Source organism: Lithobates pipiens, unplaced genomic scaffold, assembly GCF_037356315.1.
Source record: "Lithobates pipiens isolate NorthernLeopardFrog02 unplaced genomic scaffold, aLitPip1_a1.2 Scaffold_8, whole genome shotgun sequence".
Classification (NCBI taxonomy): Eukaryota; Metazoa; Chordata; class Amphibia; order Anura; family Ranidae; genus Lithobates; species Lithobates pipiens.
The window spans coordinates 257,231,686-257,303,774 of NW_027507903.1; positions in this window are offsets into that span (position 1 = coordinate 257,231,686).

The following is a 72,089-nucleotide window of genomic DNA, read 5'->3' on the forward strand; positions in this document are numbered from 1 at the left end:
GCTGAATACAAATGCACTCCATACTTTCCAGATATTTATTTGTAAAAAATATTTGAAAACCATTTATAATTTTCCTTCGACTTCACAGTTATATGCCACTTTATGTCGGTCTATCTCATAAAATCCCAATAAAATACATTTACGTTTTTGGTTGTAACATGACAAAGTGTGGAAAATGTCAAGGGGTATGAATACTTTTTCAAGGCATTGTATGTTATGCAACTCTTTTGCCAGTTGATTTTACAATTGGTACAGAGTTGTTTTGAAAGTGTCAACCTACTGACAGCTTTTGGATGTTTTGTCTGTTACTTCCACAGCTTAGTTTTGATCTAATATTACCAGATAAAAAATAGGTGATGCAGCAACAATGCCTTTTGCTTGACAAACCACATGGTTTGACAATCCCTTGCATTTCGCATAAGTGTGAATCATTCACACTTATGCGAATTGAATGCTGGTTTTCCCCACATGCAATTTGTATGACAGGAGAGTGTGACCGGCTCTCTATTGAGCTGGTTCACACATCTCCAGGATGGCCACGGAGCACACAGCAGAAGGGTCCTCTGCGTCTTTGGCTTCATTTCAGGTCCAACTTCAGGCGAAAATTTGGACCTAATTTGAACCTGAAATGGTGAACCGGGATGAACCGGGATGCAGCGGGCCCCTGCTGTGCCCCCGCGGACGCACATAGTTTGAACCCAGCCTTAGTGGGATTCAGATTTTGTTTCAGAGATTGCAAGTTCCACAATTTACGGCGAGTTTGAAAGATGGCCCATTAATCAAACCCAAGCAAATTTGGCCATGACTACCTATGAGTAGCTTAGTAGCCAGCATTGGTCGGAGATGAAAACGGATGAAGAAATTAGTGAAAGTTATCTCTACATTAATATTTCTACATTAATCTGAGATCAATAACAACAGAGGCAAGCCGGGCTGCAATGAAATTTACCTGATTTAATTGACTATCCTTTTAACCTCCCTGGCGGTGTGATTAGTTCTGGTTTTAGGTGCTGAAAGCGGTACAATTATTTTGCATGGAAATTTGGCATTTTATATTGTAGTCCTGTAATTCTTAGGAATAACTCTCTTAAATCTGTTCAAACCAGAGTCTAGCAGACATCCCGGGTATGATAAAGTTTATAATATAATAAATAATAATAAAAATTATTCAATAATGTAATCAAATCCAAAAACACTGAAATTTGCTCATTTGCAGAATTGTCGCTGTCATTAGATTTAGTGTTTGATGACGAATTTCCCCACAAATCGCTATCGCTCAATTGTGCAAGTGATTCTAATTTATTATCGCTGTTTTCTAGTTGGTCTAAAATCACTTTTGACATAAAGGGACACTTTTTGGTTGCTATGGACAATCTCCAAATTCCAGGCAGAAAAAACACTATTTATAATATAAAAGTGCATGCAGGGCACTGGACAGACCACTAGGGACAAAGGGGGTGTGTAATTGTTTTTATACAGTACTGTATACTGCTTATGGTGCTTAAATCCCAACCCAAGCCAGACTCGGGATTACCGCTAGGGAGGTTAATCAACATCTGTAATGTACATAGCAATGTCAATTTTACATTTTATTTGTGTAAAGTGCTAACTTACATATCACGTGCTTTGCATCCCTGTTTTTGTGCAATTTTGGCATAAATGGTGCTGTTTGTTGTGTTATAATGTAGTGCTTTGATTCACATGCCAGTTCTAAATGGAGAGTGTGGGGGTTATTTATTAAAGGAAAATCCACTTTGTACTGCAAATGCACTTGAAATTGCACTGAAAGTGCCCTTGGAAGTAAAGTCGCTGTAGATCCAAGGGGGACATGCAAGGAAAATAAAAAACAGCATTTTAGCTTGCACATGATTGGATGATAAAATCAGCAGAGCTTCCACTCATTTCAGATCTACCCCTTAGATTTAGAGCGATTGCACTTTCAAGTGCACTTGCAGTGCAAAGTGGAGTAGTCAAAGTCCAGACCTAAATCTAATGGAGAATCCGTGGCAAGACTTAAAGGGGTTGTAAAGGAATTAATTTTTTTAAATAACAAACATGTTAAACTTACCTCCACTATGCAGCTCGTTTTGCACAGAGTGGCCCCGAACCTGCTCTTCTGGGGTGTAAAATGGATTTGCCTTTCGTTAATAACCCCCTGTATCATTACTAGAGGTGCATGAGAGTTGTCACACTAACAAGCTCTGGATGATCAATTGCTTAAAAGTCAGATTCGTACAGTTATACTAAGATGTTTCAAAGTTATCAGGGTTTCCAGTCATGTACTGAAAAGCTCTCATGCAGTAGGACTGCTAGCAATTCATCCAAACCAGACAAGCATGGCTTGCACTGTAGATGTCAGGAGAGCTTTTAGCAAATAACATAGTCTTGCCCAGGAATAAGTCAATGAGCACTATACAATAGAATTATCATTCCAAAAAGCATTGTGAAAATAAACAACTTAGTCAAATTGGTTTATCATGCATGAATTCAACCGAATAATAATGTGTCACAACTTTAGTCTAAATGCCAGCAGTGCACGAAATAAAAAAATATATACTGTTCTATAAAAATAGCAAATAAAAGTAATGAATAGATACACAGGTAAAATATAATAACATAGATATCCAATCTACTGTATTTTGATGTAATACTGTTATTAACCACTACAGATCCGCGCTATTGCCAAATGACGGCAACAGCGCGGACCTACATTTCCGGGACTACGTCTATTGACGTCGTCCCGGATACGAGCGGCCTGCGCGCCCCCTGAGGGGCGCGCGCGGCGCGCTCTGTGATCGGCGAGTCCGTGAGACTCGCCTGATCACCGATCCGTGCAAGGGGTCGATCCCGACCCCTTATCACGTGATCAGCTGTCAGCCAATGACAGCTGATCATGTGATAGAACTGAGCCGGTAATCGGCTATTATTCCTCCTCGCGCTGACAGCGCGAGGAGAAAAAAAAAAGCCGATCACCGGCGGCCGTGATCGGGACATCAGTCCCGATCACGGCCATCAATACAAGGGACCACCTGCCACCTGCCAGTGCCCACTTGCCTCCCGCAGTGCCATCCTGAAGTAAAATAAAACGCAAAAGTAAGTGCCCCCCGTCAGTGCCCCCCGTCAGTGCCCATAGTGCCCACAGTGCCACCCACAGTGCCACCCACAGTGCCACCCCACAGTGCCACCCACAGTGCCACCCAATCTGCCTCAAAGGTGCTGCACCCCAGTGCCGCCCATCAGTGCCCAGCAGTGCCGCCCATCAGTGCCCAGCAGTGCCGCCCATCAGTGCCCAGCAGTGCCACCTATCAGAGCCACCTATCAGTGCCACCTATCAGTGCCCATCAGTCCCATCTATCTGTGGTACCTATCAGTGCCCATCCGTGCCACCCATCCGTGCCACCCATCTGTGCCACCCATCCGTGCCATCTTATGTGCCCATCTTTGCCCATCAGTGCCATCTTATCTGTGCCCATCGGTGCCGCCTTATCTGTGCCTATTAGTGCCGCCTTAACTATGCCTATCAGTGCCCACCAGTGCAGCCCATCAGTGCCCACCAATGCAGCCCATCAGTGCCCACCAATGCAGCCCATCAGTGCCCACCAATGCAGCCATCAGTGCCGCCTAATCAGCGCACTTCAATGAAGGAGAAAAATGACCCGTTTGCAAAATTTTATAACAAACTATTAAAACATGATTTATTTATTTTTATTTTTTTGCATCTTTTTTTGTTTGTTTAGCAAAAAATAAAACTCCGAGCTGTAACTAAATACCACCAAAAGAAAGCTCTATTTGTGGGAAAAAAATGATAAAAATTTCATTTGGGTACAGTGTTGTATGCCCGCGCAATTGTCATTCAAAGTGCATCAGCGCTGAAAGCTGAAAATTGGTCTGGGACTGAGGGGGGTTTAAGTGCCCAGTAAGCAAGTGGTTAAATAATAAGTCCTACAAATAATAAGGCTTCTTTGGCATGACCATTTAGCAGCATTATCCACATCCCAGAGACAGATTCTTGCATGAGAAATGACAGAAGCATGCAAATAGCAGCTAAATGAATGACAGGCTGACAGTGGCCACCGCTGTTTGTATGCCGCTGTACACCAAGCGTTTACCTGTAGATGTCCGAGCCTGAATGCAGTCAGCTGTCACATGCTCTTACTCACGAAAGGTTACTGTTGTGTTTAAAAATGGACAGAAAAGGGTTAAAGTGATTCTAAATGATCACCTTGTTAAACAGCCCATTCAGTTTACAACTGAAATCAAAGGCAAAACATTTGTGTATAGACATAAAAAACATGATATATACCTTTTCCCGTTTTTTAAAAGTGATTCCATTCCCTATGTTCCCAGCTGCATAAGAACTGGAGAGAGGAGAAGCAACAGTACACTGATCTTCCCACTGAAAGGCTTTGCAGTCGGGGTGTGTCAGGACAAGTCTGATTATTAGAGGAGAGCAGGCTGAGTTCCCAGCATAGCTGGAGAAATGACCACGCTGTAGTCATTTGTGCTTAGTGTGGTCAGTAAGTAATACAAAAAGAACAGGATATTTTCTCATACAAGTGCATGGTACAGCAGGCACATATCAGGCATATGAAATGCTGAGGTAAAAAATACTTTAACTGAGGTAAAGTTAAACCAATAAGTTACAGATTGCATGTAAAAGTTTACATGAAATACAAAAACATAAACGTTACATCTCAAAAGAACAAAGAATACATGCCACTAAGCCGTACTGCCCTGAGCTGAACTGCCCTGGGTTTGGTGAACCTCAGATACCAGGCCCGAACCCCACTCAAATCAATGGGAGCCAAATCTGTCAAAATCAAAATGCCCACTTTCATTCTAGTAGACAATGAGGTGTCAAAAAATTGCATGGTTGGGTGGGTACTGTCCTGGGGAACATGTGCCAATGATAAAAAAGGAAAAAAGATTTTTACAAAGGAAAATAAGAGTTTTAAATTGTCAGGAATCTAATAATGTTTGCTGGCAATTTAAACTATCATTTTTTATTCTTTGTAAATGTAATTTTTGCTATAGCACACACTACAGAAAAAATTAAAAAATAAATTGCATAGAACTCTCCCCAAAATATACACCAGGTTCGTTGAGTCTGATATAGATTTTTTTTATTTATTTTTTATTGAACATTTTTATTAAATTTTGTATTTTTAAATACAAAACTAGAAAAGAAAAATTGAAAATAATATTAACATTCTCTGGATACTATACAAGCCTCCAATAAAAATCTGAGAGGAGACATAGAGGTTGATTTAATAAAGGGCAAATCCACTTTGCACTACAAGTGCACTTGGAAATGCAGTCATTGTAGCTCTGAGGGGGACATGCAAGGAAAATAAAAAACAGTATTTTTTTCTTGTACATGATTGGATGATAAAATCAGCAGAGCTTCCCCTCATTTCAGCTCTTCCCCTCAAATCTAAAGCGACTCCAAGTGCACTTGTAGCACAAAGTAGATTTGCCTTTAGTAAATCAACCCCATAGCCTGTTAACATTACACACAAAAGTCTAGAGGTATATCTCAAAGATATAAGATATCACAGTTCTATAATAATAATAATAATAAAGGAACCACTATCAAACTCACTATATCAGCATATTAGTAACTTACAATAGTGTAGCCCGTGTATCCATGAGAAAAAAGAAAAACATAACGACAGTTGAAATCAACCAGCTGCGCTTGTCACTCCTGGGCTCACAGGCTTCATCCCACGGGAAATAAGAAAGAGTCTGATATAGATTTTAAGGGAGCTCCTCAAACAAAAAACTCTAAAAATAATATGTGTGAGATCCCCCCAGAAAATCCATACCAGACTCATGGGTGAATGGGTACAGTGTCTTGCAAAAGTATTTGCCCTCTTGGCATTTTTCATGTTTTGTTGCCTCACAAGCTAGAATTAACATGGTTTCTTCGAGGATTTGCATTCATTTACAGAACATGCCCACAACTTTGAAAATGTTTTTTTTTTTTTTTTTATTGTGAAGTAAACAACAAATAGGGCAAAATAACAGAAAGGTCAACATGCATAACTATTCACCCCCCTAGAGTCAATACTTTGTAGAGCTACCTTTTGCGGATATCACAGCTCCAAGTCGCGTTGGATACGTCTCTATGAGCTTGCCACATCTTACCACTGGGATTTTTGACCATTCCTTCTTGCAAAACTACTCCAGCTCCTTCAAGTTGGATATAGAAAAAAACTCCCCCAAGCTCTACTGCATATTTATAGGATAATGAGCTGAATAACGGTGCTCAGGCCATTGTGTCCCATACATCAAAATTGCAACTCGATTGCTTCTTCTTAAATCCTTATTGAGCACAGACAGCAGTACGACATCAAAACACTATTGATGTTGCACTGCTGTCTGTGCTCAATAAAGATTTATTTGAGTTGCCAGCACTCGTCCTTCAAGTTTGCGCTTGTGAACAGCAATCTTTAATCCTGACCACATATTTTCTATTGGATTGAGGTCTGGGCTTTGACTAGGCCATTCCAACACATTTACACGTTGCCTCTTAACCACTTCAGGCCCGGAAGGATTTATTTCCTTTCTTACCAGAGCACGTTTTACAATTTGGCACTGCATCGCTTTAACTGCTAATTGCGCAGTCATGCAATGCTGTACCCAAACTAAATATGCGTCCTTTTTTTCCCATAAATAGAACTTTCTTTTAATGGTATTTGATTGCCTCTGCTATTTAAATTTTTTGCGATATAAATGGAAAAAGACGGAGCACCATGAGGTAGGCGGGTGGAGTGGGCGGCTCCCGACATCCTAGCCTCCAGGAATCCCCTCGCGATAGCAAGCCTCATGACGAGCCGTGGAGAGCGCGGTGAGCGTGTCCGACGCCCATGCCGAGGCTGAGATACCCGGAAGGACCCATCAGAAGCGCACCCTGAGACGGAAAGCCCTCTCGAGCGAAAGCAGACAGTAGCGCACCTTGATCCGCTGCCTGGCGAAGGGGGGACCGGAGGGGTTGGAGCGGCAGGAGCGGCCCAGCGGTCGGAGGCAGGAGCAGTGGAGGGGTGAAGGACTCAGGAGCCAGACTCCCTGCGAGAAGTGCAACGCCACGCCCGGACTGCAGTCCGTACCTCTAAAGACTAGATCGCTGGAAGGAGCTCCGCTGAGGGGATACAGGAACGGCGCAGCTGAGAGAGGAACCAGCTGACCCAGGCTTCGAAGGAGGAGACGCTAGAGTAAAGATACCTGAAGGGGGAGTGGTGAGTGGCCGGTGAAAAGATAAACAAACAAACTCTGTTAAAACTGTTATGCCCCGTACACACGAGCGGACTTTTCGACATCCAAACTCCGACGGACTGAGTCCGGCGGACTATCCGATCGTGTGTGGGCTGCAACGGACTTTAGCGAAGCTAAAGTCTGACGGACTTTAGAAATGAAGCATGCTTTAAATTTTCCCGACGGAACTCCGCCGGACCCGGTCCCCTTTGAAAAATCCGCTCGTGTGTGTGCTACTCCGACGGACTAAAACCGACGCTAGGGCAGCTATTGGCTACTGTCTAGGAACTTCCTACGTCGAATCCAGTCGTACGTCATCACGTTCGACTCCGTCGGAGTTTGGTGTGATGGTGTGTGGTCAAGTCCGTTCGGTCGAAAAGTCCGCCAGAACTCCGTCGGAACTCCGGCGGAACTCCGGCGGAACTCCTTTGGAGGTCTGTCAGACTTAATCCCTCTCGTGTGTACGGGGCATTACAACAAATGTATAAATAGCACAGAGACTACGTTGTGGGAACCCCGAGCTATAACTGTGAACTCTGAACTAAGTAAGCAAGTAAGTAAGGAAAAGGCTGCCACTCACCCCCACAGGTTATTGGAAGGGCTGTTCTATCCCTGGATTTTCAGGTCTCCGCGGCTCAGGTACAGCGCACAGAAAGTAGAAAACTAAGGGAGTGTGGTCAGTTTTGCTAACGCTAATGCCGACCCTGCCACGTGCCTGCTTCGATTTATGTAAATTAAACCTATGAGGACCTAATATGCTGCCCTGACTCGACACTTCCCCAAAAGTAAGGGTACAGTATACGTTTAAAAGGAGAGGGAAGGAAAAAAGAGAAAGAAGAGAGAATGTTGTAGCTTTAAGGAAGAAATTCCCCGGGACTATCAAAGTGTATTAATCTGGGTTCCCTCTCTCTTTCTGGTCCTCCTCGGATTAGTGGAACACAGGGTCTCACCTCCTTTCTTTGTTTTTTTGTTTTTGTTTTTTTTTTCTACCGCAGCTATCTCTTCCTTAAGAATAAGCAGAAATAAAGTGGAGACCTTTATAGGAGTCTCGCTTACACTACAGAAAGACTTTATACTGTCTACTTAGCCGGTGGAAGAGGTGAAAAGGGTAGGGACAAAAAATAGTCTCCAGCCTGAGGAGGAGGAAAAGGTGAAGGGGCCAGGAGAGTGTATGGCTGGATAAAGAAGAGCAGCTGAAGATCCTGCTGTGCCTACAAACCCCAGAACTATCTAATTATTCTTGCCCCTCTTCTTTTTTATATATATATCTTTCTTCCTGCATGTTTATGTTTATACCATTTATTATTTACTTGTAGGGGGGTTGTCAGCTGACTGCAGGTTGTGTTTATGCCCCGGAGTTTTATTCGTCTCCTTTTCCGGCGACGGTCTGTACACGGAAAGGTGGGCTAGACTAAAAAACTTTTTGAAGGTATAGTAGGGAGAAAGAATGAGGGGGAAGTTAAAATCAGGTAAAAATGCCCCACCTGTATCCAGTCCAGGAGGGATCCAGTGATACATGGCAAGCAACGTCACCAGTACGATAGAGGAGGGGCAGGAAAGTCCCAAACAAGGAGTAGGACGGAGGTCAGGTCCGAGTAGACAGAAGATAGGGGAGGAAGGTAAAGGTGCGAAAGCAAATGGTTCAAAAATGGGGGGGACTAAAGAGATAAGCCCCACAACACAAAGCACAGCTAAAGGTCAAAAGGATAGGGAGGAGGGGAGAGTAATAGGAGAACCAGTGTCCGAGGAAGGGATTTTGCGACCAGTTCCCCAAGAAGAATCCTCTCCTATAAAGGAGATGCTGGGGGAAATGTTTGCAAAAATGGAGGCGGCACTAAAGATAGAAATAGCCGGAGTTCGTGCAGATATTGGTTGGGTGCTGCAGAGGGTGGAGGAGATAGAGGAAAGAATGGACAACCAGTAGCTTAGGATAGATGAGATAACAGAACAAGTTCAGAGTCTCCAGAGAGCGAACAGGTCCCTCCTTTTCAAATTAGAAAATCAGGAGAAAAGGAGCAGGAGGAAGAATGTCACGATCTAGGATGAGGCCGAAATGCTGAGAGGGCTCCCCTTGCGGCCGAGCGCAGTACAACCCTGAAGTTGACACAGGGATGTAGTGCCCACAGTAGCACAGGTTGCCAGGTAGCAATAGTAGAGACCAGGTAACAGATGGACAAGCCTGGAGGGACAACTGTGCTTAGGAGATCCGAGAGTAGGCAGCGGAAATCCAGAGAATGGTCAAACAAGCCGAGGTCGGGTGCAGGAAGCAGATCTGGAGCGTCAGGTACAAGCCAGGAGTCGGAGCCAGGAGAACAACAGGAACGGGTCAAACAGGCCGGGTCGGTACACAGAAGATCGGATAACAGGAAGCACAGGTACAGGTTCACAGGAGAGCTGACGATAATCCAGCAATGCAGGAGTGTCAGGCGAACGTTTAAATAGGCAGCCTGACCGGGTCACGTCGCGGGCGCGTCGGAGCGATCGTACGTCTACGTCTAGTACGTTGCGTATTCGTGGCATCGCCGCGTAAGCCCGCCCGGTTAGGCGTCGCGTCGGTCGTACGTCTAGCAACTACTTTGCGCTTGCGTAGGCGCCGACGCGCGTTAACACGGACGTATCTTATGAGACTGCGGCTATTTCCCTGACAGTGCCCCCCCCCAAGGGGCAGCCTCCGGATGCCCAACCGAGCCCACTTTTCAGGATACCGGGTGCGGAACCTACGTAAAAGTTCAGGAGCATGTACATGATCGGCAGGCTCCCATGAGTTCTCTTCAACAGGATACCCCTTCCATTTAATTAAAAACTGGATGGTCCTACCTCTCCGACGACAGTCGAGGATGGACTCAACCTCGTATTCGGTTTCTTCACCAACCTGAACTGGAGGCGGAGGCATTTCTTCTCTTCCTGAAAATGGACTAAAGGTAACAGGTTTAAGGAGGGAAACATGAAATATAGGATGGATCTTAAACGAATCAGGCAAAACAAGTTCAAAGGCTACGGGGTTAATCTCCCGTTTGATTTCAAAAGGACCCAGAAATTTAGGTCCCAGTTTCCGGGAAGGAAGAGGCAGTCTAAGATTTGTTGCTGAAAGCCACACCTTATCCCCTGTCTTAAAGATGGGGTTGATTCTCTTCCTTTTATCATACTGCTTCTTGTATTCCTCCTGGGCCCTTCTCATGGTGTCTTGAAGTATTAGATAGTTCGAGTGAATGAAATTTACTCGGTCTTGAACTGCCGGGACGGATGACTCAGGGATGGTGTTAGGCAGAAATGAAGGGTGGAATCCGTAGTTTGCCCAGAAGGGTGACTGGTTGGTGGAGGCGTGCACAGAGTTATTATAGGCGAATTCCGCACAAGGTAGCAAGGAAACCCAATCGTCCTGGGAGAAGGAGCAGAAGCATCGCAGGTATTGCTCTAGTGTTTGATTGGTTCTTTCGGTTTGTCCATTACTCTGTGGGTGATAGGCAGATGATAAACAAATCTTAATTGAGAGCAATTTACACAGTTCCTTCCAAAATTTAGAGGTGAATTGTACCCCTCTGTCTGATACAATACTATCAGGTACCCCGTGTAGCCGGACAATCTCTTTAATAAAAGTTTTTGCTGTATCTAGGGCAGAGGGAGTCCCCTTAAGCGGCAAGAAATGTGCCATCTTGGACAGGCGGTCCACGACCACCAAGATGGCCGTAAACCCTTCAGAGGGAGGTAGTTCCACAATAAAATCCATGGAAATTTCTCTCCATGGTTTCTCCGGGACTGGCAGTGGTCTTAGTAGACCCCAGGGTCTGATGTTAGGTCCTTTGTTGCGCTGGCAGGTGGTGCAGGAATCTACGTATGCCTTACAGTCCGTTTTTAAGGTAGGCCACCATAGGGACCGCCGTACAAGGTCCGTCGTCTTCCGCACTCCAAAGTGGCCTGCAAGTGGGTGATCGTGGAAGGTCTTCAATACTAGTAACCTGGCCTGCTGGGGAACAAAAACCTTGTCCTGGTGCCATAGAAGCCCTCCTTGACTCCTCAGGGCAGAAGCTTCGGTCTCCGTGCACTGTCTAGTAGCCAGTTCAATAGAAGATTTCAGGTCTGGTTGTATTAACAAGAAATTCTGGGAGGACAAAATTGTACTAGGTGGGGCCCCCTCGGGGGTATCGGGGAACATCCTAGATAAGGCATCCGCTTTGCTGTTTTTAGATCCCGGGCGGTAGGTGATATGGAAATGGAATCTTGAAAAGAACAAAGCCCACCGGGCCTGTCGGGGTCTTAGGCGTCTGGCCGTACGGAGATACTCCAAGTTTTTGTGATCTGTGAAAATTAAAATGGGGTGAGCGGCACCCTCTAGGAGGTACCTCCATTCTTCAAGAGCGGTCTTGATTGCTAGAAGTTCCCGGTCCCCTACATCATAGTTCTTCTCTGGGGGACTCATCTTCCGAGAGAAGAAGGCTACAGGGTGCAGTAAGGCTTTGGGACCTTGGCGTTGGGATAAGATCGCCCCGGTGGCCACCTCCGAGGCATCAACCTCTAGTACGAAGGGTAAGGCGGGATCTGGGTGTTGCAGGATGGGCGCAGAGGTAAATAGGGTCTTGAGCTGCTCAAAAGCGGACTGGGCTGCTGGGGACCAATGGAACTTGGTGTGCTGGCGAGTAGTCAAGGTGATGGGGGCTACGATGGTGGAGAAGCCCCGTATAAACCTTCGGTAAAAGTTTGCGAAGCCAATAAACCTCTGTACACCCTTTTTGTCAGCAGGAGCGGGCCAATCCAGGATGGATTTCACCTTCTGCGGGTCCATGGCAATTCCCCCTGTGGAAATAATGAGTCCCAAGAAATGGATAGATTCCTTCTCAAAGTCACACTTCTCGGCTTTGGCGTATAACCCGTGAGTTCTAAGAATACTTAGTACTTTCCTAACATGTACTCTGTGAAGCTCTAGTGAGGGTGAAAAAATCAGGATGTCGTCAAGGTAGGCGACAACAAAGTGGTCAAGGTATTCCCGAAAAATATCATTGATAAAATGTTGAAAGGTTGCCGGGGCGTTACATAGTCCAAAGGGCATGACCAGATATTCGAAATGACCAAATCTTGTTCTGAACGCGGTCTTCCACTCGTCCCCTTCCCGGATACGGACAAGATTATAAGCCCCACATAGGTCAAGTTTTGTAAAAATACGAGAGGTACGGAATCTCTGGAGAAGTTCAGGGATAAGCGGAAGAGGATACCGATTTTTGAGGGTAATATTATTTAATTCCCGATAGTCCACACATGGTCTTAGGGTCTTATCTTTCTTCTCCACAAAGAAGATACCTGCTCCGGCAGGGGATGAAGAGGGACGAATGAATCCCTTGGCCAGGTTTTCGTCGATGTACTGTCGTAGAGCCTCCAATTCTGTCTCCGAAAGGGGAAATATCCGACCAAAAGGAATGGGGGCCCCAGGTAGTAATTCAATGGGGCAGTCATAGGGGCGGTGAGGAGGTAGAGTATCGGCTTTCCTCCTATCAAAGACGTCTCTGAAATCCTGGTAGATTGTTGGTATGCGAGAAGCCGGACTAGATGCGGGTTGTATGGTCAGACAGCCGGGCAATTCGTGAGGGATGAAGTCCAGACAGTGCTGCTGACAGTAGGCAGATGTGAAGGAAACCGCCCTTGTGAGCCAATCGATCTGGGGGTTGTGAGCCTGTAGCCAAGGGATCCCTAGGATAACAGGGAACATCGGGGAGCTCAGAATGTCGAATTTAAGGAATTCTTGGTGACCCGAATCGGTGATTGTCAGGATGGGACTAGTTTCCTGGGTGACATGACCTGAACTAGGTAAGGAGCCATCGGCCAAACGGACGGTCAGGCTCTGTTCCTTGCGGTTCAGTGGGAGAGCCAGACTCCTGGCCAAGGTTAAGTCCAGGAAGCAACTACAGGCTCCGGAATCAATGATTGCTTGTAGAGGGATCCTGCTGCCCGCCACCATCAACGTGACTGGAAGAGTGATGTGGGCAGAAGCTGTCATTGCTACCTGAAGGTGAGAAGGAGTGTTTGAGGCTGGTTTACTCGGCCTTGTAGGGCAGTTGCTAATAAAATGTCCTGATTTCCCACAGTAGAAGCAGAGGTGTGCCTGACGGCGGAGAAGTCTCTCTTCAGAGGTTAAAGCGGGACGGGGAATGCCCCTCAGAACGGGGGATACTGCTGGGCGAACTGGAGGTGGGGCCTGGATGGAGCAAGTGGTTCGGGAGCGTTCTAGCTGACGTTCCCGTAGACGCCTGTCAAGCTGGATGGCGAGTAGGATGAGTTCTTCGAGCGTAGTGGGAATCTTTAGTCTGGCCAACTCATCCTTAAGAGCTTCGGACAACCCCATACGATATTGAAATTTGAGGGCCGCCTCATTCCAGCCGGAGTCAGAGCTCCAGGTACGGAACTCCACTGAATAGTCCTCTACAGGTCGCCCACCCTGGCGAAGAGCATGCAACGCTGACTCGGCTGTAGCCGTCCGGAAAGGGTCATCATACAGGCGGGCCATGGCTTCAAAGAATAGGTCCAGAGTATTCACATAAGGGCTGCATTGTTCCAGCAGGCCGTGGGCCCATGTCTGGGGATCGTCCCTCAGTAATGAAATGGTGAATCCCACCTTGGTTGCCTCTGAAGCAAAGGTCTGAGGTTGCAGGGAGAAGTAGAGGAAACATGAGTTTCTGAAGGATCTGAATTTTCTTCGGTCCCCGAAGAAGTGTTCTGGAGCCGGGACTCGTGGTTCTAGGACCGCTGAAATTGTAGACGCCGGAACTTGACCAGAGCAGGTGGGTGGTTCAGGCGGGTGTTGCAGGCGCTCCTCCAGCCGGTGATGTTTCTCTCGGAGCTCTTGAATAGCTGGAGCAAGGGCCGTGAGTTCTCGTAGGACGGCCTCTAATGGGGAGTCACCTCTGTCGACCTCTGTCATGGCTGGATTATACTGTCACGATCTAGGATGAGGCCGAAATGCTGAGAGGGCTCCCCTTGCGGCCGAGCGCAGTACAACCCTGAAGTTGACACAGGGATGTAGTGCCCACAGTAGCACAGGTTGCCAGGTAGCAATAGTAGAGACCAGGTAACAGATGGACAAGCCTGGAGGGACAACTGTGCTTAGGAGATCCGAGAGTAGGCAGCGGAAATCCAGAGAATGGTCAAACAAGCCGAGGTCGGGTGCAGGAAGCAGATCTGGAGCGTCAGGTACAAGCCAGGAGTCGGAGCCAGGAGAACAACAGGAACGGGTCAAACAGGCCGGGTCGGTACACAGAAGATCGGATAACAGGAAGCACAGGTACAGGTTCACAGGAGAGCTGACGATAATCCAGCAATGCAGGAGTGTCAGGCGAACGTTTAAATAGGCAGCCTGACCGGGTCACGTCGCGGGCGCGTCGGAGCGATCGTACGTCTACGTCTAGTACGTTGCGTATTCGTGGCATCGCCGCGTAAGCCCGCCCGGTTAGGCGTCGCGTCGGTCGTACGTCTAGCAACTACTTTGCGCTTGCGTAGGCGCCGACGCGCGTTAACACGGACGTATCTTATGAGACTGCGGCTATTTCCCTGACAAAGAACGTCCGCATCAAAGGTCTCCCGGAAAAGTATGGTAACGCAGAGCTGGGTAAAGTAGTGCAGCAGGTCTTCAATCCGTTATTACAAAGGGAGCCCACTGAAAGCCTAAAGTTAGATAGAGTCCATAGGATTGCAGCTCGTGGGGCAGCAAGTGGGGATGCCATACGTGATATGATAGTCAGGTTTAACTACGCAGAAGAGAAAGGGCAAATAATGGAGCAATTAAGGGCATTGTCGGAGATCTCCTTTGAGGGCGCAGAGCTGCGGGTGTTCTCAGACTTAGCCCCTGAAACGTTGAGGAGAAGGAGACTATTAAAACCCTTAATGGAATGCATGAACGCCTCGGGACTCCCCTACCAGTGGGGCTATCCAGCGTGTTTGAGGGGGAGAAGAGATGGCCGATCCGCGGTGCTTCGCTTTCCTGAAGATTTGAGAGGGTTCTGTGAGTGCCTAGAGATTACCCCCCCTCCGCTACCAGGTTGGCAGGAAGAAATTGACACGAGTCCCCCCCAAAGGAAGCTAAGATGGCAGAGAGGGAGAAGTGTAGAGATAAATGATAGGGCAAGAGAAAGTAGTAACAGGGTGCAGTTAAGATGAGGCGCAGATGGGTCCAGGGAAGCAAGAGGGGGGAGGGGGCAGGGAGGAAGGAGCCGCCGTCTGTTATTTGCCCCCAGGTGTGAACCCCAGGGTAAATATGGAGAACAGACATTATCAAAGAGATAAAAGTCGGGTTCATATATCCACAAAAAAAAGAGGAAAAAAAAAATGGGGGAGAGACCTCGACCAACGGCTGCAGATGCAGAGTTGGGAATAAGGGAGGGTGGAGGGAGGAAGGGGGGAGGGAGTAATTTGGGTTTTTTTTTTTCTTTTTTTTTTATGTTTTTGTTTTTTGGGATTGTTATGGTTCTTTGCGTCCTCTTTGTCCACCGGAAAAAGCAAACTCCCACTGGGTCAGCGCTCATCGATCGACAGACCAACAAAACAGTAGTAAATGGTAGCTATTAATGTGATAACATACAACGTGAGGGGTTTAAACACAAAAGAAAAAAGGTATAAAATTAACAAAGAACTCCAATTCATGGGGGGAAACGTCATATGCCTTCAAGAAACATACATCACCAATAACTCAGGGATTAAATTGACATCATCCCAATTCCCAGTTTGGTTCTATGGGGATACACCCTCCGTTCACTCAAGAGGAGTAGCTATCGGTTTTGATAAATCATTAAGGTTTGAAATCGAGGAACGATTGGCTGACCCAGAGGGGAAATATTTATTTTTAAAGGGTAAATTGGGGGATATGCAATGTACTATTGTAAATGTGTATGCGCCAAATAGAAATCCAGACAAATTTTTAATGAGTGCTAAGTAAACTGGAAGAGTTCAGAACAGGCATGGTGATACTAGCAGGAGATTTAAACTGGTGTCTAGACCCCAAGATGGATACCTCAGGGGGCGGTACACGTGTGGCGGAACAGAGATATAGAAAAATAAATAAAGCATTGACTAGTGCCCAGTTACATGATTCATGGAGGATCAGCCACCAGAGAGAACGGGACTACACTCACTTCTCCTCAGCCCACAAAACCTTTACAAGATTAGACTATATATTTATAGGACAACAATTAGTGGCCAATTTAAAAAAATCAGAAATTAAACCTATTACCCTGTCCGACCACGCTCCTATAAAAACCCAACTAGAAATACAGGGCTATATGGGGACAGGAAGAGCCTGTGAACTGAATGATTCACTCATTCAAGAACAGGACGTGAGCATAAAAATTTTACAGGAACTGAGCGATTTTTACGAGGTTAATGACACAGGAGAATGCTCAAAGGCTACTATCTGGGAGACACACAAGGTTGTTATTAGAGGGATCCTGATTGGGATTGGAGCAGGGAAAAAGAAAGAAAGGGAGAAGGAGAAGGTTCAATTATACACTAAGATTGAGGAATTAGAACAAACAACCAGACCCAGAGGGCTCCAGGAGACCCAGGAATTACTAAATAAAAAAAGGGAGTTGGAAGAGTTCCTAGAGCAAGAGAGGAGAACAGCTTTTTACAAAATAAATAAGTAGTGACATCAGTGGGGCAATAAGTCGAGTAAGTGGTTGTCAAGAAGAGTAAAGGAACACAAAAACAGGACCTACATACCGAAGATTAGGGATAAAGGGGGGGAGATGAAGTTTGCAACCCCCGACATTGCAGAAAACTTCCATGCGTACTATAGCGCCTTATACAACATAGGTACAAGAAGGGAGGATGGGGGGAAAAGGAAAGGAGTCATTCGGGAATATCTCGAGAAGCTCGATTTCCCAAATGGTACGCGTGATGATATGAAGGAATTGGAGATCCCTATTTCAGTTAAGGAAGTAGAGAGAGTAATTAAAGATACAGCCCTTGGGGGGAGTCCCGGCCCGGCTCCATCTTATATTATAAAAAATTTCGAAGCTTTTTGGCACCAAAACTCTGCGAATACTTCAATGAGGTAGGTGACGGGGGGGTCTTTCGAGAAGAGGCCCTGCTCGCACACATCGCATTGATTCTGAAGGAGGGTAAGGACTCAGCAGCACTGGAGAGTTATAGGCCGATATCATTATTGAATACGGACGTGAAGATCTACGCGAAAATTTTGGCCGAGCGATTGAAAACACTCCTCCCCGATTGGGTCCATACCGATCAGGTGGGATTCGTTCAGGGACGGGAGGGGAGGGATAATTCCTTGAAGTCAATCATACTGATCCAGGAAGCAATTAGAAGAAAGACTCCCACTCTGCTCTTGTCTGTTGACGCCGAGAAGGCCTTTGATAGAGCAGACTGGGAGTTTATAAATGAGACCTTAAAACACATGGGCCTGGGTGAGAGAATGATGAGATGGGTAAAGGCGTTGTACACCAAGCCGACAGCCAGGATCATGGTGAATGGTTCCCTGTCTCGCCCCCTTGAATTGTTCAACGGGACGAGACAGGGATGCCCCTTATCCCCGATTCTCTTTGTGATTGCCTTGGAGCCGCTGTTAGCAGCGATTCGAGGCAACCGGGATTTGCGGGGAATCGAGGTGGGTGGTAGAGAATACAAGGTTTCTGCATTCGCCGATGATCTGTTGCTATATATTACAAACCCCAGAACATCGATCCCGTCGGCACTTAAAGAAATGGAACAGTACGGACGACTCTCAAATTTCAAAATCAATTTATCCAAGACAGAAATACTAAATTTGAACTTGCCCGAATCAGAGCAGAGAGATCTGTCCGTTAGCCTACCTTTTAAGTGGAGTAGAGGGGAACTGAGCTATTTGGGGATAAAATTAACGGCACAAAGGGCTAATCTATACGAAGCTAACTATATGCCCCTGCTAAACAAAATTAAAATGCAAATGAAAAGTATGAAGTACAAAGCAATATCCTGGATGGGTAGAATAAACGTAATAAAAATGTTTATATTACCCATGGTACTCTACACACTCCAAATGATTCCCATTTCACTTCCCAGGAAGCTTTTTTGGAAAACTAAAATCTATGGTCCTCTCATTTATATGGTCCCCAAAAAAACCACGCATTGCGTACAAGGTTCTTGTAAAGGAAAAGGAAAGAGGAGGAGTTGCACTCCCAGATTTTAAAAAATATCATGAAGCTATAGTGATATCTAGGATAGTAGACTGGTTACATAATTTAAAGGAGAAGAGTTGGGCGGAGTTGTAAACTAGATTAAGCGGGACAGATTTAGCAAAAATGATTTGGATACCAGCTCAGGCGCGGAACCTAGGAATAAGCACTAGTACAATAACAAGACATACACTTAGAATATGGGATAAAATAAATAAGACACACAATTGGACATGTAACTCTCCATTAATGTCACTATTAGACACAAAAAAAGTTTTGCCAGGGAAGGAGGAGCGGTTGTATTATAGTAGATGGGCAAAGAGAGAAGAAATAACACTAGGAGAAGTGATGAAAGGGGATAGGATACTCACGTATAGGGAAATCACTCAAGGGTGGGGGCACAGACCATTAGATAGATGGAGACACAACCACTTGGCACACTTCACACAGGGGCTCCCACAGCCCTTACGAGGAATGAATTTGTTAAGGCCAATAGAGAAACTACTCAAGGACACACAATGTTTAGTGAAGAGGGTATCCAAAATGTACAAAATACTAAGAGGTGAGGGAGATGGGGAGTTACCTGCATATTTAGGGAAATGGGAAGGGGAACTGGGGTCACTAAGAAATGATGAGCACAGAATGAAAATATTAAAAATGACATATTCACTACCAAGAGATTCACGAACGCATGAAATGGCATACAAATTAATAGCGAGGTGGTATATGACGCCCATAAGAATGCAGAGGTTAAGAGGGGAAGAGCAACTAACCTGCTGAAGGGAATGCAAGGAACAAGGCTCCTTTAAACATATATGGTGGGATTGCCCGAAAATAACACCTTTCTGGGACAAAATAATTGAAATTATACTATTGGTAACTGGAAGGAGGATTAGGAAATGCCCATGGGCTTGTCTGTTCCACGACACAGACATGGGAGTAAGGCAATATAAAGCTACACTCGTCCCTTATCTTTTGAATGCAGCCAAAGCCTTAATCCCAAACCATTGGAGAGATCCTCAGGTGCCGACAATTCTTCAATGGGTGAGGAGGGTGGAGCAGATCAGGCTGATGGAAGAGTCAATCTACAAAATTCAGGATACAGAAGGGGAAATTCAAGGGAAATGGCAAAAATGGCTGACATTCTTGGAGAAAGGGGACTGTCGTGTTCTATTAGTAGGAGAAGGGGACAGAGAGGAGGACGAAGGACGACGGGGGAGATAGGGGGGCATATCTCCTCCCTCCTTTTTTTTTTTTTTTTTAGCCCCGGGAGGGGGGTAAAAGGTTGTATTGTATTTTGTAAGAGGAGGGGGGCAAGGAGACTATGTAACAAATTGTATAATCGGTTCCCTTTAATAATTGTACAAATGTATATGTATAAATTGTCAAAAAGAAAAATAAAGAATATATAAAAAAATAAACCGAAAAAGACCAAAAATGTTGAAAAAAAATTATATTTTCAACCTTTTGTCATAATAAAAATCCAATAAACTCAATTTTAGTCATACATTTGGGCCAAAATGTATTCAGCCACATGTCTTTGGAAAAAAAAATGGCAATAAGTGTATATTTATTAGTTTGCACAAAAGTTATAGTGTCTAAAAACTAGGATACATTTTCTGGAATTCACACAGCTTTTAGCTTATGACTGCCTAAATCATTTCTTGAGGTGCTAAAATGACAGGGCAGTACAAATGACCCCATTTTGGAAAGTAGACACCCCAAGGAAATTGCTGAGAGGCATATTGAGCCCATTGAATATTAAATTTTTTTGTCCCAAGTGATTGAATAATGACAAAAAAAAATAAAAATACAAAAAGTCACAAAATTATATATTACTCACACATGCCATGGTTATATGTAGAATTGCACCCCAAAATACATTTTGCTGCTTCTCCAGAGTTTGAAGATACTACATGTGTGGGACTTTTTGGGAGCCTAGCCACGTACAGGGGCCCCCGAAAACCAAGCGCCAGGATTTCTAAGGGAGTACATTTTTGATTTCACTCCGCACTACCTATCACAGTTGTGAAGGCCATAAAATGCCAAGATGGCACAAAACCCCCAAAATGACCTAATTTTGGAAAGTAGACACCCCAAGCTATTTCCTGAGAGGCATATTGAGTCCATGGAAGATTTTACATTTTGCCACAATTTGCGGGAAAATTACAAACTTTTATTTATTTTTTTTGCACAAAGTTCTCACTAAATGATATATTACTCAAGCATGCCATGGGCATATGTGGAATTATACCCTAAAATACATTCTGCTATTCTGCTTTTCCTGAGTATGGGGATACCACATATGTGGGACCTTTTGGGAGCCTAGCCACGTACGGGGCCCCGAAAACCAAGCACCGCCTTCAGGATTTCTAAGGGCGTAAATTTTTGATTTCACTCCTCACTACCTATCACAGTTTTGAAGGCCATAAAATGCCAAGATGGCACAAAACCCCCCAAATAATCCCATTTTGGAAAGTAGACACCCCAAGCTATTTGCTGGGAGGCATGGTGAGTATTTTGCAGCTCTCATTTGTTTTTGAAAATTAAGAAAGAAAAGACAAATACATTTTTTATCTCTTTTTTTCCATTTTCAAAACTTTGTGACAAAAAGCGAGGTCTGAAGTTAATACACCTCACTAATTGATCTGTAACTGCTGCTGCTCTCTGCCAATCCCTTCACTGGCTCCCCCTACCCCACCGCGTAAAATTCAAAATGCTAACCATAACATACAAGGCCATTCACAACATCACCCCCATCTATATCACCAACCTGATCTGCAGATACGGCCAAATCGTCCCCTCCGCTCCTTCCAGGACCTCCTGCTCTCTATCTCCCTTGTTACCTCCTCCCATGCTCGCCTTCAAGTCTTCTCCAGAGCCTCTCCCATCCTCTGGAACTTCCTGCCCCGGTGTATCCAATCAGCCCCTACCCTGTCCACCTTTAGGAGATCCCAGAAAACAAATTTATTCAGAGAAGCCTATCCCACACCCGCCCACCCCCATCAAATCATTCTCTGCAGCTATTACCTTTTGTACCCCCTCCTTCCTTTAGAATGTAAGCTCTACGAGCAGGGCCTTCCCTTACCTTTTTGTATTGAACTGTACTGTAATTGTGTTGTCCCCCCTATACATTGTAAAGCGCTGCTTAAACTGTTGGCGCTATATAAATCGTGTATAATAATAATAATAATAATAATGGGGGCATCCGCCCACAAAAGTTAGCAGCAAATTTCTCCTCCACCCCTGCTGCCCCCATGCTTCGGCATATATGCTCTTTTTTTTACTGTGATGGTGGAATCACCTCCGACAGCGCTGGGGTCGCGGCTTTATGTATCGTGGGAGCAAACGCTGTTGCTGTCAAGATAAATAAATCTGTGCAGCAGCTGAATGGCGTACCTGAAAAAAAAAATGGTTAACAATAAAACACAGTAAACAGTCAAGTATAAAAAAAATACATTGCATACCTGAAAAGCAAACATGATAAAACATAATAACAATGAAACATTGTAGAATAGAATACAGCAAAAAAAAGAGCAGAACAATAGAGAGAGAATAGAGAGAGAGAACAATAAAACGACAACTATTTTTATTTTTTTATATATATTTTTTCGTGTTTTTGTTTTTTTTACTTTTTTTTTTAAACTTTTTTTTGTAACAGTAACTGTTGCAACGGTTCCAGGTTGGGGGTTTCTCAAAATGCAATGGCATCTTGGGAGACCCTGTGAAAGTGTGCCTTGTCTGTGCAGTGCTGTACCCTACGCTAATACTCAAGTAGTGTGTGGTAGCAATCAAAACATTCACCAATGCAAAGACCAGGATTGTCAGGACAGCAGGGACAATAAATAACAGGTGTCACTCCTATATTTGCGCTTGCTGCAGACACAACATCTTCTTTGGGGGGCTCATTGGGTAGGGGTACTCGGGAGGACATAAGCAAAATGCCTCTCATGCAGCTGGCTTGCTGCATTTGGATTGGGAAGGTGAGGTGGAGCACCATCTGAAACAAAAGGGCTCTGATGATCTCTTCCTGGAATTTACGGAAGGATCCAGTCTGTCCTGAAGCTCTGTATAGCACATGAGTGTTCAGCAAAGCCAATTGAAATAAATAAACAGACACTTTCTTGTACCAGCGTCTGGCCTTACTGGCAACTAGGTACAGCGCCAACAACTGGTCATTGAGGTCCACCCCTCCCATGTTAAGGTTATATTCGTGGACACAGAGATGTTTCTCCACAACACCAGTCATGTAGTAATTTGGACCGTCGTGTCTGCATGAAGAGAGCTAAGAACGTAAACATTCTTATTATCCCTCCACTTCATAGTGAGGAAGTTATTACATGTCAAGCAGGCTCTCTCCAACAGCCTAAGACAGGAATCTACAAGCCAGGACTCCCCTTAACCACTTGCCGACCATCCGCCGCAGTTGTCCTGCCGCTTCCTATGTAGTTTGTCAGCTCTATGTGACTATCTTTGCCCTCGTAAACCATAAACCTACATGTATAGCCTGTGGCCCTGTCACAGAGCTTATACATCTTGACCCCATATCTGGCACACTTGCTGGGAAGGTACTGTTTGAATGACAAGCAGCCAGAAAACTTAACCAGGGACTCATCAACGCAGACAACTTGATGGGGAGTAAACAAATCTGCAAAACGTTGGTTGAAGTGGTTACGAGGAGCCGAATTTTGTAGAGCCGATCATATCCAGTGTCTCCACGAGGACAACAGAGTTCATTGTCATTGAAATGCATGAACCGCAAAATCTGCTCATATCGTGCCCTGGTCATGGAGGCAGAGAACACGGGCATATGGTGAATTGGGTCAGTGTACCAATATGACCACAACTCACTCTTTTTGGTTATGCCCATGAGGAGGGATAGGCCCAGAAAGAGCTTAACTTCGGAAAACATAATTGGTTTTCAATCTCTGGCAAGGGAGGACTGAGGAATAGTGGCGATGTATAGATCAGTGTACAATTTGCTTTGGTCCACAATAGATCTATAGAGATCTTCGGTGAAAAACAGCGAATAAAAATCAAGTAACGTAAAATCAACTGTTTCCACCTGAATGCCGGCTTGGCCAGTGAATGGAGGAAGTACAGGTGCTGCAGAAGTGGTGAGTTCCCAATTAGGATTGACAAATGCAGCAGGAAGGGCACTATGGGCACGACGGGTCTGTGTTTGTCTTCTTCTTGGTGGCAGCGGGATACTACTTGTGCTTGCCACCTCACCAGCTTGAACTGCACTTATGGGACTCGCCACGTCACCACGTAATACTGCAGCGCTAGGTTTGACTATGACCAGGGTGTACTAGGACGCTGGTGCTTGCCAGTTCACCAGAAGGATGAGCGGCACTAGTACTTCTATGCTCCATATGAGGGACCTACGGTTCTTGCACCTCAAGGACAGAAGAATAAGATCGGGGTCTGGTACGCCTGACCTTGGCAGGGACCACAACTCCGTCGTCAGAGCTATCTGTCATGGAGCCGCTGTAGTCTACAGGATCGTATTCTGAGCCTGAATCTGACAGATGAGTGACTTCCTCTTCACTGTCAGTCATGCTCAGAAATGTGTATGCCTCTTCACTAGTGTACCTTCAATTTGCCATTTTGGGCTCTAAATTTAGTGGTACACTTGTGAGACACACAGGTAAAAAAGCTCCTAGGCTGTCAGCAACTGTATCAAAACGCTACCAATCATGGTCTGACTCTGCGAACGCTGCAGTTATGTGTTCAGTGTTTTGTAAGTGACAGTGATTGATCAATACTGCACTTGGGTGGGCTGGGCTGGGATGGGCGGAAGGGCAAAACGCAGGTGCTAGCAGGCATCTGAGCTGATCCCGCTAACCCTGTGTTTTTGGGAACCCTAAACTGCTGGGGAAGCTAGTATAGATTTGATCAGATCATGTCCATTCTCGCACTAATCTGATGCTGCCTGGGGCGACGCAGACCCTATCTGACCCTAAAACCTAACTTATATCACCCGCTGGGTGATCAGGGGGTTGAACCATTATTAGGTAATAAACGGCGGGTGCCCTGACACTATAAAAAATGAACTAACTAACCAGCGTCACCCGTAACAGTTATACTGTGATCACTGGTGAAAGGGTTAACTAGGGGGCAATCAGGGTGTTAAAACCTTTATTAGGTAGTATATGGTAGTATATGGGGGTACCTGATGCTATAAAAAGCTCAAGTTTTGCTTTAGCAGTGTGTTTGGGGTCATTGTCCTGCTACAAGGTGAACCTCCGTCCTAACCTCAAATCACATACAGAGTGTTACAGGTTTTGTTCAAGAATGTCTCTGTATTTAGCAGCATATATCTTTCCCTTAACTCTGACCAGTTTCCCAGTCCTGACTGCTGAAAAACAATGGGATGGTGTTCTTTGGGTGATGTGATGTGTTGGGTTTGTGCCAGACATAGCATTTTCTTTGATGGCCAAAAAGTTCAATTTTAGTCTCATCAGATCAGAGCACCTTCCTCCATACATTTTGGGAGTCTCCCACGTGCCTTTTCACAAACTCAAAACATGTTGTTATGTTTTTTGTTAAAAGTAATGGCTTTCCTCTGGCCACTCTGCCACAAAGCTCAACTCTATGGAGCATATGGCTTATTGTTGTCCTATTTACAGATACTCCAGTCTCTGTCGTGGAACTGTGCAGCTCCTCCAGGGTTACCTTAGGTCTCTGTGCTGCCTCTCTGATTAATGCCCTCCTTGCCCAGTCAGAGAGTTTTGGTGTGCGGCCATCTCTTAGCAGGTTTGCTGTTTTGCCATGTTCTTTCCATTTGGTTATGATAGATTTGATGGTGCTCCTAGGGATCATCAAAGATTTGGATATATTTTTTATAACCTTACCCTGACTTGTACTTCTCAACAACATTGTCCCTTATTTGTTTGGAGAGTTTCTTTGTCTTCATGGCAGTGTTTGGTTAGTGGTGCCTCTTGCTTAGGTATTGCAGCCTCTGGGGCCTTTCAAAAAGGTGTGCATATGTAATGACAGATCATGTGACACTTAGATTGCACACAGGTGGACATCATTTCACCAATTATGTGACTTCTGAAGGTAATTGGTTGCACCAGAGCTTTTTATTGGCTTCATAACAAAGAGGGTTAATATATACGCACATGCCAAATATAATTTTTTTTATTTCTGAAAAAAAATGTATGTATATATTTTTCTAATTTGACTTCACCAATTTAGACTATTGCGTTCTTATCCATCCCATATAATTCAGATTAAAAAAGCATTGAACTAAAGGCTGTAATATAACAAAATAGATAAAACGGGGGTGAATACTTTTGCAAGGCACTGTATGTAGCAGAGTATGCCTACTCATTCACAAAAGGAAAAAAAAAAAGATGTCACCAATAAGTAAAGATACCCAAAAGTTTAACGATCCTTTAAATGTTCCTCATTGCAAAGTGCATTGTAAATCATGATGCCCACTGCTGCAGACTCGCTGGAAAAAAGTGCATGACCCACCGCTCACAATCGTTCCCCGACGATAATACTAGCCGAATGACATCTCCCTGAGCTGTCATCAGCTATATAAAGGAAAGAGTGGGGATACTGGTGACATCATTGCCCAAACCATGGGACAATTTTAGGCAATGATGTAAGGTTCCTTTCTCCATCCATTTGCTTGCATGGCCGGGAATCCCTGGATATGTAAGTGAATGGTCGAATGACTTCAGTGGTGGTAAAGGTGCATTCAGCTGCTACTTCCTTAGCAACCATTGACAGCTGGGAGAGTGGAGATGTCATTACCCAAACATGTCCAGGGGCCAATATACGCTTATTGCATTTTTTTTTACCAAACAATATGTCAAAGAAAACATATTGGCCTAAACTGATGAAAAAAATTGTTTTAAAAATATATATTTTTTGATATTTATAGCAAAAAATTGTTTTTTTCTTTTTTTTGTTTATAACGCAAAATATAAAAACCACAGAGGTGACCAAAGAAATCTCTATTTGTTGGAAAAAAAGGACAGCAATTATATTCGGGTACAGCATCACAATTGTCAGTTAAAACGACGCAGTGCCATATCGCAAAAAATGGCCCAGTCAGGAAAGGGTCCTTCCGGGGCTGAAGTGGTTAAATGTTAACCATTTTCTTTTGTGTACAGTGCCTTAAAAAATAATTCCTACCCCTTGAAATTTTCCAAATTTTACAACCAAAAACATAAACATATTTTACTGGGATTTTATGTGCTAGACCAACACAAAGTGGCACATAATTGTGAAGTGGAAGGAAAATGATAAATGGTTTTCATTTTTTTTTTACAAATAAATATCTGAAAAGTGTGGCATGCATTTGTATTCAGCCCCCTTTACTCTGATACCACTAACTAAAATCTAGTGGAACCAATTGCATTCAGAAGTCACCTAATTAGTGTGAGGGGTTAGCTCGGCAGCGGGTGTGTGTGACCCCCTGGATGGGTTCACAACACAAAATCAGGCACAGCAGACAGCGTTGTAGGTGCAAAAAAACAAAAGATGCGGTTTATTTATGCTACATGCAGTGATACATATAACAGCCAAACAAAAATAAAACATGAAAATAAGTCCTGGTCTTGACCTCTAACTACACACTTAGATTCCCTAACTAACAACTGAGAGCAGCCTTGTGCTGCCCCAGTCCCTGTCCCTGTTGTAGAGGTTTGCCACACAGGCGTTAACTCACCGCACAGAACAGGTGTCACACTCCCCAGTCTATACAACACAAAAACTGGTTCCAGGATGGAGCATCTCCCTAAGCATGCTGGGGTTTTTTGTAGAGGTCTTAATGAGCCCACTTACTTCAGCTGGGTTCATTAACTCTTCCCCTCTAATTGTAAAGGTCTGCATAAAGCCTGAATCTAGGGCACACATATTTCCCATCCTGGATACAACCAGGTGACTTTACCTGCGTGCTGCCACATTAGTAAATAGAGTCCACCTGTGTGTTATTTAATCTCAGTAGAAATACCACTGTTCTGTGAAGCCCTCAGAGGTTTGTTAGAGAACCTTAGTGAACAAACATGAGCATCATGAAGGCCAAGGAACACACCAGACAGGTCAGGGATAAAGTTGTAGAGATGTTAAAAGCAGAGTTAGATTATAAAAAAAATATCCCAAGCTTTGAACACCTCACAGAGCACCTTTCAATCCATCATCCAAAAATGGAAAGAGTATGACACAACTGAAAACCTACCAAGACATGGCCGTCTACCTAAACTGACAGGCTGTGCAAGAAGACCATTAATCTGAGAATTAACTCAGAGTCCAATGGTAACTCTGGAGGAGCTACAGAGGTCCACAGCTGAGGTGGGAGAATCTGTCCACATGACAACTATTAGTCGTGCACGCCACAAATCTGGCCTTAAGTTGTTGCCATTCCAGTTATTAAGCTTTCCTTAAAGATTAAAGATTAAGCATAACAGTTCTTTGAAGATCTGTTCTAATTTGCCTGCAAGGGCTTACATAGAAAATTACTGTATGTTAAGGGAAATTGAGTGAATTGATTTAGCATAATTGCATGGTTAATTGATGGGAATTAGTTGCTTACTGATTTCTTTCACATGTTGCCAGAACTACTTGTTAAAGATTACAAATGGTCAAAGGTGAAAAACAGCAAAATGTTTAGATTTTGTTTTTGTTTCTTTAACCAGATCAGTTTCAGATTCTCATTTAGTCCGTCCCCAAACCAATTATATTCACCTAGGCCAGCGATGGCGAATCTTGGCACTCCAGATGTTTTGGAACTACATTTCCCATGATGCTCAGCTACACTGCAGAGTGCATGAGCATCATGGGAAATGTAGTTCCGAAACATCTGGGATGCCAAGGTTCGCCATCACTGACCTAGCCTGTGATCCCCTAGGCTCCTCCCTTCATCACAACAGCTGCAAAACCCCTTCTGTCATGTGAGTGTTTGGGCCTGAGCAGCCGATTATGTAACATTTACATTTTTGTTACAGTTTTGTCTTTAAAAGATATCTCCACCTCTGACCATGTTTCATGTCCCCCCCTATATTTAGGTTGTTACATGGAATATGGTCAGCATGCACTGCCCCCGTTTCAATCCATTTGCTTTATTGTGGGGTTCTTCTTTCCTCATCGGTGTCCTGTCAAACTTTAAACTACTGTATGTCAATGCTGTGCATTCATTTATTCAGCATGCATTCATGGGAAATTGTAGTCCATTGATACTTCTGCCAGCTTCATAGCTGAAGGTCTATACTAAGGGGGTCTGAGAAAAAGTTTACTACAGCCAGAGCATTGCACCTGCAGTCCACTGATCATAGATGCAATGCTTTACAAGTTCAAATGCAAAAAAAATAATACTACATGCACATATTTGTTTTTTGCTCCAGAGAGCGGAGGCGGAGTAGTAGGAGTTGCGAGTGGACAAGTGTCTGAAAAACTGCTTAATTGCTGAGCTCTGCTGGAAAATGTCTGAATATGTGTTATCTCTCCGCTGCACGGAAAAGCCTTGAGTGGGTGAAAAGCTGCTGTGTGTTATTGTGCTGAAGAACAGTGGATTTTTGTTTTGTCACTTGGGCTGAAGCTAAGACATTTTCTCTTTGCTACTGGAAAACCTTGTTTGTTTTGCCCTTTTTAGGAAAATAAAGACTTTTCTGTTTGTTTAAATGGCTTTGCATATGCTCCCAAACTCTTGCATTGATTGCTAACAATCCCAACGTTACAATGAACATCATTTACGTTGCTACTGGAATAAAACTTCTTGGCTGCACCAGGTAGATTTAGGGAAGTAGCATAGCTCCCAACTATCGCTGAATTGGAGGGACTGTTCTTCTTTTGGAACAAAGTCCCTCTGTCCCTCTTTTATCTTCAGTTGTCCCTCTTTTTGGTCTTATGTATAGACTTCTATAAAAAAAAATGTACTTTATAACTATCAAACGCACCTTTACTTCACTAAACCTTTCATGCAACTTTTAAATTATTGCATGTGTTCATTTCAAAGGCCAGTATAAAGTAAAAGCAGCAGTAAAAAATACTTGTGGATTTAACCAATCATTTTTTTTTTTTTTTGTGTATCACTTTTCCATATAACTGGGATGTTGCAAGGATGTGTTCTTTGTCCACGTACTTTTTGCTAATGGGTGTTCCCAGCTCAAAATGTTGAGAGATATGGAAGTAGAGCTGCATGACTCAGTTTAATGCCACACACACGATCGGAAATTCGGCCAGCAAAAGACAGAGGAGAGGTTTTGGTCAGAAAATGCAATCATGTGTATGCAATTCCGACGTGCAAAAGCTCATGCATGCTCGGATTCAAATACCAGATGGAAGCTATTAGCTACTGGCGATTGAACTTACTTTTTCTAGTCCTGTCGTACGTGTTGTACATCACTGCGTTCTTGACGGGTGGAATTTGGTGTGACCGTGTGTGTGCAAGACAGCTTGAGCGAAAACCATCAGAGCTTTTTCTGACCAAAATTCAGATTGTGTGTACGCGGCATTAGAAGATGTTTTTTTACTTTAATAAGTAGAAAAGGTTGCTGCTACACAAACATATGGGACAGTGGCTCACAATTATGCTGGATCAATAAGATATGCATGCATTGCACAGGGACCTTGAGTGACTTTGTGAGTCTGTGTGAATGCAGCTCAGTGTAGAAAACTCAACTTGGTTTGAAAGAAAATATAAAAAAGCCAGTGCTTCAGGCAAACAGGTTACCCATGGCCAAGTGGAAGCAGAGGATCAATTATGTCCCTGCTTGTAGACTTTATTTAACAATGTTAAAAATGTCTCATCTGAGTGACAGGTTACCACTTCAAGAGGTTTAAGTAAAATAATACATCTTAGGACTCCCTCATGGGGACATAGAGTGCAATAAAATCCTGACAGATTTTCTAAACAATTCTTTTCTACTATGAAACATTGTTTTATTACTGCCAGTGTCCCTGTTGGGGGTTTTCCCATCACTTTTTGATTAGTATGACACCTTTCAAATAGAGAGAAAATGTGGAAATGTTTCCCTCACCTTCAGTACTCTCAAATCGATAGGATTGAATTAAAAATAAACCTTCCAAATCAATACATAATACAATGTTGACAGAGGTTCTAACACGTCAAACCCCCTATCTAAAAGAAACAAAAAATAGTTTTGGTTGTAAATAGACTTTAACAAGGTCACACATCTTTTTATAGATTATTATATTATAAATATAGTATTTTTCTTTATCGTACATCACAGGACACAGAGTAGGTTATAATCAATACTATGTGGGTTATGCGCCACCTATAGGTGAATGGACACTGGCAGATTAATCAAACAGGAAGTCCTCCCCTACATAACTTCTCCTATGAAGGAAGTACCTATTTCTCATTGGATCCACCAGTTAATCATGGAAGCCTATGGTTTGAAATGGCAAAGGCACACCCTTTCTTTTAAGAGCACACTCTACCAAGAGTATGGAGGCATCTTGGGATATCTACCACAAGGCATCAGTGGCTCAGGTTTGCAAGCCTGCTACACAGGACACAGAGCAGGTTATATTCAATACTATGTGGGTTATGCACCACCTATAAGTGAATGGACACTGGCAGATCAATCAAACAGGAAGTCATCCCCTATACAACCCCTCCTATACAGGAAGTACCTCAGTTTTGTAGCAAGCAATGAATTCCCAGAAAGAGGGGAGGGAACCGTGTAATAGATCCTAGAATAGGGTATATAGAACAACTCTGTTTCGAGTTAGGATATAAGGAGGGGATATTGTGGTACTCACCTATCAGCCATAAGATCCTTGGTGCAAAGCTTTCTCTCTTACATGATCAGGCCTAAGGTCTTCAGATTCAAGCTGGGTATCCCAGAGGCAAAAGCCACTACATGTTGCTTGACCCTTGTCTTCTTCCAGACTCTGACTTTCCTCTTGCCCCTCGTGCCACTTAAATCTTGTGGAAGAGCTATGCTACACCTGCAGACATAGAGGGTTTTAACATTCCTCTGCAAGTATTATTGCTTTTTCTGTTCCCCTTAGACCAAACAAGCATTTCATATACAGATTTCATAAACGGTACATTAGCACAATGCCCTCTGTTTATCTATCTAATGCCAGTGAGAAGTATTGCAGTTGCTTTCATGTCAATGTGAAAATGGCTGATGTGCTCCAGACAGGATCAGTGATTTAAAGGCACTTTGCACATTGATGAGGAATGTTGAAGGAAGCCAACATGATGTTTGCACTTGTATTTACATCCTATGTTTGAAAATCGTTATAGAGGGCATAGGGATCTGCTGCCCTCTACTGTTAGCTGCTAATATCACAGTGTTATGTATAATTATGTATGAGCTTTTCCTGTCTCTGGGAGGCTGGCTTTAAAACCCCAGAAGGCAGAAGTGGAGAGAGAGACAAATAACTGATCCACATGGCCTTATGCATACAGGGACTGTTGCTGCTGTTGTATTTCACCCAAACTAGAAGCAAAGACTATTATACAAGTATTCCTATTTTCTAACAATCTCACTGCAGCTACCCATAGCGTATTATAGTTCTAATATTATAATCTCATATACACAGTAATAGATAGCTAGATCTATGCAACTGAGGTAGTGTATTAGTCACCTTCCAGTATATCAGTAGGTGAACCTGTTTATTTATTTTATAGTCGATTTCATGCAGATCCTGTTATTTTAGTTAATCCTGTATCTTTTGGTCTGGGATTCTATTGCTAATTTTAGCTTAGGGCTCAACAATCATCATAGACTAGAGCCAAGTTATCTTCTGGTAGTTAGAGGTTCAATTGCATGAAAGATTAGACACTACTAGGAACTAGATAGTGATTAGGAACAGTGATCAGTGATCTCTCTGTACTCCCTGTCAGTCCACCCCCCCCCCCCCTCCCCACAGTAAGAAACACTTAAAATATGTAGGAGAATACATATTGGCCTAAACTGATGCAGAAAAAAAATTGGGTATATTTATTATAGCAAAAAGTTAAAGCAACGCAGTGCCGTATAGCAAAAAATGACCTGGTCCTGGTCATTAAGGCGATAAATCGTTTCGGGGCTGAAGTGATTAAAGTGTGTGTATACCCAAAGTTTATTTCATACAGAATAGGGTAGGATTAAAACCCATATTAGGTTACTTTTACTGTCTATGTCCTGCTGAAGTGATTTCTCTTCACTTCCTTTTTGGAAGTGCAACAGGATGGGAGGGGTATTCTCCTCACTGAGAGAAATTTCCATTTTAGACATTTGTCACCAGAATATTTTCCCCCAGTAGAAAATTTTCCTCTAATGACAAGTCTAAAATATACTTTCTGTCTTGGGGAAGCCCCCCTTATACTTACTTGAACCCAATCTTGATCCAGTACTGTGTCAAAGGACAGCAGCTCTCTCCTCACAAGACAGAGCCGCAGCAGCATTGACTGATTCCTGCTGCTATCAATCCAATCCTGTCGATGAGGGAATGTGGGGGGGGCTGATCCGTGCTGTCTGTGTCTATGGACACAGCCAGCATGGCTCAGGATTGAGCCTGCATGAGTGCCCCCATAGGAAATGCCTTTGGGTGCTCAACAAAGGGAAAGAGCCAAGAGCACATGTGGGGGACCCTAGAAGAGTATATTCAGGGTTGCTCTGTGCAAAAACATGGCAAAGAGCAGGTAAGTATGACATGTTTATGATAAAAAACAAAGCTTTAGGATTACTTGAACTGTAAGTATAATGCCACGTACACACGATCAGACTTTCGATGGACTAGGTCCGGCGGACCGGAAACCGGCGGACAATTTGATCGTGCGTGGGCTCCAGTGGACTTTTCTTTCCCAAAAGTCAGACGGATCTAGAAATAAAACATGTTTCAAATCTTTCCGACGGACTCGAGTCGGGTCGAAAAATCCAGTAGTCTGTGTGCTAGTCCGAAGGACTAAAACTGACGCTAGGGCAGCTATTGGCTACAGGCTATGAACTTCCTTATTCTACGTCATCACATTCAAATCCGTCAGACTTTTGGAGTGATCATGTGTGGCCAAGTCCATTCGTTTGAAAGTCTGGTGGACCTCAGCTGCAAAGTCAGTCGAAAAGTCAGATCGTGTGTACACGGCATTAGGGTCTATTCACACCAGGCAGCACTTTATAACGCAGTGGATGGTGTGTGGTGCAGTCCAGTGGGGATCACCGTTCTGTGCCACACCGTTACTTTTTTCCATCAATTTTACTGAAATGTCAAATGGGCATTTCATAAAGTTCAATTGGCCTCCTTGCGGTGCAAGCTGCGCTGAAAAAAGGTAGGACATGCACTACTCTTTTTTGGTGCACTGTGCCCACACACCACTACAACACAGTGGTGTGAATTGGGCACATGGGAGACAAGACAATTTGCAATATCATGCAGGGGGACTATGCTAGAATAAACCACCCATTGCAGTCCCACCACGTCTGGTGTGAATGCAGCCTTTTGGATAATTTACATGGTATCAAGGCGGATATAATAGCAGTCATTACTGTTTCTATGCTTTCAGCCTGGAAAATCTGAAAAAGTCTCTCTTGGGGAAAAAATTTAATTAATTGTCCTCATATTACCTGGTTTTGGTAAATGTAAATTTGTTAATATGTTGGTTATACAAACCTAACACCATACTTGAAGAGGAGGAGAACAGGGGAGGGGGGACTTTGTGTGAAGCACAAGGTAGCAACAGAATTGATTGGTGAATATGTGGGAATTTTATTGGTTATGACAATAATACATACATAAAGTGCTGGTACATAGATATAGTATTGGTGTCAAAAAAATTGATATTTGGACATATTAATAACATTGGTAGCGCATAATAAAACAACAATAAAATTCCAGAGATTGGGTAAAATTATTGACACGGTAAAGCCTGCAGGACCTACCTATTGCCTCCCCAGGTCTGTTCATAAAGGTAATACAGTAGTAGCTTAAAATTCTGATAAATGTTGATAGAAACACGGTAGTTGGTAGCTCTATGAGTTTTGTGGTTTTTGAACCACTCATCAGGAGTAAAAACATGATGGATCTATAATGGAATGGTAATAAATGAATAATCAAATTAAAGTAATAGATAACATGAACATGGGAAGGGTAAATAAACCCTACACAAGGTACATGTTTACTTACTCAGATACATAAATTGGTGGTAGAGTGGCCAGGTGCTGAAAGCCATCCAGGGACACCCTCAACCGGAAGTTGTGGTGGGCAGCTCGGGAGAGGCGACCCATACAGGCTACAACCAGGGCAGCCATGGAGAAGCACTCCTGTGAAGGGAGTGAAAATATGAGGTGAGCCAAGGGAGTCCATGGAGAATGTGGATGAAAGGAGAGGTGGGCAAGGAGCCTGTTCTAGTGAGAGATAAGGCAAGGGTAATCTGCCACCACCAATTGCCACCACACTAGCCTGAGTGATGCCCTGAACATTCTTGTGAGGTGTTGCACAATGTACACAACCTAATACAACAAAGAAAAAAATACCAGAACAGGCCAAACTCAGTTTGTACAAAAAGCTCATCCCTATTAATGGACATGCCCTGATATAATAATTTTAGCATGCAGGATCAGAAACATATGTCACAACTGTCACAACTGTCATAACTGCAGAGCATGTCACAACTCCCGGAAATGAGGACAGTACCGGGCGACACAGCAACCCGATCGTACCATACACCAATGGTGTCAATGGACCAAGATTGCATGTCCACAAAGGATCTTAAATATGTACAAAAAAATACAAGTTATAATCTGGGTAGGTTAAGAGAGTAATTCAAATACAATATTTTTTAGGGAAAGGGGAGGTTAAATTAAAGGTCAATAGATTGCAAGAGTGTACTAACACTATACTTAACAGATACAACTACTGCAGCTATTTCCTCCCATCCCCTCAGTCCAGAGTACATGGAATGACAGCCTGATCCTGCATGCTAAAATTATTATATCAGGGCATGTCCATGAATAGGGATGAGCTTTTTGTACAAACCGAGTTTGGCCTGTTCTGGTATTTTTTTCTTTGTTGTATTAGGTTGTGTACATTGTGCAACACCTCACAAGAATGTTCAGGGCATCACTCAGGCTAGTGTGGTGGCAATTGGTGGTGGCAGATTACCCTTTAAGAATTTGGTGTTACATGTATGTGTATCCCAAATCTATTATTTTTGTTTTGGATAGAGTAGGAAAGGGTTAACACACTAGCAGGGTATTTTTGGCTGTCTTTATACCATTGGGGAAATTCCCCTTCACTTTTTGTTCTGGAGACGCAACAGAAAGTCAGAGGAAATCTCCTAAAGGGAGCCACATTCTCCTCTTGACGGTTGACAGTTGTCTCTGGAATGGATATCCCATTTGGAAGGTTTCCACTTAAATTTTTTCAATCGACAGCTCTAACTGTTTGGATTTCCCCTCACTTTCTGTCCAAGTGATAGTGATCACTAGTGATGGACGAACTTCCGACGGGACATTTTGCGAACGCGGCCAAAAGTTTGCGAACCACAAAGTTCGCAGCGGCCCCCTTTGACTTTAATGGTAGGCGAATCTTAAAAACCTCCAGGTCATATTTTCAGCCACAAAATACTTACTAGCTGTGCACACATAGTTCCACCACATGGACACTGACATAACAAAAGTATTAAGTGAATCTGGGATCGACCTAAACCAACTAAAGAAGGATAAAATGCCTGATACTGGCCTAATTACAAACAATGATTTAAAGGTAAAGGTATTATTGATTATAAGGAAGGGGCAAGTTTGTAAATAGGGAAAGGTCGGGTATGCACTTCCGGGATCAAGATGGCGGCAGCGTCACTTCCAGTGGCACAGTAACAGGTAATTGGGGGCATTATAAAAAGGGGGGTTTGGGGAGGGCTCCCACAGCTTCCTGATGACACAAAAATGCGAAACGCGCAGGAATTGTGGGAGACATACAGTCCTTGAATACAAGCCAGGAACAGGTCGGCCCAGTGGAGGGAGACTAACACCACCTGCGGAACATCAGTGGCTTGCCCGATTTTAGAACGGTTTTCTCATTGCTGGAAAGGCTTGGTGTCGGCCAATAGACACATTGAAATGTGAGTGCAATACGTTTTTTATTGATTTTTCCATTAAAGTTAAAACGGTTTTACACTATATTGGTTCCATTTAATTTTGTATGAATATATGGACGTTGAGGAATTGCTAACGGGAGGAATGTGTTGTGGATTGGTTATCCGTTGAATGAACCGAAGGCTTACTGATTGGGGACATCTGGTGAGTGGCCATTCTGCTTGGTGACGGTGGCACAGATTTGGTTATTTTAGTTGACACAAGTGGACTTTTGATTAGAAGATGAACGGTGATTAAGACGGCACAGTTGGAGCAATCAAATTAAAATACCGCACAATAAGGACGCTATATTTTTTACAATTATAAATTAATGTCTTGTGTATATATTTTGGATAATTTGGGGGCACAGTGATTATTTAGTGAATATAAGTATTATTAAGCATACTCTATTGAGAAAGGGATAGTATAAATAGTGAGTGGGAGGCGCAATCCCCTAAAGATATATATATATACATCATTTACTTACCCTGGTTTTTCTGTGGGGAGGACTAGGACTGGGATTGCAGCGGACCCTTAAGCACAGAAGGGGGGAGGTTGAGCGCCGGTACAACTTGGTATTTATGCATATACATGGTCTACTGGTCACATGTGTTGAATTCCTCTGACATCCATGCCTCTTTCATTTTTATAAATGTGAGGTAGTCAACACTGTCATGAGCTAGGCGAGTGCGCTTATCGATCACGATCCCCCCTGCTGCGCTGAACGTCCTTTCGGACAGGACACTGGACGAGGGGCAAGCCAACAGTTCCATTGCAAATTGGGCAAGCTCTGCCCAGAGGTCAAGCCTGCCCACCCAGTAGTCCAGGTGTTCATCACTCCTCAGAGCGTCCACATCTGCTGTTAACCCAATTTAGTCGGACACCTGTCGGTCTAGGCGTTCCCTGATGCTGGATCCGGATGACACCTGTCGATGGGTCGGCTGAAAGAATGACCTCATATCAAAAGTCACCAACACATCTTCAAACCACCCTCTTCTTGCAGGTGCTGTTGGATTTATACCCGCAACTCTTTCTCTGGGAGTGGGAATTCCTCCTCTGCCAGTGCATGCAAAAGCAGAATGCAGCATTTCTCGAAGCAAGGCCTGGAAGTGCTCCATTTCCGCCATTTTGTGTTTGTACCGGGGGTCTAAGTACGTTGCCACCCAGTACTGGTCCTTGACCCTTATGCTTTTTATACGGGGGTCCCTGTTAAAACACTGGAGCATGAAGGCCCCCATTTGCACTAAACTGGAAGCGGTGTGGTGGCCTGGCTCCTGCTCATCATCCAGGATAATGTCATCCCCCTCGTTCTCCTCTCCCCATCCACGCACAACAACAGGGATCCCAGAAAGGTTTAAAGCATGCTCTTCTTGCTCCTCCTCATCTTCCCCGGCACCATCCTCCTCTGACTCCTCTTCAGACTCCTGTTGTTAACTTGTCTCAGATAGAGTAGCCCCCCCGGGAATTCATCCAGCATTGCGACTTCCTCATCTTCCTGCTCCTCCACGGCTTGATCAATGACACGACGCAATGCATGCTCCATAAAGAAGGCATAAGGTACCATGTCACTGATGGCGCCATGGCTGCGACTGACCAGTTTGGTGATCTCATAAAATGGCCGCAGAAGTCTGCATGCGTCGTGCATGAGCAGCCACTGGCGCAGTAAAAAAAACTAAGCTCCCCAGAACCTGTTTTGCCGCAGAGTTCGTACAGGTAGTGCTGGAGCAGCCTATCAAGCATATAGAAGGTTGAGTTCCAACGCGTCGGGCAATTGCAAATAAGAAGTCTGACCAGCAGATTGTGTCACCGCTGAATGTCAGCAAGGTGAACCATGGCCATATAAGATCTTCTGAAATGGGCCGAGATTTTCCTTGCCTGCCACAAGATGTCCTGGACCCCAGGGTATTGGACTACGAATTGCTGCACGACCAAGTTTAAGACGTGTGCCATGCATGGCACGTGTGTAATTTTGCCTTGTTTCAATGCCCTAAGCAGATTGGCACCCTTGTCACACACCACATTACCAACTGTCAAATTGAGCGGTGTTAGCCAATAGCCACTGATCTGCCTTTGAACGCAAAGCTGAAAGGAGTGCAGGGCCAGTGTGGCTCTTGGCTTCCAGGCACAACAGATGCAGCACAGCATGGCAACGTCTCACCTGGCATGTCGAATAGGTTCTGGGGAACTTGGGCGGTGCAACGGAAGAGACGCTAGCAGCAGAAAAGGAGGAGTCAACCGAGGAGGAGAGGGAGGAGGATGGAGTAGGAGAAGGAGAAGAAGAGGCAGGCCTGCATGCAATCCATGGCGGTAAAACCAAATCTACACGGGTGCCACGGGTTACATGCTTGACGGCCGTCAGAAGGTTCACCCAGTGGGCAGTAAAAGTTATATACCTTCCCCGCCCGTGTTTGCTAGACCACGTGTCTGTGGTCAGATGTATCTTGGCACCGACACTGTGTGCCAGAGATACATTCACTTGCCTCTAAACATGGCCATATAGCTCTGGGATGCCCTTCTGTGAGAAATACTTCCTTCCTGGGACCTTCCATTGTGGTGTTCCAATGGCCACAAATTTTCGAAAGGCCTCCGAGTCCACTAGTTTATATGGCAGTAGTTGGCGGGGTATCAGTTCTGACAAGCCAGCCGTCAACCGTTGGGCAAGAGGGTTATCCGGCATCATCATTTTTTTATGCTCGAACATTTGGCTCACGGAAGCCTGCCTTTTTGCAGAAAAACGTGAGGACGGCATGATGGAAGGTAGAGTGGAGGACAATTGTAAGGAGAGAGGAGAAGGAGAAGTAGAAGACGAGGCTGGATGGTGAGAGCCTGGAGTGTGGCTTTGTGGGTTCCGTTGCTCCCACTGGGCTCGGTGATGGCAGCTCATGTGCCTTCTTAAGGCGGTCATCCCTAGGTGAGTGTTGGGCTTATTGCGACTTATGCGTTGACTGCAAAGATTGAAGATGGCAACACTATTGTCAGCAGCGGACACGTTAAAAAAAGCCCACACTACGGAGCCATGTGCCGGCATCCTGGGAGCGCCAGATGTAACTGTACATGGTTGATGCCTCGCTCCTGATACATTAGCAGTCTGCTTTGTCCCTCCTTTGCAATCTAAGTTCCGCCTGCTTCTCCTCCCTATCTGGTCCATATCTCCCTCTGAACTCCCCTCCTCTTCCTCTCTTGTGGGCACCCATCTTCATCATCGACGTCACCTTCCCCACCGCTATAATTAGAGATCTCGGAGTAGGCAGCAACACCGGGGACCAACCTCTTCCTTGGGCTGATTTGGGTACTGTCGTCAGACTGCTGAGCGGCGGTTGTTGCTACCTCCTCTTCCTGATCCAATGCCAAGAATGGCTGCGCATCGGAAATGTCTTGTGATGGATCAGAAAATAATTCCTGTGACTCAAGCGGAAGGTATATGGTGGTGGTGGTGTTGGTGGTAGTCTCTTTGGGGGTGCACACAGCAGAGAGCGAAGAGGGTGCAGATCGAGAGGATGAGGAGGGTGCAGAAGGGTAAGGCTAAGTGAGCCACTCAACCAAGTCTGGTGCATCCTTTGACATAATCGCATGCACCTTCTGCAATTTGCCACTTTGGCTCAAGCCTGTTGCTCCTGCCCTACCCCTACCACCCCTGCAGAAGGGTCTGCCTCTTCCTCTACCTGTCATTTTTTAAATGACCCTGTGACTAAAATCTCTAGAGAATTGCAGTATGTATGTGGAAGAAGGTATATAACACCCCGCTTCAATCTGTGGTTTTTGGGGGCCACTGGTCTATCACACCAGTTATAATACTTTTTTTTTAAATTGCGTTTGTCACTCTTTGCAGTATCGCTGCAGAACCCCTCAGCAGTCACAATGCTGCACAGTGGAAATGCACTATACTATGTTTTCTATATGTGCAAGTATTTTATACGTGTATTAAACCCCTATATACTGCACACCAAATAGTACACCTACACCAGTTCTTAAAAGAACCTTTGTGGACCTAATAGTAATAGCTAGTGATTAAACTGACTGTCCCTGCTCCACACAGCGTCCTGTCCCTACACTGACAAAAGACAGCTGCAGAATCGGTCAGCAGTGCACTTAGTAATCAGCAGCACAGCAGTCAGCAGCAGTGCACCAGAACCCTATATACTGTACACCTATACCAGTCCTTAAAAGGACTTTTGTGGACCTAATAGCTAGTGATTTGTGTCACTACAGTCTGTCCCTGCTCCACACAGAAACCTGTCCCTACGCTGACAAAAGACAGAATGTAAAATGGCCGCCAGATCAGGTCTATTTATAAGGTAGGGGAATGATCAATTGTTCATGTGCTGAAATGTTTCAATTGGCTATCCTGTACCCCATGATGTGTCATCATGGGTCAAAGTTCTTTCACAATGTAAATGCATATGTCCACCGCGTGAACAGCGCCAGAAGTCCGCCGGTTTGGCGAATCGCAAACACGCAAAATTTGCCTCGAACCGACCGCCAGGTGAACCGCAAGGCCATCCCTAGTGATCACTAGCACAAATGGATGAGTGAATCTCACCAACAGGTAAGCAGACAGCCTCATTAGGCTGATGAAGGAAGCATGGTTTGCTTCTGAAACACGTTCCCAATGGCTCTCACAGCGGACTGACTTACAGCTCTTCTCCACAATTCTGCTGGAAATACATACTTTGGATGGATATCCGAACACTGGACAGACCATCCCGGCTCTATAGGGCAGCTCAACGGCGGCTCCCTCTGGACAGATCTCAGGATGAATTTGCTACCTCTTTACAGCTTGCCTTCTTCCTAACCTTCCTATAACCTAACGGATAAAGACCATAGCTCCCGGTTCACACTTGGACTTCCCATCCATTGCAAACTGTCTTTATCCCCCAGCATACCTACTTGTGAGTGCCATTGCTGTTTATATAATTTTTTACCTTTTAATAAATTGTGCTACACGATGCCTGCTTGGCGCTTTTTCCCTCTAGCATGCAATGTAAGCCTGCTGACTTCCTTGTATATCTATTTGTAATGATCTCTAAACATTTGATACTTTTAGTACTCCTTGGTCCTGCTACGTGTATTACATGTTTGTCCCTTGTAATTGCATGAGTAAGAGTTAAAGTGGACCTGTACCCCCAAATAGAAAATTAATGGTGAATGCATCACTGCATGCCCATCCACAAAAACAAAACACAGAAGCAATTTTAAACATTAAAACATTTTTGTAAAACATACTTTTTCTGTCTTCTGGGTTTCCCTGAGCAAGTGATGATATAGCTCAGGGTCACAGGTGCACCTTGGGAAGGCCATACCAGTACTTCCATGGTAACCTCACTTGATCTTGTGCATGTGCCATATGAGATCAGGGTGACTTGTTATTGAAAAACAACAAGCCACTCTCAGTCACACACATTGTATGCAGTGACGGCCCATGCATTGAGGGCGCACGGGCGTCACCCCCTCTCTCCTGCCACCCCCCTATAGCACCAATAAATAGAATCATGGATTTCATGAATATATCTACGGTCGCCTCTACCACCCCCTTTTTGGGTGCAGGGTGTCTGAATTACAGCAGCAGGGGGTGATTTTGAAGCACCTGTTTAGAGCCATGCTGGGCGCTCGCAGGTCACTCATCGGTGTTAGAAAAGCGAATTAATATTCGCTTTCCTAACACTAAACTGCCTTTCCGCCAATCAGGTGCTCGGATCCGTTACCGTCACCTGATTGGCTGAAATGACAGTAGCTGTGATTGGACACCAGGCATCCAATCATAGCAGAGGACAGGGAGAGAGGATGGGAGAAGACATTGAGGAGCTGTCCCACCAAGACAGGTAAGTGCAACACTGGCAGCATTAGATGTGGCACAGTGGCTGTATTTGATGGGAACAGTGGGAGCAATTGATGGACACAATGGCTGCATTTTATAGGGCACAGTGGCTGCATTTGATGGCACAGTGGTGGTAATTGATAGGCACACTGGCTGCGTTTGATGGCACAGTGGCTGCATTTGATGGACACAGTGGCTGCATTTGATGGGCACAGTGGCGGCAATTGTTGGGTACAGTGGCTGCGTTTGATGGCATAGTGGTGGCAATTGATGGGCACGTTGGCTGCATTTGATGGCACAGTGGCAGCAATTGATGGGCACAGTGGCTGCATATGATGGGCACAGTGGCTGCATATGATGGGCACAGTGGCTGTGTTTGATGGCACAGTGGCGGCAATTGATGGGCACAGTGGGTGCGATTGATAGTACAGGGATACTGAAATTAATGGGGTTTTGTTTGCACCCCCCCAAAAATTTTGAGCACCAGCCACCACTCATTGTATGTAATCTGGGGCGTCTTGGTATTAATAACATACCAACCCATATACATATGGTGCATGATCTGGAGCAACTTGTTCAAAAATAATCCAGTCTTATCTCATATTGCAAATGTGCATGATTGGGAGCAACGTCATCAGTGTGGTGGCAAAGAACAAGGAAGAAGCAGCCTGCTGCCAGTGAAACCATCTTCTAAAAACCGCAACGTGGGATAGAACAAGGAGTGAGGGTGTCATATTAGCTTATGGGATACAGCAAAGAGAGAGGAGGGAAATGCCTCTTTAAGATGTTTTCTATAATGGCAGTGAGAAAACGTAAGCATTAATTTGCTCTTTTCAGAATTCTGTGCAGACCACAATCCTAAGTAACTTTCTGAGAAAATTACATGTTGGCTGATGAGTGAACTGATCCAAGAATCTCAGAAGCGATTGAAAGATGATAAACTAATGAAGCAAAAAGTTAGATGCAGCACAGGAAACAGATTTCCTCAATTACTGAAATTGTTTAAAACTTTGTATTCATTTAAAATAGCCATGGCTACACGAAGAGAATAATAATACATTAAAATGGAAAAACCCATCTAGAAGTAGATTCATTTTTAAATATTTATATTGTAACATGTCTTGATTACATGAACGCCAAATCAACAATATGAGAAAAATAAACACATGATCGGACTTTAAAGTCTGGACTATTAAACACTGAGCTTGGAATCTAAAGAGGAAGCAACTGAAAATAGGATTTGAAGCAGAACTTCACTTAGAAGTAGAAGTTCTGCTCATTTTCCTCCTGCCCCCTCCTCTGCCATTATTGGAAACCTTTTCTTTTTCTCTGGGAGCAGGTACCATACTTATTTCTTTAAGGTACTTGCTCCCACTTCCGCTTTTTTCACCTAGGCGAAAATAGAGGACGTTCGCTCTCCTCTCCTCACCCGCCACACGTCACACATCCCAGGAGGCTGCAGGACCAGTCTGCAAGTGTATGGTGTCTTGCGCATTTACAGTGGGAAGTCAGCTTTGAAAGAAGGAAGTCATAGCTGGCTTCCAATGGTGGCACTAGGGACCCAAAGATCAGCAAAGAACTAGCCCAGGTAAAAATAGCCCTGATCGCTTGGACTGACAAGTGTCTGTTTATCAAAAGTCATTAGCTGCAGTCTTTGTAGCTGCTGACTTCTATTTATTTATTTATTTTTTTGACCCAAGTTCCACCTCGACCATATCATCTCTGGAAGGTTTATCCCCTTCAAAAATCGGCCGAATCTAAAACTTTAGATTTTTTTTTTTTATTATTCAAATGTGGCACAGTGAACAAACAAAATAAAAATCTTCATCAAATGATTACAATGACTCTTTAAAGCATCTTTGGCTTAACTAAAACAGCATTATTTCGAAATGGTACTCTAATAACACACACAGTCTTTGATTTCAGAAACATGTTTACAGTTTAAATTTGACTGGAATTCAATGTAAAATGTAATTCAAATTTCAATACAAATTTAGTTTCGCTATTCAGAGCAATTGGCAAACTTCATTTATACTGTAATTTGGTAATTCTGATATATCTGAATCTCCGAATAATGAAAAATGTATTTGAATATTTATTCAGACAGAAACAAACCTCACATGTCTAGCATGTATTCTGCTACATATTTTTGGTAAAAAAAAATCCCAATAAGCATATATTGATTAGTTAAGTTTACACAAAAGTTATAGCATCTACAAACTATGGGATATTTTTATCTATTTATTTTTTAATAAAATGTTTTTTTTTTACTAGTAATTTAGACGATCAGAGACTTATAGGGGTACTGCGATATTGCGGTGGACAGTGGGGACACTAACTGGTGAAGGGTGAAGTCAGTCTGAAGACAGCTGAGACACAGCACTGACATGTCTGTTAGCAGCTCCGTGTCAGGAGCACCGGCCGTACGAGCCTCCCAGCCATCCAGCCATCCAGGATGCCTCCGTGACTCCTCGGACCCCCCCCATCGGAACCCGACCGGAGACTCGTCCCGATCCCCCACCGGACCTCACACCGCCAGATCAGCCCCCTTTCACAGCGCCGCCCGCCAGCCGCGTTAGGAAACACCGCGGCTCTGGCCTAGTTGCAGGCTGGAGCCGCCAGAGCTTGCTCCTACTCGCTTTTGCCGGGACCCGGGAGGCCCGCGGACCTCTCCCTGATCCTGGTCACCCCCAGCATTACCGGATAGCTCAGCAGCTGCAAGGGGAATTGCTGTCACCCGGGTTGCCCCGGATCAGGCCTAGCACGGCGACCATCCTTGTACACCCACGGCTGCATTCACCTCAATGGCCAGCCACCCACAGCCTCGGACCCCCTACTCACTACTTTGGGCCCCCCTACACCTCTAGCCACTCCTCCCTCCACCTCCAGTCGGTGGTTTTGAAAATCTACAGTCTACAGTGAGGCATATTCAACCTCCTTCTTAGCACGGCTGCCATCTTGGTACTCCCGCGACCACAAGCAATCAATTACCTGCTAGTCACCCTCAGCCTTGGACCCCCTGCTCAGCACTCCGGGATCCCTGCACCTCCAGCCACTCCTCTCCCACCTCCAATTGGTCCAGCGCCACGCTAGCCGGACATCTGCACTACACTGACGAGGCAGCCGCCACAAGAACCACCTAGCACTCACCCACCCCCCCTTCTCATCTGTCGTAAGGTGGGCAACACCACAGCCACCATTGGTCATCTACAATGTTCTAGTTAACTAGACTAGGTAGACCAGTGGCTGTGGCTAAGCCCCAGCCCACGCAAACACACCCCCCAGCTTACCCTACCCCATCCTCCCAGCAGGCTGAAGGGCCCCTCCAGGTCAAGAACTCCGCTGCATGTAGCAACTGGACCAGTCCCCAGAGGCGCCAGGTGATAAAGCAAGACAGGACCACCACAACCAAACCACCTCACAGTCAACCAGGGCCACCGCATTCAGGTAAGCTCAGACCCCCTCCCCCAGTGGTTTGATCCAGGGACTACAGTTTGACCGCCTCAGGGGGTCAGGAAGGTTTTTTGTTCCCCGCTGGTGCGATTGGCCGGCTCATTTAGGGGTTTTTCACCTTCTTCTGGATCAACGGGTGGGCAGTGGGTTTAGCGGGCCCTCCCCCCACCACCACCCCCTCCTAGAATATTTCAAACCCTCTTTAGCACAACCATTCAGCTTCACCGGCAGGGTCTCCTCCGGGCGGGGATCTTCGCCTGAAGCAAAGTTAGCCAGAACAGCCAGTAACTCACGACCCAAAGATAAAAACTCCTTCCGCATAGGTGACCCAAGATCAACTTGCGTGCTTACTAATAGCCACAGCACCGTGGCAAGTCTGATACCTAGCCCGTCCTCAGGGTCAAAACCCTGATCAGGATCATCATCTTAGGCCCCTAGTACTATCAACCTCATCCACAGACCATGTGCCACTTCAAATACTCAGCAGAAGTTCTCCACAGACTAAAGAACATCAACACTACATTGCCATCTTCCATACAAAAAATCCTTCAAAAAGAACAACTGCTAAAGACCGGACAACAAGCAACCACCAACCACAGAAAGAGATCTACTCAACCACTACAATTAGATTGCGCCTTGATTAATGCCAGGTCTGCAGTCAAACACAGACTGGAAGTACACAACTTCATCACCGAGAACAATGTAGACTGCCTCTTCATCACCAAAAGCTGTCTAACCCCTGACTGCAACACCATCCTTACCGAATTGGTGCCGGAAAACAACAGGATCCTAACCGAGCACCGGAAAGGGAAAAAAGGAGGAGGCCTAGCAGTTGTCTTTAAAGCTCACCTAGGGCTCACCAAACCATCATCACAGAACCAAGTGCCTTTTATGGAGACCCTGACGCTACATCTTCAATCAACACCCCATGACACCACTCATATTCTACTATGCTACAGACCACCGGGACCAAAGCCCAATCTTCTTTCACCCCTCACGTAATTCATCGCAATACACACCCTAAAATTCAAAAATTTCCTGGCACTCTGAGATTTCAACCTCTGGGCAAACGAGCCCAAAGACCCCATCGCGACCGCCTGCATCAATCAACTGGAAGAATTGGATCTCCAGCAACTGATAAAGACTCCCACACATGGATCAGGACACACCCTGGACCTCATTTTCAAACAAAACATTGACATCAACATACTCGACAACATGACATTGCCATGGACGGACCACCAAGCCATCAAAATCAAAATCTCCTCCAACATCACCCACGAAAAACGGAAGCCTGCAACAACAACGCTCTGGACCAGATCGCAGAAAAAACTGTACTCCGATTCCTTCAAAACCACTCTATCAAATAAGATAACTACAATGACCTTATGCAACTCTGCGGAGCAAACACTCAACTCCCTGAACAAGGCATTACTGCAATCAGCAGACTCGATACCACCAAAACGCAGGGCTCTCATCAGGAAGAAAAATTCTGGATGGTTTAATGGCTCCCTCTCTCTACTAAAGCAAGAACGCAGAAGAGCGGAAAGAACATGGAGAAGATATCTCACCGAGGAAAACCACTCAAGCTACAAAGGTCTCACAGAGAATTATGGCAAAGCAATCTTCAAAGCTAAAAAGGATAATTTGTCATATACAATCTCAACGGCCTTAAACCGCCTGCGGGAACTGTTTAAAATAGTCAATCAATCAATGAACCCGGTATGCCTAGAGCCCCCAGCAAATGAATCCCAAGATTACTGTGACAAACTGTCGGATTTTTTCTTCGATAAAGTCAAAACCATCAGGAAAACAATTTGTCAGAAGAAAACAGCCAACCTCAGCCATCAACAACAAAAAGAGGATATCTACACCAACATTCCACAACCGCCAAAATTTTCACTGACCCCAATTACCGCGGACACCACAAAAAACATCATCAATAAACTTTGTGACAGTACCTCACCAATTGACATCATCCCCACAAAACTACTGAAAGAATGTTCCGACATCGTGGCTCCCACTATAACGCACCTCATAAACCGATCATTCCAAGAAGGGATCGTTCCTAGCACCTTCAAACAAGGCATCGTCAAACCTCTGCTAAAGAAACATAACCTCAACCCTCAAGACCCTAACAACCGTAGGCCAATTACAAGCCTTAACACCATTTCGAAGATCATGGAGAAAGCTGTAGTACAACAGTTACAACTCCACCTGGATACACATAAACTCCTAGACCCGCTGCAATCAGGCTTCCGCCCGGGTCATGGCACAGAAACAGCACTCCTTAAGATTTGGGATGATGCCCTCGAAGCAGCGGATGACGGAGAGTCATGTCTCCTGGTACTGTTAGACCTCAGCGCAGCGTTTGATACAGTAGACCACAATACTCTACTCGTCCGCCTCACAGAAGTAGCCGGAGTCCAAGACGCAGATCTCCAATGGTTCGCGTCCTTCCTAGGAAATCATTCACAGACAGTGAAACTAGGAAAATTCTGCTCTGAATCCCAGGCAGGCACCTGCGGAGTCATTCAAGGATCACCTTTGTCACCAGTTCTCTTCAACATTTACATCTGCCCACTCCTCCAAATCATCAGATGTTCAGACCTTTGCTTCCACTCGTACGCTGACAACACGCAACTTTATTTCCGCATCACTGGAAAAAAAGATCACCACCAACAACTAGAAAACTGCCTCAATTCAGTAGAAGACTGGATGACCACCAACTCCCTCAAACTCAATGAATCAAAGACAGAGCTTCTTATCCTACACCCAAATCATAATTCCGTAAACCAAAACCTCCTGGACTCCTTCCGCCGTCTTTGGGCAGACCGTCTCCAGTAAGACCAAGGCCAAGAGTCTCGGGGTTAGGGATGAGCCGAACACCCCCCGGTTTGGTTCGCACCAGAACTTTCGAACGGACCCCAAATTCGTACGAACGTTAGAACCCCATTGAAGTCTATGGGACTCGAACGTTCGAAATTAAAAGTGCTAATTTTAACGGCTAATATGCAAGATACTGTCCTAAAAAGGGTTTGGGGACCTGGCTCCTGCCCCAGGGGACATGGGTCAATGCCTAAAATGTTTTTAAAAATGGCCGTTTTGGCGGGAGCACTGATTTTAATGACGATTAAAGTGAAAAAAAAAAAGTGAAATATTCCTTTAAATATGGTGCCTGGGGGGTGTCTGTAGTATGCCTGTGAAGTGCCACGTGTTTCCCGTGTTTAGAACAGTCCCTGCACAAAATGACATTAAACGGAAATAACACCATTTAAAACTGCTTGCGGTTTTAATGTTATATCTGGTTCCTGCAATATGGTTGAAAATCATTGAGAAAAATGGCATGGGTAGCCCTCCCTGCCCATTACCAGCCTATTTGGGTCTTGTACGCATATTAAGGGGAACCCTGTACCCATATTTAAAAAAGGAAATGCGTGTGGCCCCCAGGCCCTATATACTCAGAACAGCAGTATACAGGCGGTGCAAACAAGACAGGGACTGTGTAGGTTTGTTGTGTTAAGTTGAATCTGTTTGTAATTTTCAACTGGTAAATTTTTTAAGTGTAGCTCCAGTCAAAAAAACTATTTTTAAGCTTTTTGGAAAACATAGGGAAGGGTTATCACCCCTGTATAATTTGTTTTGTCGTCCATCTTTTTTCATCTCACTTGCTGTTGTCTCCTTCCGTTTGCAAGTAGGAGATGTTTGTAAGTTGGATGTTTGAAAGTAGGGGCCTGCCCTATATGCTCTGCAGAAATGGCGGAACAAGGTGTTGGTTTTGCCACAACATTGTAAGCCCTCAAAGTGACTCTTGGTGGGCGCTGGAGCGCCCTGCTGTGAACGATTATATCAAGAATTGTAATTACATGCCATTGTTGAACAGTGGTAGAAAAATTGACCTTTGGTGGTTGTGGTGCTGGTGCCACAACACTATAAGTCCTCACCGTTACTCTGGGTGGGCACAGGAAGGGGCCCTCCTGTGAAATATTATATCAAGAATTGTAATTACATGTCCCTGTTAAACAGGGGCAGAAAAATTGGGCCTTAGGCACTGGTGCTGGTGCCACCACACTGCAACCTCTGCCATATACTCTAGTTTTATTGCAGGAATTAGCCCTGCTGCAAAGCATTGCATCAAAAATTGTAATTAAACGCCCCTGTTAAACAGGGGCAGAAAAATTGGGCCTTAGGCACTGGTGCTGGTGCCACCACACTGCAACCTCTTCCATATACTCTAGTTTTATTGCAGGAATTAGCCCTGCTGCAAAGCATTATATCAAGAATTGTAATTACATGTCCCTGTTAAACAGGGGCAGAAAAATTGGGCCTTAGGCACTGGTGCTGGTGCCACCACACTGCAACCTCTTCCATATACTCTAGTTTTATTGCAGGAATTAGCCCTGCTGCAAAGCATTGCATCAAAAATTGTAATTAAACGCCCCTGTTAAACAGGGGCAGAAAAATTGGGCCTTAGGCACTGGTGCTGGTGCCACCACACTGCAACCTCTGCCATATACTCTTGTTTTATTGCAGGAATTAGCCCTGCTGCAAAGCATTGCATCAAAAATTGTACTTAAACGCCCCTGTTAAACAGGGGCAGAAAAATTGGGCCTTAGGCACTGGTGCTGGTGCCACCACACTGCAACCTCTCCCATATACTCTTGTTTGATTGCAGGAATTAGCCCTGCTGCAAAGCATTGCATCAAAAATTGTACTTAAACGCCCCTGTTAAACAGGGGCAGAAAAATTGGGCTGATGGCATCACCCAAAACCAGAAATGTTCTTCCAACATATCAGCGGAGGAGGAAGAGGATAGACAATCAACATAACAGGACAGTCACTCAGCATCAGCATAGGCAGTCTTGAAGGGATGTGATATTTCAAAACAAATTATTCTGTTACATCAGCTTCAGGTGCTTGGTAGCTGTGGGTGATCCAAGACTGATTCATCTTGATGAAGGTCAGTCGATCAACTGATTCGGTGGACAGGCGCACCCTGTGATCGGTCACAAAGCCACCAGCAGCACTGAAGGTGCGTTCCGAAAGAACGCTGGATGCAGGACAGGCCAGTAGCTCAATTGCATACTGTGCAAGCTCTGGCCAGTGATCCATCCTCAAGACCCAGTAAGTCAGAGGATTTTCGGTGGGAAAGGTGTCCAAGTCTGACCTTGCCCCTAGGTATTCCTGCACCATGTAAATCAGACGCTGGCGATGGGTGCTGGAACCGATCATACCTTGGGGCTGCGGACTAAAAAATTGTCTGAAAGCATCAGTCAGACGGCCACCTTCTCCACCGCTCCTTCTGACCGATGCCTCAGCAACACGTTGTCCAGGACCAGGAGTTTGTAACCTCCCAGTCTCTGGGAACGCGTTGCACAGAGCTTTCTGCAAGGCCTCCCGGAGATGTTTCATCCTCTGCTCCCTCTGCGATGGCAAGATAAGGTCGGCAACCTTACCCTTATCAAGGAGAGTGGCCAGCCAGTAATGGTCCCTCTCCTTGATCCGAAGAATACGAGGATCCTTCCGCAGGCTTTGCAGGATCAGGGAGGCCATGCAGCGTAGGTTAGCTGAGGCATTCGGTCCAGAGTCCTCTGGGTCACTAAGGACAACATGATCCGCAGCTACCTCCTCCCAGCCACGTACAAGTCCACGTGTTTCTTGGGACTGTAAATCATCCCTACAAGACTGCTGCTGCTGCTGCTGCTGCTGCTGATGCTGAGTGCCAGCCTCCACCTCCATGCTGACACAATCATCCTCCTCCTCCTCTTCCTCCTCCTCATCCTCTTCCTGTGTGATGGGTGGCACAGCAGGAACACTTTCTGGATAAAGGGGGCCTTGAGAGGCAAGGAAGTCCTCCTCTTCCTGCCTCTGTTCTGCCTCAAGTGCCCTGTCCATTATTCCACGCAGCGTATGCTTCAAGAGGTGGACAAGAGGTACAGTGTCACTGATGCATGCACTGTCACTGCTCACCATCCTTGTGGCCTCCTCAAACGGTGACAGGACAGTGCATGCATCCCTGATCATGCCCCACTGGCGTGGTGAGAAAAAACCGAGCTCCCCTGACCCTGTCCTGGTGCCGTAGTCGCACAGGTACTTATTGATGGCCCTCTGCTGCGTGTGCAGCCGCTGCAGCATGGCCAACGTTGAGTTCCATCTGGTGGGCATGTCACATATAAGGCGGTTCTTGGGCAGGTTCGACTCCTTTTGGAGCTCAGCCAGCCGAGCACAGGCATTAAATGATCGGCGGAAATGCACACAGACTTTCCTGGCCTGCTTCAGGACATCCTGTAAGCCGGGGTACCTGCCCAAGAACCGCTGCACCACCAGGTTAAGGACGTGAGCTACACAGGGCACATGGGTCAGTTGTCCCTGTCGGAGGGCGGAGAGGAGGTTGGTGCCATTGTCACAAACCACCATTCCTGGCTTAAGCTGGCGTGGCGTCAACCACCTCTCGGCCTGCCCCTGCAGAGCTGACAAAACATCCGCCCCAGTGTGGCTCCTGTCCCCCAAACAAACCAGCGCGAGCACGGCATGGCATCGTTTTGCCTGCGTACTTGCGTAGCCCCTGGAACGCCTACAAAGCACCGCTGGTTCTGAGGACAGAGCACTGGAAGAGGCCATGGAGGAAGAAGAAGAGGAGGGGGTGGAGGAGAGAGGTGTGTCACAACCAATAGTAGCATTTTGGAGGCGTGGTGGCGGAACAACCTCCAACACTACTGCACCTTGTCCTGCATCCTTCCCAGCTGCCAGAAGAGTGACCCAATGGGCCGTGAAAGACAGGTAACGTCCCTGTCCATGCCTGCTGGACCATGAGTCAGCGGTAATATGCACCTTACCGCTGACCGCCCTGTCCAGCGAGGCAAGGACATTGCCTTCCACATGCCGGTAGAGAGCCGGAATCGCCTTCCGTGAGAAAAAGTGGCGTTTGGGGACCTGCCACTGAGGAACCGCACATTGTACAAACTCACCGAAGGGGGCAGAGTCTACCAACTGAAAAGGCAGCAGTTGAAGTGCTAGCAATTTAGCCAAGCTAGCATTCAACCGCTGGGCATGTGGATGGCTGGGAGTGAACTTCTTTCGCCGGTCCAGCAGCTGGGGCAGGGACATTTGCCTGCTTTAATCGGACGTGGGTGTACCGCTAGCAGAGTTCCCGGAAGCACTTGGCTGTGACACACCTAATTCTACACCTTCATTCCTCTCAGAGCAGGTTTCAGAGAGGACTGAAGGTCTAGTGGGGTTGGAGATGGCAGCTGATGAGGAGCAAGGAGAGGTCTGCTTTGTTCTTTGGTGTGGGTCTTTGAGGTACGCTTGCCAACGAGCTGCATGGCAGGTCAACATATGTCTGGTCAAGCATGTGGTGCCCAAACGGCTGATGTTTTGGCCACGCGAGATACGCTTGAACATATGTTGCAAATAGCAGCGGTGCGATCTGATGCACTCGTCTCAAAAAAGGCCCACATTAAAGAACTTTTAGAATAACGCGCAGAGGCAGCGCCCTGCACAGGCGGAGCTCTGTGGTGTGATTCAGTCGGTGTGCTGCCCCTAAGCTGGCCCCCGGAGGGCATCCTGCCTCGTTGGACATGTGCCTCCTCCTCCTCCTCCTCCTCTCTCCTTCCAGGCACCCACGTGGAGTCAGTGCCCTCATCATCCCCTCCCTCTTCATCGCTGTAGCAAAACCTGGCAGTATGCTGCAGCTTGTGGAACATGACTGCCAGATTGCTGTCCTTCTTGAGCATCCCCTCTCTCTGCGCTCACGCTACTGCCTTCCTCTAGCTGAGTGTCATCATTAGAGCCCACAAAACACTGGGCATCCTCCTGGAGCATGTACCCAACACTGTGCTCAAAGAGTTCAGGACACTCCTCAGGAGGACGTGGTGGGTCTAGGGAAGGAGTCACTGATGATGACATTGAGAGGAGGGAAGATGATGCGTTGGCAGCTGCTTTGCTAGTACCCTGAGACTGGGTGAGAGAGTATGAGGAGGATGAAGAGGGCTTGGTCATCCACTCTACCAAGTCGTTGGCATGTTGCGGCTCAACATGTCCAGCTGCCGAAAAGATGGACAAGCGTGTCCCATGGCCACGTGCTGATGACAATGCACCGCGTCCACGACCAGCACTGTTGTCTCTAGACACAGAGCCTGCTTGCCCTCTTTTATCGGCTCGCGCCTGTCTGCCTCTCCTTGCTGGCCTTCCAGACATGGTAATGGCCTGAAGGGAGTTGGGTAAAAAAGCAGTTGGGTAGTGTATATTGTGCTAGAGGCACACAACACCCACTAACTCCTGCAGATGCCTTTATTATAGAACACCAGAGATAAAGGGGTATATACAGATGTATACTGTGCTGTGCTGGAGGCACACACAACTTCCAATAACTCCTGCAGGTGGCAAGTGGTCTCAAATAGAGAAGAGCTATGTAGGTGGATATAGCGGTATGTACTGGGTACAGAGCACGCAGACAGCACGCACAAGCTCCTAACACTACTGACTGCAAGCTCTATTATAAAAGATAGATCACTAGCTATATAGGTGAGGTGAATATAGCGGTGTATACTGCGGTCAGGGCACGCAGACAACAACCACTACACAACAGCAAGATCGAAAATCGTCCGAAAACGATCGGTGTGTACTGTGTTGAAGGTACACAGAACACCCACTAACTCCTGCAGATGCCTTTATTATAGAACACCAGAGATAAAGGGGTATATACAGATGTATACTGTGCTGTGCTGGAGGCACACACAACTTCCAATAACTCCTGCAGATGGCAAGTGGGCTCAAATAGAGAACAGCTATGTAGGTGGATATAGCGGTATGTACTGGGTACAGAGCACGCAGACAGCACGCACAAGCTCCTAACACTACTGACTGCAAGCTCTATTATAAAAGATAGATCACTAGCTATATAGGTGAGGTGAATATAGCGGTGTATACTGCGGTCATCGCACGCAGACAACAACCACTACACAACAGCAAGATCGAAAATCGGCCGAAAACGATCGGTGTGTACTGTGTTGAAGGTACACAGAACACCCACTGCTTCAGACGCCAACACACTACACAAGGCCGCCGCGCTGGCGGCCTTATATAGTGTGGGGCGTGCACTACACAGCCTGAGCTATGATTGGCAACAGGCATCCTGCCTGTGGCCAATCATGGCTCTCCTCGCTGCTGGCGCTGCGATTGGCCAAGCATGCGGGGTCACAGTGCATGCTTGGCCAATCATGAGCCAGCAATGCACTGCGCCATCGCAGTGCATTGTGGGCCGTGAGCACCACACGAATTTGGCGCGAACGGACCAAAATGTTCTGACTTTGCCGAACGGACGAACAGCCGATGTTCGAGTCGAACGTATGTTCGACTCGAACATGAAGCTCATCCCTACTCGGGGTTATTTTAGACTCACAAATGTCAACGGATGCACAAATAGGAGCAGTAGTCAGTGAATCTCACCATCTGCTATGCCTACTACGCAGACTCATCCCTTTTATCCCAAACAATGATAAAGCAGTGGTAGTTGGAACAATCATTAATTCACGACTGGACTACGCAAACTCGCTTTACATAGGATTACCACAATATCAACTTGCGCAATTACAACTGATCCAAAACACGGCGGCAAGGCTGATAACAGGAAAAAAACCCTTGGAATCAATCTATCCTTCCCTGAGGAGCCTACATTGGCTAACCGTAAAAAATCGGATCACATTCAAGACCATCAGCCTCACCCACAAATGCGTGCATAGAGAAGCTCCTCAATACCTAGCTAAGAAAATTAATCATTACACACCAATCCGCAGTCTTCGATCAGCCAACAAAAACCTCCTCCTCGTGCCCAAAACTAGGTACACATCTAAGGGGATCAGAGATTCGCTGTCCAAGGACCTTGGCTATGAAATGCTCTACCAATCAACATCCGCCTGGAAGAAAACCACCTGGCTTTTAGGAAAAAACTCAAGACCTTCCTCTTCTAGCTGATGATCAAAGCTCGTCACAACGCCTTGAGGCGATTCAGTTCGCGTTGTACGCTATACAAATATTTCATTCATTCATTCATTCAACTGACACTTTTGACATTTTTTGAGGACCAGTGACACTAATACAGTGATCAGTGTCAAAAAGTATGCACTGTCAGTGTAGTAATGACATTGGCAGGGAAGGGGCTAACATCAGGGGTGATTAAAGGGTTAAATGTGTGCCTGACCAATGCTGTACTACTGTGGAGGAGGTGATTGTACTGGGAGAAGGCATGGATCGTGACCCTGCTTAACATAGACACAGGATCCATGTCTTCTGTACTGACAAAACAGTGATCTGCCTTGTTTACATAGGCAGACTGCCATTCTGCCTGTGTGATGAAGCATCGGTGGGTGCCGGCAGACATTGCAGTGAGCAGTGCAGGCTGTACTGGCAGAGAGACCGGAACAGGAGATAGGCACAGGTTAGTAGGCTCAGGTAAACAGTGTCAGGCAGTCCGGGTTGGCAATGGAGGGGCAGATCAAGTACAAGCGGCAAGCAGAAGAGTAGTCAAAGTCAGGCTAGGGTCAGTAACAGCAGACAGATGGGGAGATAAGCAGAAGGAGCAGGCAGAGACAAAATCCAATGACAAGCCAGGGGTCGGTACAGGCAGAGTTCGGGCAGAGTCAGGAGCAGATCAAGTTGTTAACAGGGAGTTAAAGAGGAAGTAAACTCTCCCACTCTGATGCTTCTTTTCATTTAGTCCGTTATAATAAGTAATTATCAAAGCCACTGTAATCCAGCCTAAATCACATATTACTCACTGTTTAAAGAAACTTTAAAAACCTTGTTTCCAGGGGTTAGGCAGCGCCATCTTAAGTATTGTTTTCTGAGTCCACAGTGGAGTGTATTTTCGCGCTAACATTGAGCACTTCTTGTACTGTTAACCAAGCCTCCTTCTCAATCCAACGTTTCTATGGCAACCCTGCTTCCCTGTTCATAGCTGACTTGTTTTATTTCATAGTATTTACTTGAGCTGATTACCTAGTGTTTGCCTGTATGAGTCCTATCAGCTTCAGCTGATAAGACTGCAGTTATTTCTGTCCCACTCCCTGCTTTACTCTGTATGTGAGGTCACATGGTCACATGGTGTGTAGAAGGAAGCTCTGAGTGATTAGCAGCCTGCTATGAGTTCAGTGCTGTGCCGTAGAAAGTCCTGGACAGAGAGATCTGGACATGCTCAGTGACGTCATTCTAAAGAACAAAAAGGATTACAACAATACTAAGAAAGTAAGGAGATATCTACAGGTAGTGTTCATTAGGGTTTTTTATGCTGATTTACATGGGACAAAGTTGTGGGGGAGGGTTTACAACCACTTTAACACAGGAATAAATAGATATTCAGGAAATGTTATAGACCAAACGGCAAACACCCAAGGCCATAGTGCAGCTTAAATAGCTTAAACACCAGCCTGGTGTTTGTGCGCACTCACGCACCCCTTGGGGCACACATACATGCACACCTGCGAGTTGCCCACAGACCAATATTCTGTGCACAGGATCATGCCTTTCTTGAAAGCATATGTGTGAATTCACCCTACGTCAGTTTAGGACCAATAAAAAAAAAATGTATAAAAGGAATTATCCTAGTAGGGGATATTGTTTTAGAATCAATAGTTGTGAGCCATTAGGCTTCATTGATATAAATAAAAGCCTGCATTTACACCAGCAGAAGGAAATCCAAGGGGCAAGGGAGATGATACACTACTTATGCAAAAAGTAAAGAGTAACATAAATACAGTATATTAAATGTTGAAGCTTATGGAAGATTTTAATGACTGGGATTAAATTTAGTTTAAATACCAGCAGGTAACAAAGACAGCCTTTTAGGCATTCATTACCCCATGTATTAAAAAAATACATAAACTCTAAGCAATTAGTTTACAAAAAAAAAAAAAAATCAACTTCTGTGATGTCATAGCTTAGGAGAAAGTCCAACTTAGCTACATAACAGCCAGCTAAGCTAATGAAATAAGCACAAACATACCACAGTAAAGACATAAAAGGCATTACTGAAATAAACTATTGTAATAAGGAATCTGATGCTGTAAACAAGTGGCTCAAATCTCCTAGGGTTCTGTATCATTTCTAAGCAGTGACACTCAAATGGCAGCCAAACTGTGTGGCAAATTCCATGCAGATATGTCTGATGTGTGTAGCATGTGGATGAGCAAAACTGCGATTTTTTTGTTTCCCCAAAATTTCATAGAAATCAAGACATTTTGGTAAACTTTGCAGTTTGGGGAAGTGCATTATAGTTGTTTTGGAAAGCAAAATTTTATTTTATTTTTAACCACCAGCAGACCACAATACGTATATATACATTGCGGCTTTGAAGTGGTTTACCAGAGTTATGGCTGAGACTTTCAGCTGGATTGGTTTTAGAAGCAGCGGAAGGGGTGTTTCTGGGGCTTGGGTAATGACTGGGTAATGATTAAGCACTTGTCCCCCACTTTACTTGTTCCATCTGATATTTGATTTGAATGTTTATATAATAATAAAGTGGATTATTGGAGTGCAGCCATCCAAATCTTCCTTGCCTTACATTGTGCAGCATGAGAGCTGGGCTGGCACCTGACTTGAGGTGTTTTGAAGTGATTATTAGAGGCTACTCACCTGGAGCAGCGATACAGAGTGTTGATGTTTGGGCTTATTGTTCTTACCGGCGAGCCTGGTAAATGATCCAATGGTTCACACAGCTGGTCACAGAGGTGAGGAGAAACCAGATCATCGCTGATCATCTCTATAATCTAGGAGGACCGGAGTTACATCATGAAGTCACTTCCGTTCTAGGGCAGAAGTAAAAAAAATTTTTTTTTTATCTTTTGCTTTCAAAGGTGGAAGACAGATTTGGGTCTTATAAACCCCAGATCTCTCTATAAAGAGGACCGGTCACCCCTTATTAGTATTACAAGGGATGTTTACATTAATTGCAATAGGAATAAAAGTGATCAAAAGAAAACAATTTTTTTTTTAAAGGGATAGTGTAAAAAAGTAAAATAAAAAATAAGACAAATAAGAAAAAATTGCATATGTAAAAGGTGTTCGTACCACCCATGTGAGATAGCTATAAAAATTGAATTGTGAAAGAACCTCTGCGCTACTATAGGTAACAAGTGCTTGTATGAACGGAGATGCTGCAAAATCAAATAGTGATCACTAGTCACATAAAATAGAAATAAAAATTGTGCAAACAATGCAGATAATGCGCATAACCTCTTAGTGAATAAATGTAGTCAAGCAAATGACATATAAAGTCTATAAAAGCTGACTAAATATATAATAAGATAATATAAAGTGCTTGATGCAAAAAGTGCTGACACTCCATACAGTGCAAAACAGGTCTAAAGTGCTAAAAAAGTGCAAAAAATTGTGTCAGAGGACACCTTGCTAGACCTGGTAACAGAAGAGTTGTATTATGGATCCAAGGCATCTATTCAAGGCATTTTTTAAATGCCTATGAGGTAAGAGCACTATGAGCGCACCAGTGGAATTGCAATCAACACCTGGCAGTGGGGAATCTCGTCGGCAAGAGCACACTCACTCACCTGGATGTTATTATTGAACTATTTTCGGTTGACACCATTTTTTGCACTTTTTTTAGCACTTTAGACCTGTTTTGCAATAAAGTAGAGTAGAATGAAGACTCCTCCTACAAGCTTTAATCAGACACTGATAGAAGTCACAAGACTTTTATATACTGCTGAAGAGGTATTTAGCAGTTTATATTTTTTTTAAATAATTGCTGACATAGCTTTATTTATCAAAAAAGAAATGTGAGCACTGTTATGATAACAAATGGCTTTTTTGACAAACAAAGCCACTCTTGTCCAACACTCATTATATACTACTATGCCCCCAAGATACCAGTAGGTGGGTCTTTCAGTGGGGTCACCCGCAACCCCCCGGTTGGTAACCAGCCCCTCACTTACCCCATCTATGGTGCGGGCAGCACTTTCCTCCGGGAGATGGGTGGTGGCTTCCTCTGCGTTACCTCCTCGGCATCACGGCGGCCGCGTGTCTCCTCCCTCCTCCTCCTAGGCCAATAGGATCATTTCTCCTTTCCCACGACCAGCTTCCTGATTGCCCGGGAGGAGAATCAGTGTGACAATAGCAAATATTAATTTGCTTATGTCCCACAACTGGGTGGGCTCTAATCACATGCTTAAAAAAAAAAGCCACAATGGAATCCATACATCCAGCGCCCAACATGTAAATTAGGGGGGCGGACACATTGATAGAGTTGCGGCACCCATGCGCCCTGCGTTATGGGCCACCACTGCTAGATACACATACACCTCTGTGCTAATGGGAAATTTATTCTGCCCAGCAGCTTAAATTTCATAGGGATTTGATATATTAGCACTGCTTAAAAAGGGGGAAGGTAGTCTTTATTAGGCTTCTGATAAAGTAACTCCTGGTAGGATGGTAGTTCTGTAACTTGTAATAATGTACTCAAGAATAGCACTCTGTATGCCTAATATGCCAAGTACTTTGTAAACGAAGAGAAGAACTTTTTTTTATTTTTTTTATTTATTTTTTGTAAAAAGTAAAGATCTAGGTCAGATCTTAAACCTGATAGATTGGTTCACTCATCTGTAATTACTGCAGTACCTTGCTGCATGGAACTATAGTATAATGTAGTAAGTGTCAATTTCTGACTTACCAGGCTTTGAAAGCTTAATGACAGTATGTGCAAAATGCATATGGTTATTACTTTAGTCTCTGAATCACAGATTGCAGCTTGTATGATCTCCTGAAATGTTCAGGCATTACATTTTCTGTTTGAGCACAGCTTGATTTTTCTATAGAAAGTCTTTTTAGAATGAGCTGAAATAATACAGCCGCAAGTCATGAATTCGGTATAAGAAATCAAGTGGCAGTGCCTCAATTTAATGTATATAAGTAGCGATGAGTGAACAGAGCAAAGTTACATTTGCTGGACATTTGCTGAACTCTTCACGCAAATCCACAAACCTCGAACATAGTGACTGAACCACAATGAAGTCTAGGGCAGCAAAATCTTGAAATCGTTATATGGGCTTTTTCAAGGCCAATTTAAAAGCTTTTAGTTAAGAAAAAAACATGGGTAGCTGGGCATTTTCAATGGTAAAATGTATTAATGCAAACTTTTAATTTTTTACATAGTAGGTGAGGTTGAAAAAAGACACAAGTCCATCAAGTCCAACTTATGTGTGTGATTATATGTCAGTATTACAGTGAATATCCCTGCATGTTGCGGTCGTTCAGGTGCTTATCTAATAGTTTTTTTGAAATGATCAATGCTCCCCGCTGAGACCACCACCTGTGGAAGAGAATTCCACATCTTTGCCGCTCTTACAGTAAAGAACCCTCTACGTAGTCTAAGGTTAAACCTCTTTTCTTCTAATTTTAATGAGTGGCCACGTGTCTTGTTAAACTCCCTTCCGCAAAAAAGTTTTATCCCTATTGTGGGGTCACCAGTATGGTATTTGTATATTGAAATCATATCCCCTCTCAAGCGTCTCTTCTCCAGAGAGAATAAGTTCAGTGCTCGAAACCTTTCCTCATAACTAATTTCCTCAAGACCCTTTATTAGCTTTGTTGCCCTTCTTTGTACTCGCTCCATTTCCAGTACATCCTTCCTGAGGACTGGTGCCCAGAACTGGACAGCATACACTAGGTGCGCCGGACCAGAGCCTTGTAGAGTGGGAGAATTATTGTTTTATCTCTGGAGTTGATCCCCTTTTTAATGCATGCCAATATTCTGTTTGCTTTGTTAGCAGCATTGCATGCCATTGCTGAGCCTATCATCTACTAGGACCCCCAGGTCCTTTTCCATCCTAGATTCCCCCAGAGGTTCTCCCCCTAGTGTATAGATTGCATTCATATTTTTGCCACCCAAATGCATTATTTTACATTTTTCTACATTAAACCTCATTTGCCATGTAGTTGCCCACCCCATTAATTTGTTCAGATCTTTTTGCAAGGTTTCCCCATCCTGCGGAGAAGCTATTGCCCTGCTTAGCTTAGTATTGTCCGCAGCATTTTAAATGCTGTTCAGTAGGAAGTGGGTATTTTAATGTGGCTTAAAGAACAGCATTAAAAACATTTTTTGGGGATGACATAACACTGCAAGTGGTGCACTGACAGGACTTACTCCAGCAAAACTGGCATACAAAAAAAAATCTATGAAATGACAGTTCCTTCTCTGGCAGCTTCTTTTTGTAAAGAGAGCAGCTGGGGAATCCTAGCTGACTTCATTGACTAAATATGATCACAACCATATGTAATTAATGATGTCAGCCAGCATTCCTGTTAATGTGGCCAGATATGGTTTTGGAGGAATCCCCATACAATTTTTTTGACTTTTGGCTGCAGCATCTGGATATTTGAGCAAACAGACCACATCTTGCCATTTAGTTCTCCCATTGAATGAACTACTAGCAGCTTGAGTCTGACCCAAATCTCATCCCTTGAAATAAGTATTTTTTCTTATTTTTTTTCTCAAAAAAGGATTTTTATTTATATAAAAGTACATGTTCAAAGAAAATAACCATTCCAGTGTAACATTGGAGAATGAATGAATTAGTTTCTCTTACATATCACAACCTAACACTCAGTAGGTATATGGTTAACTAGGCCTTAACATTTTTCACCTAGACATTCCTGTACAATTATCTGTCTTCATACAATTATACATTTCACCCGTGACCCGTTATCACACACGACCGGACTTTTCGAGGGACTAGGTCCGACAGACTTTCTACGGAATTCTGACGGAGTTCTGACAGAGTTCTGACGGACTTTCCGAATGAACGGACTTGGCCACAAACAATCACACCAAAATCCAACGGATTCGAACGTGATGACCTATGACCGGACTAGAATAAGGAAGTTCATAGCCAGTAGCCAATAGCTGCCCTCGCGTCGGTTTTTGTCCGTCGTACTAGCATACACACGAGCGGATTTCTCGGTAGGAACTGGGTCCGGTGGAGTTCCGGCGGAAAAATTTGAAACATGTTCCATTTCTAAAGTGTGTCAGACTTTTGCAAATCAAAAGTCTGCTGCAGCCCACACACGATCGAATGGTCTGCCGGAATCGTTCCGTCGGACCTTTGATGTTGAAAATTCCGGTCGTGTGTACGCAGCATTAAAGAAGCAAACTGTCCATTACTAATTTTAGTGGGGATAGTCCTGGAGTATTCAACCAAGCAGCCCATAACAGGTTAAATTTTCCTGGTCGGCCACTGTGTTGAAATATATACTTTTCTAATTGTAATGTGGCTCCCATCTGAGCTATCCATTCCCATAACTTAGAAGGGTCAGTTGCCTTCCAGTGTGAGAGGATACGTTTACGGGCTTGGAAAAGAGCTCTACCAATGGCCTTTTTCGGGTTGTCTTCAATTGGGCGATTGTCCAGATACATACTTTAGGGTCCTGTGGGACCTTGACCATGAATACTTAATTTATGGTTTTGAGGACCCCCTTCCAGTAGTGATGTAGCTTGGAGCACCGCCACAATAAGTGAATGAGGTACACGTGGTCTCTAGCGCACCTGGTGCAATTAGCATTTTCACTGACGCCCATCTTATGCAGCCTAGCAGGTATGAGGTGAGCCCTCAACACAATATATAGTTGTGGCAGTCATTGTGCCCTGTTCAGTGAGCATCCTTGAGAGTCCCTTTCCCATGAGGATGTTACTTTAGTGGGAAAGCCCGTTAGGAATATGGATAGTAGCATGGCGTATGATCTAGATATGAAACCCTTATGCCGCGTACACACGATCGGACTTTCCGGCAGACTTGGTCCGGCAGACAAGAGTCCGTCGGACAATTCGATTGTGTGTGGGCTCCAGTGGAGTCTTTCTTCCCCAAAGTCTGGCGGACCTAGATCTAAAACATGTTTTAAATCTTTCTGCCGAAAGTCCGCCGGACTCAGCTCCTGTCAAGAAGTCTGCTCGTCTGTATGCTGGTCTGATGGACTGCTGGGACTGTGACATCATAAGGGGTGTGAGAAGAGTGATATGCCCATCCTACCCACGAATACCCCACACATGACAAAGTATCTGATGTCAAATGAGTTTCCTGTAAAACACATATAGCTGGGAGATGTTTTCTAATCGAGGTTGATACTATGGTAAGCTTAAGGGGTTTACTCAAGCTTTCACACGTTCCATGAAACAATAGAAGTGCAGGTCATGATGTTATACCACTTTAATAATCACTGTACTGTAATTGCACAGACAAAGCTGCCCACCACTCTAACTTGGTATGCAGTGGGCCGTCATATCTGGGACATACAGGGAGACCATCATATTTTGCAATATGTAGCCAGTTCTTGTCAGCAAGGTACTGTCTCATGACTTTTTCGAGAAGGTACTTAAGGGCAGATGATATGCCAGTGGTGAAATGAATATTAATTGGGGCTGGAATGATATCTTGCAAAGGGGGGATCCTCGTAGGGGCTGCCCAGTGTTCATATTGTAATGTATGTCCAGTTGATAGTGTCTCCTCCAAAGGTTAGTAAAACAGTGTTGGTGTCTCCCCTTTCCCAATGGGTTTGGGGTCACCAGTAAACAAGAGAAAAAATAAACTCAGTAGCTGTACCAATAACAACCGGTGGGTCTAAACAGTAACCCATTCGGGTCTCTGCTGCAACAGGCAGACAGTAACCAATGTCTTGCAACTTATTTTGCACTCCAACAGTGGATCTAATCGCATAGGAAATATTTATACTCATTTCTTGATAAGAAAAGGGTGTGTTTTCTCCTGGTCGTGTAACCGTGTGGCAACAAACAGAAAAGTCTCTCTGTAGGAGAATTGTAATCCACGGATTCACTTCAATAGATTTTTAGCTGTATGCTTAATTGAGACTCAGTCCTCTCCTGCCTCAGGCCTTCCTTCTTGGCGGAAAAGGGGGTCATTCACATCAAGCCACGCAGAGGCCCCTGCTGCTGATTCAAAGAATTGTGTCCTACCCCCTGCTATCACTCGAAGCTTGGCAGGGTATAGCATGGCATAGTTGGTCCGGAGACGTTGAAGCCATTGAACTGTATATCTTGCATTTACCTGGCCAGGGGAAGTATGATCTCTTTATCCTTGAAGTTAAGGAGTGTAGCAGTAACCCCCAAAGGAGCTGCTGGTTTTGATTGGGCTTGTACTCTACCTAGAAACCCCACTAACTTGGCTCAATCCCCTTGACATAGCTGTGGTGCAATGTAATACAGTATAATATAAAACAATGCAAAGTACCTGTATTGTACCCTCAGGATCCACTGGCTCCATCTGGTGGGGAAAAACAATACGCCACACAACTGGATACTTAACCAGAAATATTGTTTACTATATAATATTTAGACAGGTGGTTACAGTAATTGTGCTGTCATCCCAACATAGGACAACAGCACAATATACTTCAATATAACAGAATATAACATACGTATGTAAATATATAATATATAATATATATATTACATGAACCTGGGAGCTCCTCTTGCTTTAAAGGCTATACGTGAGGCCTCACTTAAAGTACTTTAATCCGGGATCTTCTTTTCTTCGCTAGCTAAAGTCACTCCTTTGTATTTGTAATCCAAAAGTTCATGGAGGATTAAGCTGAAATGCTCCTGGTGTAACTCCAGTAACTTATCTACATACACTGAGGTGCCAAAGTAAATAGGCCCCAAGCCTGCTCAGTGTCAGTGGCTCTGCTACGCCTCCGTGGAACTGCAGATTCCAGTAAGGCCTGTATGTGAGTCTAACTGCATGCAAATGTTAACAAACGGTGAGCCGTAACCCACTCACCAATTGGATCAGAGTTCCGTGTGATCACTTTGGTCCGGTGGCTGCAACTTGTCTTTCCGTCCGCTGGGCCAGATGCTCTGTATCGCTCAGCTGAATCATTCCGGTTCTCCAATTCTCCGCCGAGTGTCTTTGGACCTTCTCAATCCGGCTACTGTCTCTCAGGCTCCGTCAGGTCACCCCACAAGAACAAACAGGCTGGGGCTCCGCGATAGCTGTTGGCCGCTGTCTCCTGGGACACCCCTCCACTGATCCACACAGGCAGGTAACGTGGTCCTGAGAGACCTAAAATGGCCACTATAGTCCCATATATCCTCAACCCAGCATACACTGCGTAAGAGAGTTTTCATGAGTAGGTCACACACAGACTCCTGGGTAATGAGGTCAACCTCCAGAATCCAAAACAAACAGTCGCTTCCTATACAAGTCTTTAGGTTGTTCTGAGGTAATGATAAACAGGTGTGTTTCCCATATTTGGTCACTAGATGGCTCTAGTACAAAACCACAGTAATGTCCATATACCTCACATTAAAGCATGCATAATCACATCAATAAACAAGAATGTCAGTAGTAACTTGTGCCTTTATTTTCAAGTAAAAATTCGTTTGGGTAAGAAGATGCCTTCTTGTTTTGCAATTGTAAGAGTCTTAGTAATGTTTTTTTTTTTTTTATTCAAATCAATCAGTACATAGGTAAGTCACAGCAGTCCAGTTAACTGCTATGAGCCCAAACTGCCTGGATATATTGTGATTTATGATGGTAGGCGTAGTATTTATAAAATAAGTTAGTAACATTTGAAAAAAAAGAACACAATAAAAATAATTTAAAAGAAAGACATCATTTATATATTTTAGGCATAGAGATTTTTATAAAATCATTTAGAGTGCTGCAATGGTTATAGTTTTAAAATAGTACACGTCTTAGCCAAGAGATTGCATTTCAGATGAATGTTGGAAGACCAGGGGGCTCTATAATGCATAGTAATGATCTTGTCTCTCGATGCTTTTTAGTTTGAAAAGTTATGTATAAAAACATACTAAAAGTATTAAATAATTCATCAACATTTTGTAGTAAGATATGCTAAAACGTTGCCTCCAGCATCCTTTACTGCATATGATCTGCTATAATTTTTTTTTTATGTAACAATGTGTTTACGTTTGACATAGTTATTAGACAAAAAGGCAAAATGTATTCAAAGTGTCAAGGCATTGGTCTGACCCCTGATCATCGCGGATGGCTTCTCGATCTCACTGACTCCCTAGATGCTGGTTGTTTTTGCTGACATATATTTGTAGAAAATGTTGCTTTTCTTATTTTATAAGGGGTATTAAAAGACTGAGGGCATTGGTATCCTACATGTGGCCACCTTACTTGCTATCTGCGCTCTTTGTTATTTACGCATGAGCAATAGTACTGATGTTTTTTCCTCTTCTCACAGGACACACAGACAGCAGTTGGACCTATTGGGTCCTACTGCTGTCAGTCAAATCCTGAAAGGAGTGAGCAGGGGTCATGGCTAAGCAGCGCTGTGTGTGCCTAAGGATGCACACAGCCCCAGTTTGGGAGTGAGTCCGCGCAAGTGCCCCCAGCACATGACTTCCTCAGTGGGCACTCGGAGAAGAGGAGAAATGGACAGAGCCAGCAGGGACCCCAGAAAAGGCGATAAGGGGCCATTCTGTGCAATACTATTGCACATAGCAGATAAGTATAACATATTTTTTTATTTTAGAAAAAAATACCTTTATAACCATTAAATAAATAAAATAGAGAAATAAAATATAGACTTTCAAGCTTAAAACCCGGGTAAACATTTATATTAGAACTCCATAGGATGTACATTTTCCTGTACAATTTTGTAAATTCATGGTAATCATTTTCATAGTATATGAATGAAGCAAAATTTCACACCATATTCCACATAGTAGCCAATTAGATATCACCTTCACCTATGTTGAACAATGGATTGGGTTCTCTAGAGCTGCACACATTAATTAACTCCTAATACATTTTGGTAAATTAGGACCATATTGTCTGAAGTATTAAAGTGTTTATTACCTCAACATTTCATATTCCTTATATGTGTCTCCTGTACCATGTACTTGTGTGAAAAATACCCTTTTCTCTTTGTATTGCTTCCTTTGTGGGAAATCTCTGGTGTTCCTGTCAGTCCCTGTGCTTCCCTGATAAAAACTGACCACACTAAGCAGAAGAACACACACACCGTGGCCAGTTCTCTAGCTGTGCTGGAAACTCAGCCTACTCTCTTCCAATGATCAGACTTGTTCTGAGATGCAAAAAGGGGAAAAAAGGGGAAACCAAAATGGAAGTGACCTTACTTGATAATATTGCTAAATTTGAAAAAAAAATTATCCCTCTGGATTAAAAACTATGTACCACCAGGACTTAATAATTCACTCCTCTTACCTTGAGATCGTTTGATATTCACCCCCATTACTGCTATATGATCCATAACATCGTTGATTCATTGATTCTTCCTCCCCCTCTCCTCCTCTCTTACTTTACATTAAACTCTTTAATTCCATCTTATATTATTCAACCATATAGTAGATTATAGATTTATATTTATTAGGTAAAGTTACATAAGACATACTTGGGATGGCCGGGATCATTGTCGATATGGGACATACCTGGCCAATAGCTGGAACCTGGCCCTGTTTGGATGGACTCCTTCCCTGATGGTCCCTTGATAGATGATCTGTCATAAATAGACAATACTTTGTTTAATCAATCTTTATAAATATTGTACTATTATGCTTCTAGTTTAATCTTAACCTCACCAAGTATTGTACTAACAATAATAATTATAATTTGAAAAGTGCAGAAAAGTTTGCACATCCTCATATACCTTATCTTTATGACATCAATTGATTTTTTTTACTCTTATATGTTTATTTAAGAAGTTTCTCTATTCATATTATATATCGTATTTTATTGTGAAATATGTACTATATATACTGTACTGTTTATCTAAAATGTTTAAAAGGGAAAAAAGGGGAAAAAAGGTATTTATATATATTTTTTATATTTATACGCAGATGTTTTGCCTTTCATTTCTATTTTAAACTGAATGGGTTGTTTTACAAGGGGATTGTCTACAATCACTTTAAGCAAAAATTATCTATAGTATACTGATATCATTTGATCCCTGAATAATTAAATAACAGTAGAGAGATAAGTGTACATACAATGGGTGTTATCATCTGTGAAGGAAAAGGATACATTCCAGGCATTCATTCCATGGGCTCACATGTAGGTATATTATACTAAAGTTCTTGTTTCCAGCTTGTACCATTTATCTGTCAGAAGAACAGTCGTCTCTTTCTAGACCAGGTTGGTAATTTGGCAAGTATACTGTTTGATTTAGAGAGTTTGTGTGTTTGGCAGCATTTTTGGGCTGGGAGATCTATACAGGGTACTCGGCAATTCTCACTTCAGCTATAATAAGAGTATTCAGAGCAATTGAAAAACAATACCGTTACTGAGAGAAAGGATGCTGCACGCCCCTAATAAGGCATCAATAGGAAAAGTTTCCCATGGGGTTTTGAGTTGCAGCAACAAGATACAAAAATTGGAAAATATATAATTTTATTTAGGAAAAATAATTACACCAAAGAGACATTTGTTTAGGTTAAAACATGAGCTCTGTGGGTAAGACTAATACCTGTACATCTAAATTACAGCCATTGAGTACAAAAAAGAAAAACAGCATGATATAAGTAAGTAAATCACACTGAAGAACCTTGACACGTTTCGACCTTTAATGGTAGTAGTCTCTTTCCGGTGGAGCAAGCAAAAAACTCTAGCGAAAGAAAGTGCATATATAGTAAAGTAAGTAATATAATCATTTAGAAACCAAAATGTCAACAAACAAAGAACATATATTGATTTTGACACATGTGTTATGAATGGTTCAAGTATATTTACCAATCACGGCTGGATTATTGCATGGGCTTTGACGTAGCTCACTTTGTGTGTGTGCAATGTTCATAGCCCACTGAATGTCTTATTATTGCACTTATTAATTTTAGATATTTATCAGCACTGTTAATTCTGAGGTTTTTATATTTGCATATTTGTTTTAAATGCTTTAGGATAATATCACTTAATTAATGGTTATTAATAAAAATATATTAAGGTATAATTAGATCGAAAGCAAGTGAGGAAAAAAGGAGGGGGAGGAGTGAAAAATAATAATCATAATGGAGATGACTAATGAGGGTGAATGAATGGTGAGCGAAGGGTAAAAGGGTGTCAAGGTGTGAGAGTGGGTGATGAAGTGGGGGTGATGGGGAGCGTAAAAGTGTATGGGAGTGAAATATAAGGGAGAATACCCAGCAAGGGTTGAAAACAACTAAGCAAACCCAAACACATTCAAAAAAGTGGGGGGAAAGGGGAAGGGGAAAAAGAGAAGGGGAGTGGGAATTGGGGGGGGGGGGGGGGGATGAGGTGGGTGGGTGTGAGTGAAAGTGTGTAGAAATAAAATAAAACACACATAAATCAATGAATGAGGTGAAAGGGATGATGTATAATTTAAGTGTGGTGAACAGGACTAAGACCACCCAAATGTTTTGATGCAGAAACTAAAAACAAAAGTAAAAAGATGATAAAGTGTCAGGTGAGTGCGAGAAAAGGCATAGTATATGTAACGGAATAAAGTGACTACAAAGGGGTGAGCTAAAAAGGTGAAGCTACAGTGTGCTACAAAAAAGACTATTTACCTACACGTTAATGGCAATTTTAACCACTTAAGGACCGAGCCTCTTTTTTAGATGTGTTGTTTACAAGTTAAAAACAGATTTTTTTGCTAAAAAATTACTTAGAACCCCAACATTATAAATTTTAACACCCTAGAGAATAAAATGGCGGTTGTTGCAATACTTTCTGTCACACTGTATTTGTGCAGCGGTCTTACAAGCACACTTTTTTTGGAAAAAAATAAGTTTTTGAATAAAAAAATAAGACAGCAGTAAAGTTAGCTCAATTTTTTTTATATTGTGAAAGATAATGTTACTCCGAGTAAATTGATACCCAACATGTAACGCTTCAAAATTGCGCCCGCTTGTGAAATGGCGACAAACTTTTACCCTTAAAAATCTCCATAGGGGACGTTTAAAGAGTTAAAGAGGAAGTCTAGGGCTAGAATTATTGCACTTGCTTTACCGATCATGGCGATACCTCACATGTGTGGTTTGAACATTGTTTTCATAAGCGGGCGCTACTCACATATGTGCTCGCTTCTACACGCGAGCTCAGCGGGACGGGGGCGTTTAAAAAAAAAGTTTTTTCTTATTTATTTTACCTTTTATTTTTACACTGTTTTTTTCTTTCTTTTAAATGGTGTCACTTTTATTCCTATTACAAGGAATGTAAACATCCCTTGTAATAGAAAAAAAGCATAACATGACCTCTTAAATATGAGATCTGGGGTCAAATCCCCCTTCAAAGTAAGGACTTATAGTGGCGTGCCGCGTTCCAGAAGTGGGTAACTCATCCAATAGGGTGAGGGAGAAGTAAAGGTGGCCAGACACAAAGGCCATTCATCAAATGTCCATTTTCATGAGTGCATGAACTACCAGGACCTAAGGACCAGACTTGATAAAGGTAAGAGTATTAAAAAGAATAAATGGAGTAAACTCAGTGGGCAAGAAATATATAGTCCAGTGAGTACCCATCAATAACGTTACTTACTTTTAAAACAGATAAAATTCGGATCTGTCCCAATTGATTGCTACATGAGATCTAAATTAGATCCATGAGAGCCTAACTATATATGCCCCCCCTCCAAATGGCGCAAAATCCAATTGGGTCTAGTCACAGAACAAGCCCCCCCTTCCCCCAATGATTAGGGGAAAAAAAAACAAATGGAGCCAACAGTGAACCACCACAGGTGCGGCCACCACGTGGTCCGGAAGGGGAGAACCCGCTGACGAATGTCGTCACTTGCGCCCCGACCCTGCATAGAAAAGGCCACCTTGAGAGTGCAAGAAAAGGGGGAAAGATAGTGGCAAGAATGCCATACATCCCCCAGCCTGCCGTGAGGCCCAAAAAGTTGCCAATGGGGGACCACCTTTTATCGCCCTAGGACTCCCTGTCTGCACCACCAGGGGTGCTTTACCGGAACCATGCAAGAGGCCACCCTCATCATTTTGGGCTCCGCTGTAAGGTACGTGACAGGTGGTCTCTTTCATAGCTTTGGTGAACCCATTGTCCTTTAATTCCAAAATGGCAAATAGGAAGAGAGGAAACACTGTCTCAATTTCCTGGCAATGAAGATGCAAGTCCGGCCCATGCGCAGAGTAGAAGTATGAACCTGACTCATTCTCCTAGCAATCTGTTTGGGTGTTGGATCTTTTGAATGTTCAAGCCTCTGTTTCAGTGTTTTCTCTTTTGTTCTATCACAGTCATTTTCTTTAACCTCTTGCCTACTGGGCACTTTCAAACCCTTCCTGAACAAGCTTCCTCTGGGGGCACTTGTGGATGCTCCGTCCTGAGCCCTGCTGCTGCATCCATTGACACAGACAGTAGGACTCGGCCCTGCCTCCCACTCCCTCCTCACTGG